Source organism: Periplaneta americana, chromosome 11, assembly GCF_040183065.1.
Source record: "Periplaneta americana isolate PAMFEO1 chromosome 11, P.americana_PAMFEO1_priV1, whole genome shotgun sequence".
Lineage (NCBI taxonomy): Eukaryota > Metazoa > Arthropoda > Insecta > Blattodea > Blattidae > Periplaneta > Periplaneta americana.
The window spans coordinates 46,816,704-46,888,792 of record NC_091127.1 but is presented as its reverse complement, the minus strand read 5'-3'; positions in this window follow the sequence as shown (position 1 = coordinate 46,888,792).

Below are 72,089 nucleotides of genomic sequence, written 5' to 3'. Positions count from 1 at the left end.
ATAATTAAAAGTTGGAATCACAGCAGCAAAAAACCGACTGCACATAGCTATATTTCATCCCATACATTCTCACTATAATAAGAGTTTTTATGAGCTAAAAATTTCATTTAGAATAGCCACATTCTGTGTAATATTTTCCACACATGATTCGAAGTATCGGTGCAGAATGGAGATTTAATTAACCCAGTAGAGGTCGTTTTTCCAAATGGACTTATTAAATAACCACAGTTTTTATGGATGGTTAGGCTTATCCTTCCTATAACAGTCACACAGACTTTCAAATGAACATAGAAATTTTACTATATCAGTTCCGCTCAGTTTTTGTTTACACAATGGAGTAATTTAATATTCAATATAGCCGTTGGAGCAGATGACTTTATTAGTTGCGGATATAGTGCGGACTCTCTGCGGGATAGATATATTGCAGTTCAGATATTCTAATTGATAGAAATAGGTCAGTGTTTCACTTTGTCTTATTTTGAAATAAATCCTAATCTCACATCGATGTTGTGCTCTGCGACAATATTGATCTGGTACATGAATATTTGAAAGTAGTGTTAAATAGATCCTTTTTCCTGGAAATACAAATTTACGGGAGAAAGTGACCACATGTCGAGACGTAACATCATTACATTGAAAATTATTATTATCTATCTTTATTCCATAGTAATTTTGTGAAGAATGGCAACACAAAATTACTAGTGCAATAAAGATTCGCTGATGACCAGGTAGTGATAGCAGAATCGAAGGATGAAGTGAACGGAGTTTCGCAATAAGAGACCAAGCGCCAAAAACCTGTTTCGAGATATTGGCCATTGAAATAAATATGTTTTTTATAAAACATTTTATGTAAGAAGTATTATAACATTTATACTGTTACAAAAAATAACACAAATAATACCAAAAAAGGCTAAACGATTTTTAATAAGGGACCAGCAGTTGAATTAATATTTCAAAGCTAAATAAATAAATAAATTTTATGCAATAAATGAATTTTTGCTTATAAATAGCAGCAAAATTCAGATACCGCATTCTTGATTTTTCCCGAGTTAAATTAGCCTGCCATCAACAGATTTGTGCAAATATCTCATTCTTTTCAAATTGTCGCTTGGTCTATTATTGCGTAACTCCGTCCAATTGCAAATGGCTACTTATCTGCTTCAGAGAGTAATAGAAAAATGCAAGGTTAGAATTTATAATAATAAAACGAAAACAATGGCGTTCAAAGGATTAGATCATAGAACATGTGAAATAGTTATAAATTATAAAATTTTAGAGCAGGTATCTGCATTCAACTATCTTGGCTGCAATATATCATATTTGAAAGAATCAGATATATATATATATATATATATATATATATATATAGGCCTATATATATGTATATATACTGTATTAAGTCGAGTAGATTTCAACAAATTGCGAAACAATTAGAATTGAGTTTCTATCACATTCATAGTAACATTGCACCGAACAAATTCTTGTTTCGAAGATTTGAAACTACTTTCTCAAAATTGGAAAATGTGAAATAAACAAACCGTATGGTGAAAAAAGTGTTCATTTTTCTAAGCTTACTTGTTGCATCATAACACAGGAAGCATTTTAGCATGAAATAACTCCAACAGTAAATTCCGTTCTTAACACATTCCATAGTCGCTTGTTCATCCTGATTGCTCAATTTGTTTAGAAATGGTATGAATTTCATCTATTTTATAATAACCTTATATTAAATGAGTGTAGACGTATTTTCCGACTTGCTATGGTATGAGTATATACAGGGCTCTTATTTCAAAACTTCCGAGTCTAAGTAAGTAATTATTTAAATTGAATTCAATTTAAACAAAAAACACGTCAATTTAGATATTGAGGGGAAGTCAGAAACCATGCTTAATTGCTTTTTATATTTCACCCCCACCTCCAGCCTTCCCCACTTTGAAATTTGAAATGGCACCCCTATATTTTTATACTTAAATATGAAAGATCATTCAATTGTTTATACAACTCATTCATTTGTTTTCGCATCTTTTGTTTCTATCGTCGCCTGGCAACCTGGATTGTTGTTATTGTTGATTAGAGCTGAAGAGAATAAAGCTACAAAAACTTATTGAGCATTTCATGTAATAGTTTTATTTGTGTATTAAATTATTTTAAAATGGTGTATAACCCTCAAGAGAGAACATAAATCATCCTTATTGAGTAAATTTAGGAAATTACTCAAAATAAGCTGTGTTTTCATTATACACTCAATTGATGATAATAAAAATACAGGTTGCCAGGCGACGATAGAAAACAAAAGATGCGAAAACAAATTAATGAGGTCTATAAACAATTGAATGCTCTTTCATATTTAAGTATAAAATATAAAAGTGCCATTTGAAATTTTAAAGTGGGGGAAGCTGAGGGTGGGGGGTGAAATCTAAATTGAAATTAAGCCTGTTTTCAGACTTCCCCCTTAATATCTAAATTGACGTGTTTTTCTGTTTAAATTGAATCTCATTTAAATAATTAGTTATTTAGACTGGGAAGTTTTGAAATGAAAGCTCTGTATGTCTCGCTTTATTGTAATCTGACAGAACGGTAAATCGAGAGCTCAGGTTTGCAATACGAGGATTTTATGTTTTCCGACTATGTGCACATGCGTGACACTGGCGATGACGTCCACCTGTGATAGAAGATTGAGAAGGTCGCCCTCACTCTCTCCAGCGCGGGCCTCCATGTTGGATCAGTAATAATCCATATCCTTTTGACAGCATTAAAATGACGGGAACCAATGTAAGGTAATAGGTATTCTCTGTCTCTCTGGGAGTTAGTAATTGGGCAACGGAAAATTTTGACTTAATCATTTTGGTCGATTTATCACAATTTAGAACCAGTAGATTTACTGAAATTACTTATGTTATAATTGCACATCGGAGACGACATTTACCAAATAAGAATAATTTTTATTTATATCCTTCTGAACTTGTTGGGATTAGTAATTGAATCAATTTGAGATTATCTGTATTTATATACATGAAGGGATGATTGAGAGGGATCTTGTTATTTAACCATTGTTAAAATAATCTGAATGTAAATTATATTGTTGAATTAATTTTGATATTATTAAATATAAAAGTTTTCTTCATTTGTTACGTTGGGTGCTTAGTTCATTGCTCACCCAACCTGGTGAAATTGTGATTACATTGTCCGTCTTGTAAAATAATCCATGGCACGTTTCAAACTGGAGAATAGATTGTGGAATAAGTGAAAGCTTTTCCTGAAATCGCTCTTCAGAATTTGGCTTAGTAAGCTACATTTCTATAACTCAGAAAAATCTTGCAGTATATAGTTTTTGTGATTTGCAACAATGATGATAATGATAATATATTTCTTTTTCCAAAAAGAGAAACTTTGTGAAATCTCAACAGCGAATATTTCACGGAAAGAGATCACTTAAGTTGAAGCTGATTCGTGTCTGACTATTGAAGTACGACGCGATGATGATGGTGATGATTATGGTGATCATGAACACGAGGAGGAGGAGAATAAGAGAAGATGGACAGCGATTGCTATGACAATACTGTTCTAAATGACTGAGGCAGTTCTATTTCAAGTCAATAAAATCGCTGAAAGTTTTTGGAATTTGATTCGTGTCCATTCACCACAAGTATCCGTGCTTTCAGTGCAGATTAATTCAGTTTTCCTGAGAACACTGCAGAAAGGAAAATCATTTCCTATAAATTGCTCATGTATATGAAGTAAGTTGAAAATAGGTTTTGACTTTGTTGGTTGGAATGAGAATGTGTTACCATCCTGTTCCTTCTCAGAGTTTTCAGAGGAGAATAAATTCACATGAAAGGACTTTTACCCAGGCCTGTTTACTTTCATATATATTGAAAGGTATCCTTTTGTTCCTGCTTTCAGCTTGATTTCTTATAAAACTTCTTTACGTTTGTGTTTGGTCTTGTGAAAGAATTACCTTTCAAATGCCAATAAGTATTGTTCTCTAAACTCAGGGGCTTCCAGCGTCCAATAAATTGTAATAAAAGTCAGAAGCAGTCTCTCAGCCAATTCGATTTGCCGCAAATGGAAACGAATCTCTCCGCACTGCGTTTCATTACCTGTAAGTCTCTGGTTCGGATCCCTTGTGGGGAATTAAGACGCAGGTATATCAATCCTGTATCTAGCCTTTGACTTTTACCACGAGACTCTTAGTTCTAATCTGGAGAAATTGCGATTCGTCCAGTAAGATCCGATTGCAGTTCTTTTTCTTATTTTTTCTCCCTCTTGTAGGCTTCACAGTCTACTTATACGAAGAAAGCGTCATTATATCTGTTATTTGGCCTCCCTTGACTATCTTTTGTTGTTATGTATTTCACATCCACTTCTTATTACTAAAGCTGACATATAAGAACTAAAAATGAAAAATAGGCACGCAAAAAGGCAATAAAAGTGCTTTAACCCTTAAGCAGTCGCGCTTAACTTTGTAACATTAATAGTCGCGGGGGTGTTGCTGATACACCAAATATAATGGGTTCTTATGGGCTATTTTTTTAGTGAACAACGAAATTATTTACGCAACTATATGAAATACCTTAATACCTATCACAATGTTAAAATAAATGTACAGTAATGATAATAATATTTCAATATTGGTTCTCATGTATTATTCGAACGTTTACAGCGTTGTTTCCGATTTCTGATAACGAATTTGAGTGACATGTGAAGAGTCCACTGCAAGAATGATGGATATAATTTGGAATACATTTTGCAGGAGAAGCAATTGAAAGTTTGAAATGCTTAGCGCTCAAAGCTTAACTGTGATTTTCCGATCATTATTGGACAATGACTATCAGTGTTGATACATATAACTCTGTATGTACATTCTATATGAAGGGTACACGGGAAAAACGATCAAGGTCCATAAAAAATCGAAATTGAGTTAATAATACTGTCTTATAGTGGAAAAGAAGTACTATTATGTGGTCTAGCTAGTAATAAGAAATCATCGTTCTTGACATTCCACTACGTCAATTTCTATTAAATACACACATAACAGAGTATTAAGTGCTTAAACTTTAAAATTCGTTTTTCTCGAAACTTTCTAAAATGGACCTTGATCGTTATTCCCGTGTACCCTTCATATGTCTTAAGGTATGCATTGACAGTCTTTGTTAATTTTCGACAAGAAAATGACATCCATCATTCTTGCAGTGGACTCTTCATTGGTTTCCGATCTCTGATAACGAATTTGAATGACATTATGTGCGTCAGGAGTCATACGACAGCTGAACTGTGGCGCGAGGTGACAGACCAGTAGTGAGTGATCCCATAGTCAGAATGCACGGCGACTCACAGCAGAAATTCTCAAGCAAATCCAGCCTTTTTGGGAGGGATACATAACAACCTTTTCCGATGTCAAGTACAGTTAACTGAAAATAAAAGAAGCCTGCAATAAATTAGGTTTCGTTATTTCCAAGAAATGCATCTTCTATGTACTTAATAAGATTGGTAAAACTCGAATGGAATTAATTTGTATAATCTCGTGGGGGTGCGGCGATTTGTGGCGGAGGTGGAATTTCTTGCTTTTTCCACTCTGGAATTAATCCCATCCGAGCTTTGCCAGTCTTATTAGGTACATACAAGATGCCTTTCTTCGAAATAACGAAACCACGTTTTTTGCAGGCTCCTATGATTTTCACGTAACTGTAGTTGGCATCGGAAAAAGGCTCGATTTTCTTGGGCATTGCTACTGTGATACACCGTGCACTCTGATTATGAAATCACTCACTGCTGGTCTGTCACCTCTCGCCGCAATTCAGCTGTCGGTGTGATTCCTGACGCACATGACGTCATTCAAATTAGTTATTAGAGATCGAAAACAACCCTGTATTCATTCCTGATCTTAAATTACTTTTTATCTTTATTTCCAGACCACATTCTTGATTTCTCTGTGTGCACAGTCACTATTTAACGTCCATTGTTATTATTTGTTGCACAAGTAAGATCACATGGTGAAGAATGGATAGAACGGAGAAAAATATCCTCCGGCACCGGGACTCGAACCCAGATTTTCAGCTCTACGTGTTGACGCTTTATCCACTAAGCCACACCAGATTCGAGTTCCGATGCCGGATTGAATCCTTCTCAGTTTTAAGTTCTACCTCTCTGTTTCCCTTTGGTGGCCAACCCTCATGTACTGTGTCACAGAATATGTGACAGTGGCACAAATATCCAAGGAAATTTGAGCAAACAAGTGTATGATGTAATTTTTTTATATAATGAATAGTTTTTCTTCAAAGAGTCAGCCATAACATTTCGCATTTGTGGAAAATGCCCTCCTTTAATTTGCCTTAACTGAAACTATACTTGGTAGGGTTTATCTTGTCTCAGTAGCAATAAAACCAAGTCCCTTCAAATGAGGGTGGAGATTATAGGAGGGTTGTAAATTTTCAGGATTCCTTGTACAGGCTGCCGGAACTCAGTTTCTTGAAAGACAAGCTCAGTGACGGAACTACACATTACGAAGAGAGATATTTTGTAATTTTATTTTGTGCTACAGAATGTATCAACTAGTCCTTTCCACCACTGGATGGATGGACGGCATCGCTCCACTCCCCCATTCGCATAACAACACAGACGAAGTAAGACATATCTCCTTTCTCTCTCTTTTCAAAGTGAGACAAGATTCATCACACAGACTTTAGTACCTAAACCTTTCTTTGAAATACTGAAAACCACACCCTTGTTTGTTCATTGCGTAGACCTCACTTTGAACTCTAATGAAATTTACTGAATAGAAGGTACTGCACCAATATCTGTTTATTTATTACAAGTACAAAAGAACATGCCAACAACTATAAGGAACCGGAAATGTCACTAACTCATAAAATGCATTGTATTTTGTTTTGGTTTACAACCTCCTACCCGCACCAAATGTTTCCTGGGGGAGCGCTTAACGAAAAGTGAAATCATAGTATATATTAAAAACCTTACGTGATACAAAGAAAAGAGATACATTTTCGGATTCAGCGTATACCAAACCATAAGGGACAATTTGTTTTAAGTCGGAGCAAAATTCTTGTTGTTCATGTTATTGATGAGATCTATCATTTTAACACAAGGCATTTCGCATAATCTGTCTACAATCCAAAACCTTTGATGAGATTCTGTCAGTGATATATCTACGATTGTGCTTTGTGAAAGAACAGTAACGAGGGATTTAATGCGACCATTAACCTTCTCTATTGATTTAAAATCTGAAGGGAAGCCTCTCTCTACTCGTGAAACAGATTTTATGCTAAAATTCGTTCCAACGTTATGTATGAGCGAGTCTATCAAATGGCGGATATGAATCCTTAAAATATTTAGAATGATAACAACCGCGTACTCCAGGACCTGTGGACCGCGAGAGCAGAAGTGGCAATTGTTGGATGGGTTGAGTTTATTTTCATTTGCGTTGTAGGAGCCTAGAGGGGGAGTATGTGTGTGCAAAGAGAGCAATAACCCCAACATTGTTTTGCAAGGACTTGTTTTTGGAGACAAGAATAACGTTCGTGCAATATAATTAAATTCTGTTTATACCCGATAGCCGTGCTTCGACTAAAAAGAGTTCTATATCGGAGATCGTCCTTCTCACCCTTGTTTAAAACCAGAATTTCTCCAGAGGCTGTTTATTCTGGAACAATGACACGGCCGCTCAATATTATTTCCCGGCGCTTCTGTTACAGGAGGATATGGATTTTTGTTTGTATTTTCCCAACAGTCTTTTTTGTGTTATTTTCCAATGTCCCTAGCACAACGTTCAACCTTCACATCATATCATTGACTTTACAGAAATGACATCCACAGATAAATTGCGTTTTGTTGACTTGATGGGTTCTTCTAATATGTCTGAGGTTTGTTGCCCAAAATTGAGTACTTTGAGTTACTCCTCTGTTATAAGAAAAGCAGAAAAAAGTTGTATTCTCGTACAAATTTGGAAATTATTACACGAACACACGCGTTTAACATAACTGGTATGCAAAAAATCAATTTTGGCATAACATATTCCTGCCTGTTCGTTTGAGTACAGCAATTTTTCTAAAATTTCTTACGGAATTTGCTAAGTGAATAAGTAGTTTAAATTGTCATTACATTGATACAGTGTTTCAACATGGAATATAAATAAGATACAATAATATACTATAAATAATTGATAAATTATATTTATAAACAAATTAGATTAGGAATAGAATCAGGTTTTTAGATATTTAAGAGCAGTCTTGAAGTGAGAAAAATGTTTATAACTAATTTATAAAGGCTCAGCATAATATTCAAAATTGTAAGTGTAACAGTGATTATTAGCAGTACAAATGAATGTTTGAAATAAGTAGCAAATTACAAGCTAACTATAATGAACAATACACATGAATGTTTAAAATAAATAGCAAATCTGGATCTGAATAGATTAACAACAGTCCAAATGAAATTTTAAAATAGATAGCAAATCACAGGCTAAATAGAATTATCAACAGCACAAGTGAAATTTTAAAATAAATAGTGAATCACAAGCTAAATGGGAACTAATAATAGTACAAATTAAATTTCAAACTAAATAGCAAGTAATCTAAATAAAATTAATTAAAAATGAAAAATGAATTTTTAAAATAAATAGCAAATCACAAGCTAAATAAAATTAAAAGCAGTGCAAATTAATTTTTGAAGTAAATAGCAAATGAGAATATAAATGGAAAAACAGCACAAATGAAGTTTGAAAATAAATAGCAAATCAAAAGCTAAATAAAATTAACAACGGTACAAATTAAATTATAAAATGAATAGAAAATCACAAGCTAAATAAAATTACAACAGTGGAAATGAAATTTTAAACTAAGTAGCAAATTGCAAGCTAAATATAACTATCAACAATAGAAATTACATTTTAAAATAAATAGCAAATCAGAAGTTAAATAGGATTAGCAACAGGAGAAATGACTTTTGAAATAAATAGCAAATCACAAGCTAAATAAAATTAGCAACAGCACAAATGAAGTTATAAAATAAATAGAAAATTGCAAAAGTAACAAACTAGAAGCTAACTAAACTTAACAACAATTAAGACAAAACATAATGTGGCAATTGACAGAACTTAACAATTATTTTCGGAAGCATTTTTTTTTTTTTTTTAGATTCGGATCTATGAATAAGTTTTTATATTAATGAGTACATGGACATTTTTTAAAATAACACAAATGATTATTTACTTAATATAGTCTTTAACTAGTTTCTATTGAATATTTTTCTCTTCATGAAATGAAGTCAAAATAAAAGAGTTAAACCAATCGATTGTTTAAGACAATTTATTAGCTGATGAATGATGCTTCGAACAGGAAATTTCTTCATGTGAACAATTTAGTGCTTAGTCATATGAATTGCTTTTAAAATAAAATTGATATAACTCTAGAGATAATTGAAAGAGAGTAAATAACATATTCTTTCCTTTAAAACATCATTGATTACCTTCGGAATTATACCTACAATTGAAAAAATCTTCATAAAATAATTCTAGGAAATAAAGATATCTAAACGAATTGCTGTAGTTTTGAAATTCACATAACTATTCGTTATGAATACAGATTAAAATGTAGATTTGTTTTGTCATACTTCACTATTGTATAGAATCTGTTTTTTATGTTACCATAAATAGTTTCAAAGCTATTGGAATATCTGTAATACAATATTTTTAGGAAAGGATAAATGGCAGAGGTAAAATTTAAATTCAAAGTAGGCTTAATGTTGGGTATTTACATTTCAGTCAGTATATGAAACATGTTTACAAGTTTATATTTTTCAATTTGTAAATAATACTCCTCTTTTATTTTCGACACCTGACGACAATTATACATTGCTTTACTTTTATAATGCACTCTATTGTTCGTAATATACTGATTTAACACTGAAAATTTTGAAAATAATGGCTGTAATACTTTACGAAAAATGTACCTAAAGTTTGAAAGACGTAGCTTAAAGCATCAGAAGAACTACCTCCTAATATTACAGTGTCCCTACGCAAGCGTCCATTTAAAAGTCTGACACACCTCAAGTTTGCTTCCAAATTAAACTCTTCCATGAATTGTTTCCAACTTCGATTCCTTGCAGAATTTTTTGCGACTATGATTCCTCTAAGAATTACTTTCGACTCCGACTTCTCCCAGAACTGTTTCCGACTTTCACCCCTCTCGGAATTGATTCCAAAATTGCTTCCGACTCCCACTCCTCCCAGAATTGCCATCGACTCCTACTCTTGTCAGAATTTCTTCCGACTTCCACATATGAGGCAATGGAAAGGTGTTATTTTCGTGGGTAAATCGAAATTAGTTAAGCATCTAAGAGTGTAGACTTTAGAAAAGAAGACCTTATGGGCTTAACTCTGCCAGGCGAATTAAAGCTGATTCTATTAGAACTATTACTACTATTGCTACTACTACTTCCAGAATTGCTTCCAATTTGAACATCTCCCAGAATTGCTTCCAAGTCGCACATCTCCCAGAATTGCTTCCAACTCGCACATCTCCCAGAATTGCTTCCAACTCGCACATCTCCCAGAATTGCTTCCAATTCGCACATCTCCCAGAATTGCTTCCAATTCGCACATCTCCCAGAATTGCTTCCAATTCGCACATCTCCCAGAATTGCTTCCAATTCACACATCTCCCAGAATTGCTTCCAACTCGCACATCTCCCAGAATTGTTCCCGACTGTCACTCCTCTCAAAATTGATTTCGACTCTCACATTTTCTGGAATTATTCCCGACTCCCACTTCTCTCAGAATTGCTCGTGACTCCTACATGTCCCAGAATTTCTTCTAACACTCACTCCTCTCGAAATTGCTTCCGACTGTCACCCATCCCAGAATTCTTCCGAATATCACTCTTACCAGAATTGCTCCTTACTCGCACTCCTCCCATAATTACTTTAGACTCTAATTCTTCCTAAAATTGCTTCGAAATTTTCCCAGAATTTTTTCCGGTTCCCTCCACAAATTTTCCGACACAGGCTCATTTCAGAATTCCTACACTAACTCCGACTCTTTCCAGAATTATTTCCTACTCTTCCGATAATTACTTTGGATTTTGACTCCCTTCAGAATTGCTGCCGAATTAACGACTCAGACTCTTGAATCCAGAGGTTTTCATTTTGAAAGAAGATAATATTTTTATGTTGTTATAAAATCAGTTAAAATTGTGTGCAGATAGGCTATTTTCTGTCGAACTTACAATTATATTTTTCTTCACGGAGATTTTGAAATTAAAATCTTTCATGATTTTACGGACTTTTGAACAGCTGTTTCAGGTTTTTGTGTAATAGAAAAATATTGCACTAGTAAGGTATCGAGGAACTACAAAATGACATAAAGTTTCTAAAACAAGTTTTTAATTATTCGACTGAATGTGAAAATTGTGTTTCAATGGCAACAAAAAGGAGAGAATCAAATACAGTATAACAGAGTACTGCGCTCCATGTGTATAAGTTGGGAAGTGCGGTAACAAGAGTGCACACTGTAATGGTGTAGATAAAAGCGAGAGAGGGCTGGAACAGTGTGCACCTGTGGATTGGTAACAAGTGTCATTGAAATGCTCGAAGCCGCGAGTATAAATAGGAGTAATCACTGTATTAATTGCTGGCGGCTTCATCGAGATTTACAGTGTAATTAAATCAATTATACTTACTCTAAGCACAGACTGTGTGAATTTCCATTAAATATCCCGCATTACTGCCCTCAGGTAAGGGAGGGGGTGTCTAGCCACAACACGATAACGAACGCCTGCACAGATGTACTAGTTTTGACTCCCGAGTTGGAGTTGATAAAGTTCGCAGTTTAAAGTCTTTATACGGCATATCTAACACTCGAAGCCCATTTATTGTGTATTGCAGATTATCCGGCTCCAAAGGATTTTTTTTAAATAACTGTTTTGAAGAGAATAAACTTTTAAAGTTCATATTTTCCATATATTTCATTATTTTCAGCAAGGTTTTAGTACAGTGGTGACCAGATTATTATTATTTTGAATCACATATATGGTAGTTGTGAAAATTGAGTGTTTAAAATAAAATTATAAAAATAATGTGAACGGCGTGATATCACCATTTTAATACATTCTATTCCCTCTTTGGGGCTAGTAAACTGTTATTGTTAGAATCACATTGCTTTTACATTCTCATTATGTTAAGTCAGTGATGTCAAAACATGCGCATTTTTCTGACCTTGACGTAGTGCGCGGCATCAAGCGCTAGGTATGGAAAGAGGAGAATTATGTACAGTAGTGGCAAAAAGACCAGACTGACCCTTGTAGCTGATTTCAGAGACTTGTTCACTCAGAGCATGATAGACTGGTAACTAAGACTTTCGTGGTTCGAATCCTGCCTGGGAAGGAAACTGTTTTTTGTTCCTTATTCAATTTATTCCCAATACTTTTCGATTGCAGCGATATTTTATTACTTAATTAACTTATTATTCCCAGAACATGAATTTTACCAGCAATCGAAATGTATTGGGAATAAATTTGAATAAGGAAGAAAAAAAAGTTTCCTTCTCAGGCAGGATTCGAACCACGATATCCTTAGTTACCAATCTATCATGCTCTGGAGTGAACAAGGCTCTGAAATCAGCTACAAGGTTCGGTCCGGTTTTTTTTTGCCATTACTGTATATGAATAACAGCCTGTTGGATTGAAAAAATAGTGGTGCACAAACTTCAAACGGAACGTGAGATTTTATGTCGTTATTTTTATATGGTTTCTTTCTGTTTGGTATTCTATTTATTATCTGTAAAACAAAAATACTAACACCAATTTCTTAATATTGCACTTGTGTTTTAATAGTACATTATGCAACGAGCCTATAATGATAGTAATTAAGAATCGAGTATGGATATTTATGAAACGAGCGCAAGCGAGTTTCATAATTTTCATACGAGCTTCTTAATTACCTTTATAGGCGAGTTTCATACGACTTTTTATGCTCGACCATATTTCTAACTTGAAATTACCGGTATTCAGATGTATACATTTTATTTGTAACTGACAAGATCGGAAGTGACCTTGTTCTAGGTCGTGAATTGTGAGATGTGCGCAGACGCGAAAGTATTGATTTTTTCCGAGCCACAATAATGTCACTGACCTTGACGTAGTCCCGTTAAACTTGATAATATTATAATATTATAACCTTGATTATAGAATTCGACATTGAAAAACGAGATGACAAATTGAATTTATTTGAATATTATTTACAATTAACGCTAATTATTACAGTAACAGAATATAACCTTCTGCGACAGTATTGGATTTCCAGCCTCCGTGACTTTTCGCTAATTCTCTTTCGATTGCATATCCGAGAATAATCGATACTTGCGGTTTTATAGCGGTAGAAAGCTGACCTGTCATTGGCTGAACAGTTGTAACCTGAATCGTCATTGGCTGAAGACCTGACCTTTAATGAGTAGGTGTACTTTAATGACATGCATTAAAGGTCTGCTACCAGGTGTATAATTACTACATTTCGGCATGGTCGAGCATAAATGTTAATAATATAATAAAGAGTTTAGAAGGAATATTCACTTAAATTCCATAGTAGTACAATTATACTAATAAGTGAATGAGACACATCATTCATAAGGAAAGTGATATTCCTAATAAAGAGATTGAATATGACATGGTAAGTTGGAATTGATATTGATGGTATCTTTAGCCTTGTAAAAGTAACCAATAAACTAATCAGAACAATATTATAGTACGAAACAAAGTTACCTAGGTACTGTATCTGTTTTAACTGTAACTAATATTACATAATAAAACTCTTATCGCATTATGCGTTTAAGGTGATATTGGTGCACAACTTCCTGTCATCAGAATATTAATTATTTTCTCGAAATCTCCTGAAGCTATAGAACTGACGTTTTTACAACACATGGACACATATATTTTGTTTATTACTTAACAGTAGTTGCTTTCTTAATTTATTTCCTTACAAACATTTTCCATGGGAATATTTTCAAAATTTTCAATACACTATCTTCAATATTATGTGTTTACGATATATTAAATTTACGAAAAACATTGTTTCAGTACCTGTACGGCTACTAAATAAACATATCTGAACATTTCAGTTTTTTGTAAAAAAAAATTGACAAAATAATCATTTTGAATAAAAGGCAAACTTGTGAAAAATGAGCATTAAAATTAAAACTTTCTTTCTTATAATTCACTTAGGCTACACTTCTCAGACAAATATAAAAATTAACACGGATACAGTTTTAATAAGTTATCTTCCCTTTATCCATTCAGTCAGTGCTGGCCATCCTTGTATGTAGCTCGACCAAGTGCATATATTACCTACCTCTTTTTTTGTCTCTTTCCATTCCGTTGTAAAGCGCTCTGACTCTCCTAAGCTCTAAAGCGCGCGCCTGCGCCTATGGGCATCAGTTGACATGACTGTGTTAAGTAAACGGTACGAAGATAGGTTGGAACCTCTTAAGTTACATATTATAAGTGCTACTTATAATGTAACTAAGCCCGAAAATAATGGGGTAGGGTGACCAAATTTCTTTCCCCACAATTACATACATCGCTGACTAGTAACATACTAGGGCATTCGAAAAGTAATTGCAACAGAGTTACTGTTTCACACTAAATTTATTTGGGTTACTTTTGGCATTACATACTTCAAATATAGTCCTCATGTCAGCAATATGTTGCCAAATCCTTGAGTGATGACGGACTTCTGGATGTCTCTCTTATTGATTGATCCAAAGCTCTTCAGTTGTCAGCTCTTGATTCAAAGTGAATGTCTCGCTTCCACCCATCGTGCAATAGTTCATTGTGGTAGGATTTCTCTCCCAAAAGCTTCTTTTAAGGGGTTAAGTACAGCTTACAGCAGTAAATGTTTGGGAATTATTCAACTTTTTTTCCTCCATTACTGTATCTTGTACAGGGACATCATTTTATTTTCACTAACATTTTTAATATTAACATGCCTATACCTCTGCATCAAAGGCGTTTGCTACCCCCTTTACGACTGGAGTTCGATGATACTGGCGTAATATACAAACAAATCACTTTACTAGGTATAGGAGGGAACAAAATAGTTCATCCATTTACGTAAACTATGAAATATTGCGCTTTTGAGTTTGATAATTTTCATTAGGTTTTTGTTTAATCAAAATGCAGTACAGTATTAACAATGAGTGTTTTTACTCACGAACTGAGCTGTCCATGTGGACGTATTCATTATGCAGTGTATATTATACTGTCTACAGCACATCGTACAATATAGAGAATGAAGTTAAATTGAAAAATAATCATAATATGGATATTTAAACACATTTTTTAAAATGGTGCCCGTTCATTTCGATACAGGCTTCAGTTCTAATGTGCATATTATCGAACTATAGACTATTGTACCTAATCCCAATTACCAGGTTCGTACTTCGTATCAGTAACTCGTGTTGAAATAATTCTGTACCTACTCTATAAAAGAGTACCTTACGTAGGTACTGTAAATTCAATCTTCACTTCTGCCCGACCCGAAAAGATAAAATTACTCAGACATGCTATTTACTGTCCGTCCAAGTGGTTATGTCGCAGCGTCGTAGAAAGGGAGGAAATTACGTGACAGTTAATTCTTAACGAGGCCCTTTTATTTAAGTTATTTTAAACAGTTGTATAATATTACGTAGACGTCCAGTTCCTAACAGAAATGAATGTTCTCAGAAAAGAGCTAAGACAGCCCAGCCACTAGCTGGCGAATAAAAGCTGATGCGGAAACCGGGATACGACGTAGGCAAATGGACGACAGTACCTGTGCGAAAATGATTCAATATTGAAAGCTCTTTCGTTACTGGAAAACGCGAACATAATTTTGGAACGTACTGTTTACTATGACCGTAAGGCTACTATGACTGTATATGAGGGCTTGGATCTGTGAGGAGGACGGTTGAACTTTATTAGTAGAAGGGGTGGGAGTGAAGTACATTAAAAAACTCAGGTACAATAAAAATTGAAGTAAAAATAAAATGATGTCCCTTTACAATAATGAAAATTGGTATGTGTAAAACACTGTCCTTCTACTATATGAAAAAAATATTTTTACGATGAAGAAAAAATTATTTTTTTTTCATAATGGTGGTAGTTCACTGTGCAGTGATGAAGAGTTTCCCTCATAAATCATAAACTTGTTAATTTTTCACGTTCTCTCTCTTCTACTTTATTGCTGAAACCCATGTTTAAAATATCATGCTCTTTCAAGTACATTCCTTAATAAATAATATATATTTTTTATGTTGTGTTAGAAGAAAATACTGATATTTAATAATTTTTAAATGAATTTATTTTGTATCAGACAATCTATCAAAGGTAGAGAAGTGATCTTGCATCATATTATTGATATGCATAAATACACACAAAAATTTCATTACAGAATGTTGGATAGTTTTTGAATTACTTGGGAAACTCTTCATCACTGCACCGTGAACTGAATTTTGAAAAAAAAAAATGTAAATAATTTTTTTAAATCGTAAAAGTATTTTTTTTCATGTAGCAGATAGACAGTGTTTTACACACACTAATTTTAATTTGTAATGGACGAATGAAGGAAAAAAAGTTAAATATTTCCAAAATTTTACTGCTGTGAGCTGTACCTAACCCCTTAATGCTGTAAAACACCGAGTTGCATTTTTTTCCTCTTGCAATTTATATTTTTGTGAAGCTTCTTTGTTCATACCTATTGCATATTTTTTTGGGGCGGTATTACTTCATACAAATCAGAAACAGCCCCTGTATTCATAAAATAGTGTTACTTTAATATTCCTCATTTATGCAACAGTCGCTTTTCTATTACGTATTACATGATTCCGATGCTCACCGCTAGGATTGCTGATTTACAGTATTGTTGCCATTACTTATTGAATGCCCTACTATTTCAGTAATCAAACAAAATTGGAGACTGTGATCCTAAATCTCACTCTGTCCATTAAATTTACACGAAAACCGTCCACGCTATTGAAATACGCCAGAGGGATAAATGATTCTTTATTATATTTTCTATCGATATGGATAAGAATCACGTTCTTACTCGCAATAGATATCGAATAAGAGGGTGTTAAACATTTTGGGAGGGGACATTTTTTTCAGAGAAAACCACTATCTTTCTACTAATATGGCATTATTTTTTTTGTTACATACATCATGAGCTATTCGCTCTGAAAGTCTGTAAGGCTATTTCACTTCCTTCCGTCGCTCTCTGTAGCGTAGTTGGTATAGCGCTGGCCTTCTATGCTCGAGATTGCGGGTTCGATCCCGGTCGATGTCGATGGCATTTAAGTGTGTTGAAATGCGACAGGCTCATTTCAGTAGGTTTACTGTTGTGTAAAAGAACTCCTGTGGGACATAATTCCGGCACACCGACGACGCTGATATATAACCTCTGCAGTTGCAAGCGTCTTTAAATAAACCATAATTTTTAAATTAATATTTGAGGAGAAAAATTCGCTCCGGCGCCGGGGATCGAACCTGGGTCCTTGGTTCTACGTAGCAAGCGTTCTGACCACTGAGCTACGGCGAATCCAATCCACAGCACCGGATCGAACCTTCCTCCTTTAATGTTTCCCTTTTGTGGCCTGACTCCAAGTTAGGCATATATGTTGACGTATATGTCCAATGTCAACTGCCATTATATAGGGACATCATTTTATTTTTACTAACATTTTTAATATTAACTTGTCTATACCTCTGGATCAACGCCGTTTGCTATCCCCTTCCACGACTGGAGTTCGATGATACTGACGTAATATACAAACATATCACTTTACTAGGTATAGGAGGGAAGAAAAGTAGTTCATCCATTTATGTAAACTAGGAAATATTGCGCTTTTGAGTTTCATAATTTTCATTAGGTTTTTGTTTAATCAAAATACAGTACAGTATTTAACAATGAGTGTTTTTACTCACGAACTGAGCTGTCCATGTGGACGTATTCATTATGCAGTGTATATTATACTGTCTACAGCACATTAGCGTACAATATAGAGAATGAAGTGAAATTGAAAAATAATCATAATATGGATATTAAACACATTTCGATACAGGCTTCAGTTCTAATGTGCATATTATCGCACTATAGACTATTGTACTTAATTCCAATTACCAGTTCTTCGTACTAGTAACTCAAGTTGAAATAATTCTGTACCTACTCTATAAAAGAGTACCTTACGTACTGTAAATTCAATCTTCACTTCTGCCCGAAAAGATAAAATTACTCAGACATACTATCTACTGTCTGTCCAAGTGGTTATGTCGTAGGATCGTAGAAAGGAGGGAAATCACGTGACAATTAATTACTTAACGAGGCTCTTTTATTTAAGTTATTTTAAAAAGTTGTGTAATATTACGTAGACGTCCAATTCCTAACAGAAATTAATGTTCTCAGAAAAGAGCTAAGACAGCCCAGCCACTAGCTGGCGAATAAAAGCTGGTTGGGGAAACCGGGATACGACGTAGGCAAATGGACGACAGTACCTGTGCGAAAATGATTCAATATTGAAAGCTCTTTCGTCACTGGAAAATGCGAACATATTTTTGGAACGTACTATGGCTACTATGACTGTATATGCGGTCTTGGATCTGTGTGGAAGACGGTTGAAGGGGTGGTAGTGAAGTACATTCAAAACCTCAGGCACAATAAAAATTGAAGTAAAAATAAAATGATGTCCCTGTACTACGAGCGCACTCAGCTGAGTGACTTGTTTGGCCGGGATTCCGCAGTTAAGTGCACAGTAATCTGTACAGACATATGCACTGCGAATTTTTGTCCTCAAATATTAACTGTCAATATTACAGATATTATTCTGTATGACAAATTAATAAATCTATAACATAATTTTTTATTTCACTTGCACTCTGTATAGCTTCACGGCACCAATTTTTTGCCTTATTAATCTTCTAGAATTGTATTAAGCATGTGAAGATATTAAGTTTTGTTCAATGTATTTGCTATTAAATAATTTTAATTTTTGTAGGATGTTACCTCTTGATTTTCAAATTAAATGGGTCATGAAAACTGTTTTGCAGATACTGAAATTATGCATTTTTGAAAGTAACTGTTCAGGTAAAAGGCGAGAGCGGGGCTTCGTTTCGAATAACTTCTCACACGTTCACATTTCCGACTACGGCCATTCTACCGTAACTTTATAAAACTTCAATATTGTGTTTCGTCCTTTGTGTGAAGTAGGCTTTAAAATTGTCCGATATAAATGTAAATTGAAATGGACCGGCAATTTCTCACAAAGTTCCCTAGTATACTACATTCTGTACTATTTTGAAATACGCGATGAAAGTTAAAGGAGAATATTCAGACACATTCGCATAAGCATGCATATATACGTACATAGGCCTACACACACACACACACACACACACACACACACACACACACACACACACACACACTCACACTCACACTCACACTCACACTCACACTCGCACAATCGCACACTCACTCACTCCTCACTCACACACTCACTCACTCACTCTCTCTCACACTCACACACTCACTCACACACTTATTTATTTATTTATTTAATTATTTATTTATTTATTTATTTATTTATTGTCCTAATAATTGTAACATGAAATATAATACAGGGACATCATTTTATTTTTACTTCAATTTTTATTGTATCTGAGTTTTTGAATGTACGTCACTCCCACACCTTCTACTAATGAAGTTCAACCGTCCTCCACACAGATACAAGACCACATATACAGTCATAGTAGCCTTACGGTCATAGTAAACAGTATGTTCCAAAAATATGTTCGCGTTTTCCAGTGACGAAAGAGCTTTCAATATTGAATCATTTTCGCACAGGTACTGTCATCCATTTGCCTACGTCGTATCCCGGTTCCCCCCCCATCAGCTTTTATTCGCCAGCTAGTGGATGGGCTGTCTTAGCTCTTTTCTGAGAACATTAATTTCTGTTAGGAATTGGACGTTTACATAATATTATATGACTGTTTAAAATAACTTAAATAAAAGGGCCTCGTTAAGTAATTAACTGTCACTTGAGTTCCTCCCTTTCTACGACCCTACGACATAAAAACTTGGACGGACAGTAGATAGTATGTCTGAGTAATTTTATCTTTTCGGATCGAGCAGAAGTGAAGATTGAATTTACAGTACGTAAGGTACTCTTTTATAGAGAAGGTACAGAATTATTTCAACATGAGTTACTAGTACGAAGGACAAAACTGGTAATTGGGATTAGGTACAATAGTCTATAGTGCGATAATATGCACATTAGAACTGAAGCCTGTATCGAAATGAACGGCCACCATTTTCAAAAATGTGTTTAAATATCCATATTATGATTATTTTTCAATTTAACTTCATTCCTTATATTGTCCGCTAATGTGCTGTAGACTGTATTATATACACTTCATAATGAATACATCCGAATGGACAGATCAGTTCGTGATTAAAAACACTTATTGTAAATACTGTACTGTATTTTGATTAAACAAAACCTAATGAAAATGGTCAAACTCAAAAGCGCGATATTTCCTAGTTTACGTAAATGGATGAACTACTTTTCTTCCCTCCTATACCTAGTAAAGTGATATGTTTGTATATTACGCCAGTGTCATCAAACTCCAGTAGTGGAAGGGGGTAGCAAACGGCGTTGATCCAGAGGTATAGGCAAGATAATATTAAAAATGTTAGTAAAAATAAAATCATGTCCCTGTATAAACAGAAAAACTTTAGCTGGTCCCTGAAAGAGTAGAACTCGTGCTCAGAGGCGGATTTCTGACTTGAAATTAAGAAGTATAATATAATACAATTTGTCTTATGTCTACTACTTAATAAGAATATATAAATTTAAGTTTAAAATTTTTCAATTTTTATAATAGCCTATCCATACATAACTTTTTTAAATTTAATACTACAACTATTAGAATTGACAAGATTAGGATATTTAAATATAAATTTGTTATATATCCTTGGGCCTGAAATACTACTATGATTAAATACTGTACCAGTGTTGCATTTTGGTTCAAACAATCTTAAGGAATACACATGCATGCATATGAAGAGTCCACTGCAAGAATGATGGATGTCACTTACTTGTCGAAAATTAACCAAGACTATCAATGCATAGCTTAAGACATGTGGAATGTACATAGAGAGTTATATGGCATTAACACTGATAGTCATTGTCCAGTAATGATCGGAAAATCACAGTTAAGCTTTGAGCGCTAAGCATTTCAAACTTTCAATTGCTTCTCCTGAAAAATGTATTCCAAATGACATCCATCATTCTTGCAGTGGACTCTTCATATACGAACGCACGTACACATATCTAGGCATACATACACACATACATACATACATACATACATACATACATACATACATACATACATATATGTATATGCGTGCAAGCGTGTATAGTATACTTTGTATACATAAGATACATAAGATATTAAATCCCAGAATAATTTTTATAGAGCTGTATTTGTGTACAATTTCATCTCAGTCGAAATAAAACTGTTACCAAAGGAAGTTTTTTTATATCGTCAAGTATGTCAAAGGTGCTTAACAAGTAACCACTGAGATTGCATTGTACAAATTTTGATAAATCCACAACTTATCGATTAGTTCATACTTACTTACTGGCTTTGAAGGAACCCGGAGGTTCATTGCCGCCCTCACATAAGCCCGCCATTGATCCCTATTCTGAGCAAGATTAATCCAGTCTCTACCATCATATCCCACCTCCCTGAAATCCATTTTAATAATATCTTCCCACCTACGTCTCGGCCTCCGCAAAGGTATTTTTTCCTCCGGCCTCCCAATTAACACTCTATATGCATTTCTGGATTCGCCCATACGTGCTACATGTCCTGCCCATCTCAAACGTCTGAATTTAATGTTCCTAATTATGTCAGGTGAAGAATATAATGCGTGCAGCTCTGCGTTGTGTAACTTTCTCCATTCTTCTGTAACTTCATCCCTCTTAGCCCCAAATATTTTCCTAAGAACCTTATTCTCAAACACCCTTTATCTCTGTTCCTCTCTCAAAGTGAGAGTCCAAGTTTCACAACCATACAGAACAACCGGTAATATATATTAGTTTTATAAATTCTAACTTTCAGATTTTTTGACAGAAGACTAGATGACAAAAGCTTTTCAACCGAATAATAATAACACGCATTTCTCATATTTATTCTGCGTTTAATATCCTCCCGAGTGTCATTTATATTTGTTACTGTTGCTCCAAGATATTTGAATTTTTCCGCCTCTTCGAAATATAAATTTCCAGTTTTTATATTTCCATTTCGTACAATATTCTGGTCACGAGACATAATCATATACTTAGTCTTTTCGGGATTTCCAACTCTATCGCTTTACTTGCTTCAACTAGAATTTCCGCGGTTTCCCTAATCCTTTGTGGATTTTCTCCTAGCATATTCACGTCATCCGCATAGGCAAGACGCTGATGTAACCTATTCAACTCCAAACCCTCTCTGTTATCCTGGACTTTCCTAATGGCATATTCTAGAGCGAAGTTAAAAAGTAAAGGTGATAGTGCATCTCCCTGCTTTAGCCCGGAGTGAATTGGAAAAGCATCAGATAGAAACTGGCCTATACGGACTCTGCTATAAGTTTCAATAAGACACATTTTAATTAATCGAACTAGTTTCTTGGGAATACCAAATTCAATAAGAATATTATATAAAACTTCTCTCTTAACCGAGTCATAAGCCTTTTTGAAATCTATGAATAACTGATGTACTGTACCCTTATATTCCCATTTTTTCTCCAATATCTGTCGAATACAAAAAATCTGATGAATAGTCGATCTATTACGCCTAAAACCACACTGATGATCCCCAATAATTTCATCTACATATGGAGTTAATCTTCTCAAAAGGATATTCGACAAAATTTTGTACGACGTCAGCAAAAGTGATATTCCTCGAAAGTTACTACAGTTAGTCTTGTCCTCCTTCTTAAAAATAGGTACGATTATGGACTCCTTCCATTGTCCTGGTACAATTTCCTTTTCCCAAATTGCAAGTACAATTTTATAAATTTCGCTAGATAATGCCCTTCCACCCTCTTGTATTAATTCTGCTGGAATTTGATCGATACCTGGAGACTTGTACTTTTCAGATTAGTTCATAAACATTTTTAATAAAAGTCTCATAATAACTTAAAAATTGTAGAAATTTAACAATTAAATTGACGAAGTAATGTATCCTGTAGGATGTTGTTTAGTCAACTGTCCGAAAACAAGTCTGAGCCCCACAAGTGATACGAAGAAAGCACCCCTTATGAGACAACTAGGCCAGGAGATAATGGGATAGGGTGGCGAGTTCCTTTCCTCCCTCCATTGTATACATCACCAACTAGCTACATATTACATTAATCAGACTTCAGATCCATACAAACAATTGTTCTTCCGCTGACACATATCGTCAAGTGAGATGTACTGCCTGATATAATAGATGTAGGGCTACTACATACCAGCCAGAATCTCAATCAGAGGATCCTGTAGGATATAGCGGTCTAATTTTATTCATGCCATAATTTTAATAAATCTCTAAGACGTAATTCGATTGCTTTTGGAGCGCGTGGGACTATCTCAAAATGTTGTGTAAATATTTTCCATGTATTTCATAGTGATGCGTCAAATTTTTGGGATAATCTAGACAAAGTTTAATTTATTTTTTGTTAATTTAAATCACCATTGTACAGTTTTATAAATGAATAAATAAATTATTCGGTTTAAGGGATGGCTATTAAAAACTTAACTACCAATATGTCGAAATATTGAATTTTTATACGTATACAAAAGCATTAAGAGAAGTTTTATTGAATTTGGTATTCCTAAGAAACTAGTTCGATTAATTAAAATGTGTCTCAGTGAAACATACAGCAGAGTTCGCATAGGTCAGTTTTTGTCAGATGGGTTTCCAATTCACTGTGGGCTAAAGCAAGGAGATGCACTATCACCTTTACTTTTTAACTTTGCTCTAGAGTATGCCATTAGGAAAGTCCAGGATAACAGGGAGGGTTTGGAATTGAAAGGGTTACATCAGCTTCTTCTCTATGCGGACAACGTGAATATGTTAGGAGAAAATCCACAAACGATTAGGGAAAACACCGGAATTTTACTGGAAACAAGTAAAGGTAGGTTTGGAAGTAAATCCCGAAAAGGTAAAGTATATGATTATGCCTCGTGACGAGAATATTGTACGAAATGGAAATATAAAAATTGAAAATTTATCTTTAGAAGAGGTGGAGAAGTTCAAATATCTTGGAGCAACAGTAACAAATATAAATGATACTCGGGAGGAAATTACACACAGAATAAATATGGGAATTGCCTGTTATTATTCTGTTGAGAAGCTTTTACCATCTAGTCTGCTGTCAAAAATTCTGAAAGAATTTATAAAACAGTTATATTATCGGTTGTTCTTTATGGTTGTGAAATTTGGACTCTCACTTTGAGAGAGAAACAGAGATAAAGGGTGTTTGAGAATAAGGTTCTTGGGAAAATATTTGGGGCTAAGAGGGATGAAGTTACAGGAGAATGGAGAAAGTTACACAACACAGAACTGCACGTATTGTATTCTTCACCTGACATAATTAGGAACATTAAATCCAGACGTTTGAGATGGGTAGGGCATGTAGCATATATGTAGCGAATCCAGAAATGCATATAGAATGTTAGTTGGGAGGCCGGAGGAAAAAAGATCTTTAGGGAGGCCGAGACGTAGATAGGAAGATAATATTAAAATGGATTTGAGGGAGATGGGATATGATGATAGAAAATTGATTAATCTTGCTCAGGATAGGGACCAATGGCGGGCTTATGTGAGGCCAGCAATGAATTTCCGGGTTCCTTAAAAGACAGTAAGTAAGTAAGTAAGTAAGTAAGTATACAAAGGAATTAACTATGTGACTGCTATCAAACGCTTCCCCTTGTTAAAGGTCAGCTATTCATTTCTGTATTCTCTCTCTGTCTGAGTTAGTTGTTTTCTTTACAGTCCGTGACGATTTATGAAGTAGTGAGAAAATAGAGTTGTTCCAATTGAAGGGTTGATAATACCTTCGACTGAAGTTATTAGTAATCTCCAGCTTAAAAATTATTTTTATTTTCTACGATTGTGCGTAAAGTTGCATTTCACCCACTGTTATCAGTATGGAAAGTGAACCTTTACGACACTAATGCGTAAAAAAGTAATTAATCACTTTAGGCACTGCTATTCATTTTACGCACTAGCAAAGGAAATGTAATATTCAATATACAAACTTCATTCAGTAAGAAATTAATGCATTACTTTGATCTTTCAGTACTTAAACATTACACGTAACACAAATAAGTAACACATTTAACATTCATATCTACATTTTAGCCCTTATTATCCTGAAGTTTAATGTAGTATACTCATTGTATCAAGTTTTGTCATTCAAATCGATTTTCAAATTACCCTTCCTGGTTTAGGAATAGTAACTGCCCATCCCATTTCAGTTCTTTATAGTTTAGTTGCAGTCACATTCTAGATATGGTGATTTTCTAACCACTACATTAAAGAGGATTGACAATTCATTTTAAGCCTAAATTATCTTCCTAGTCCGACAAATGTGCTGTGGAAAATGTGATGGGGTTTACAGAAATATGTCATAAGATATGTACAGAAACATGTGAAATAAAGACTATGTTGTTTCATAAGTTCTTAGACACCAACGTAACATTTAAGAGTAAATTAAATCAAAACACTTTCTTTGAATATATTCATTTTATATGAGTACTAATCTTCTGTCAATAATTAAATTTCTCAGTGATACCACCCTTTGGTTTTGGAGGCAAAATACTATTCTAATGCCGCAGGATCCTGATCAAAATTATTAAAATGTGGCCTACGCTGAAACTGAACCAGTGACTGGTATAAGTTGCAATCGGAAGATGCAATATCTGGGTTATGTACAGTGTTGTATATTCTAATGCGAGGTATTTGATTTAATAATACTACAGCCTACTTATTTTATAAAGAGTGTATAAAAGTGTAAGTATGTTCGATAAATGTAAGCCTACATCCTTTATAATACTGGAAATAGTATAATAGCTTATTCTACTGTACTATACATAGTGTAGAGGGACTGTCAAACATTGACCACTTTCAAAAGCCGATTATAAAAAAAACAGCTTTTGGTCTATAGAATATGATCTTTCTTCAAATATTACTTATTTTATTCATTTATTTTGGTAGAGTTAAGGTCATGAGGCCTTCTCTTTCACACTACCAGAAGTGAAATACACAATGAAACAATGACAAAAATATTACGTAATATTAATAGTCATACTTAAATATAAAAACCATGTTCATGCACATTAAGAAGCTTACATATAAATAAATAATGACTAAACATGATGCATAATTAAGCTATTTACAATTCATATCCTAATTCTACTTTATGATAGGCTTAAATGACAATTTATAGAAACATACAGAATAACCTATGAAATCGGCTAACGCTCACAAATCAATTCCATGTAAAAGTATGTAATTCTTAATTTTTAATTTAAATTGATTAACCGTTTGGCAATCCCTGACATGTCGAGGTAAGGAGTTCCATAGGCGACAAACTGACACGGTGAAAGAGAATGAATAGAAAGAGGTACGGTGACGAGGAATGGATAGTACCGCCTGAAGTTTATTCCGTAACGTTGTAAAATATTCGAAGTGAGTTCTAAGATATTTTGGGGTAGAAGTGAGTAATATCCTAGATCATATATACCCAGATTGCTCGGCGTTATAGGTTTTACGGTAACAACTTTTGTCAAGTTTACTATGCTGCCATCTAGTTGTTACATAAGGAGTCACGTCATAACTCCCATTTGAATTGCATTAGCGACTGTACTGCCATCTCGTGTTCGTTTACGGCGGACGGGTGGCGATCCTGGCGGTTGTTCTCTTCAAAGTGCAACCGATTTTAACATAGGAATGAGCAATCTATATGTGATCTGGGGAAAATATTATAAACAGAACAGATAAAGAATGTGCTGTTCTTCACTCCTTAGGCGGACCCATGAAAGAGCTTCAAAAGATGGCGTTATATGATCAAATTTACGAGTATTGCGATGAAGCGAACACACATTATGAACACGTTGTAGTGTTTCAACTAAATTGACAGTTATATTTGTCAAGAGAGATCACAGTAATCAAAATGGGGCATCACTAGCGATTGAACATTGTTTCTTTTTATGGAAAGGGGCAGACAATTTTGTAAATGATTTAGAAAGTGGAGCAATGAAAATATTTTTTTACAGATTTACTTGACTATTCCAGTTTAGATCTATGTCCATTAATAATCCAAGGTTTTTTTACAGTGTCATTATACTTAACAAACGACCCATTTATTGACAATCTTGTTATCGTTTTGTCGTTAATTGTACAGAGCAAGCGCCGATGTCCCATTACAATTGCCTGAAATTTTCCTTGGTTAACTTTAGTCCAAGATTTGAGCCCATAGATAGATGGAGTTTAGGTTTTCAAATATTACTTCTGTAGAATATGATTTTTATTTTTAATATATCAATTTTCCTTGATAATGTTAATCATTCCTTTGGTCCAAATTATCTTATTTAATACTCGTTGAACTCATACACACCTAAAGACATCTACATTTTGCTCTTAATGTTATTATTATTTTTATTAAATTGTTTTCTGTAATGTTTGGTGTGTAGGGAAGGGAGCTAGTTCATCAAACAATCTGGACAAAAAGAACCTATTCTCCCGTGTGTACTGATATTACTACGACGATAATACTAGAGAACTTGTATTCAGTGTTGGAGAATGCCAAAAATGGTTTCATGAGGCATGTGTGGAAAATGACACTGATGAAAATTTCACACATGAGCAACGCGAGTAAGAGCATTATAAAATATTTATATTTCAGAAGCAAAATGTGTGCTGTAAATGTTGGGTTTTAAAGCGTTTCTTATATTTGTAATATTTTGTCGAAATCTTCTCCATTAAGGAAGAAGTTGACACTTCGGCATCAATTTAGTATTTTTTTAAATACAGTGATATAAAATGATCCCATTGGCACTGGATATGTGAAATGTACAGAAAACATGTTTATACATATTAGGGGAAACAATTAGTATGTAATTTAAAATAAAATGATCCCAAAATTAACATTTGTTTTTAGCGTGCCGATATGTTCCTAAACGACCCTAAATTATTTATCCACTGATATATACCCCGAAAAATATTTGTTCCTAGTATAGTCTTATAATATTGACTATTCACTAGTTCAGGTGGTATATACATGACAAACAAGCAGATGAGAAGCCAACAAATATGTATTTTTCAGTGTGAAGGATGCGAGAGAAATGTGGTTCCGAGAAAACTTGTAAATAGAACTTTTACGTCATCAGAATATTTCTTTTTATACATTGCGTAACGAGAAGAAAGAGAGAGAAAGAAATGGCGAGGAAGAAGAGGGGAGATAAATAGAGACAGAAAGTGAGAGAAAGAAGCCACTTGTACCGGGAGAGCAAAATTAAATATAAAATAATATACGTAACTTTGTGGAGCATCATCTGAACTCTCAATTCAGAGAAATTGCAATTAAATTTTGATGTCTAACAGGAAAGAACTTAATAAAGCTCAGCATTTTTAGCATACCAGAATCTTAGTGTGGAGGAAGCATTGTTAAGTATTTAATCAGCTGAATAATAGAAATATCAAACATTTCTCATCGACCTTCAATTAAAACTTGTACGAATCACGGGATGTTGCGTAAAGCTTCTCACAGATCTGAATACAATGCTAGCTGAAGTTTAATTAATTCTAAAATGGTATCAAGCATGTAACTTTTATCAGAGAACCGACGTAAGTTGCGGAAGTTGTCTGTGTTGGTCAGAAGGAAAATCCTTTGTTACAAAGTACATTCTGTTTTGTTGAATAAAATAAAAAAGGAATAGGAGTTGTAGGCAGTTTGAAAAGCTGAAGTTTTCGAAACAAATAATATAATATAATATTGCTATATATACCACTCTGTCAATTATTGATCTGTTTGCATGAATAGGCAATTTTTGTTGTTCAGAAGTCTCTATTTCCGGAAGTATAAAAAATGTGTTAATCGATTGAAATTATGCTGAGTGATAAAGGTAATTCTGAAGGCCACATATTTAGAGCAAAATTGCAGTATATTTGAATATAGTTATAATAAAAGAATTATATCATTCTCTCGGTTCCAAGAAATAATTTCCTTGGAACTGTTTCAGTTGTAAGAGTTATGTCTGAAATGATAAAATTAAACTTGACCATCATGCTTCAGCCATCTCTTAATTTCATTTCATACCATCATTTTAATTATTTAAATGCTGTTTTACGTATATTTTGAAATGAAGTGAGAAATAACAGTGTAAACAGTGCTTCAGGTTAATTGACTGTTGCAAGGAAAATCATAGGCCTAATTGAGAAGTAAAATGTCTTTCTATTCTAAGGTATCATTGTACATTTACCAGATTATGTCCCGAATTGGCACCATAATATTTTAATAATTGATTTTCTTGTTTTATGTATTTCACAGATCAGTATACATTAATGAATAAATTGTAATTAATGTCTACCAGAGTTAACTCAATTTAAAACATCTGAAGATCAGGCACGTGCCTTATGTTCAACTGTTTTTGCTTTAATCAGCATTGTCTTGAATTTTAACTAAACAAAAACACACACCCTCGATCCCTATACGCCCGCTCAGCGCTGATTCATGTTGTACATTGATTTGAAGCTGTGCTGATATATATTTCATGTGGGACCTAATTTGCTTTCACTTGATCTTTAAAGGTAGTTGACGATAAATAGGAAGTTCCATTATTCCCAGTCCAAACCCCTTGAAGTATTATGGCCAGCTAAAATTTATCTCTTTATCGGTCGTATCAAAGAATCATTATACAGACTGTTATCGAAAATGGTAATAAAGTCATTTAAGTAGGCCTATGCGCTTCTGCATACATGACTTTTAGGTCTAAAATGCAGGTAGTAGGCCTGGCGCTGTGAATAGGGTCTCAGCATAGCTCAGATGAAAAGAGCGCTCAGCATGCAAAGCTGAGAGGTACTGGGTTCGATTCCCGGTGCCGGAACGAATTTTTCCCCATTTATAGGTATCTACATGTTGATTACATGTAGGCCTAGTAATCTTGATTATTCAATGAGGACGGCAAGACCTCATATATAAATATGTCTTTGCGTTTTGAACTCAACTCAATAACAAATAATGTACAAAGAATAATTGACGGAAACATACGAGTATAAAAGGGTAGGAAGATATAAATGTACGGTAGTAATAAAGTATAACTTTTAGCCAAAAAATACCCAATTTAAAATTATTATAGACTATCATTTTAAAACTTATTTATTATACTAACTAGCCGTATCCGTGCGCTCCGCTGCACCCGTTAGAAATAAATATAAAGTAATTACATAATTAAAATAGGACATTTGATCCAGCGAACATTCGTATTTGCTAGAAGAATAAATCGTTTAATATGTTACTTAATTTAAATTGTATTCAAATAATTAAAATGCGATCATTTTGGTCCAGAGAGCACTCATTTGGTGCAATGACAATTTCTTTCCTAACATGTTTCTTAATTTTTATTACATGCAACCATAGTTTAATGAACATTGACATCATTTAGATTTAATGTGTATACTTTATTATACTTGCTATATGTTTCTATTGAATTATGGTAATAACTTAATTTTAACCCTTGTTTTCTACGTATTCAGTAAATGGCGCTTGGCCCACTATGGTTCTGAAACCTTCAAATAACTTAAACTATATCATATTATATTATATTATATTATATTATATTATATTATATTATATTATATTATATTATATATTATATAAAAGTGTGTTGATAACGGATGTACTCCGATAAGTAAGTTTTAATTTGTTATGGGGGCTCTTGAATCTCAGAAGGAACCACTTTTACAACAGCGCAACATAATCTGCTTGGCTCATTACCCATTTTTTTTTGCATCGCATTTAATGCATATATATTTTATGTATTTTATGTATTTTAACAGGATTCAATTGAGCATAGTTAAAATTTGGATTATAAAATAATGGAATACTAAGCTAACATACCATTACTGCGTACTAAATCAATACACTCTCTGAGATTAGAATGAATGTGTACATAAACATTATTTTAAGAAATACAGGAAACGAATATACAGAATAGCCTATCAAATTTTCTGTGCATAAGAAGCTATTTTATTCTTACTTGTCCTCAATTCACTCAGAAGTTACTCTAATAACATTATAGCATTATGTCCATCTAGAGAAACTACACTTTCCAATGGTGAAATAATAATTAATTATACAAATCGGTTAATTTAGCTTCCGATATTACTTCATACAAACACAGAAACATTCTCTGTAAGCTATGTTTCATAGCTTTCGATTGTTGCTGTCTAAGGCCCCTTATACACGAAGTCATTTGTTTTTCATTTAATTACACGGCCTTAGATGGCAGTTATTTTAATTTTAAAACTCATTTATCTCATTAAATATCAGTCCTATCAAAATTTTTCAGAAAATAAAACTTATCGGAAATGATGTTTAAAGAAACGTTTGTTATGTAACATTTTTCACAAAAATCAATAATAAGCGAGATATTTCGATTTATTTAATTCAGGCCTCCTTATAACCCCCCTTTTAAATAAAGTATTTTGAATGCCATATACCCTAAAATCTAAGTTACAACGAACTTAATTTATATTCCAATTTTCATCGAAATCCGTTCAGCCATTATCGCATGAAAAGGTAACATACATACATACATACATACATACATACATACATACATACATACATACATACATACATACATACATACATACATACATACAGACAGACAGACATACGAACAAAAATTTCAAAAAAGCGATTTTCGATTTCAGGGTGGTTAATTATATATGTTAGGACCAATTATTTTTGGAAAATCGAAAATTACCAGAAAAATTTCGGCTACAGATTTATTATTAGTATAGATATGAGGTCTAAAATAAGAAATATATTAAAATAGAACATTATGACTAAACATAAATTCAATAAAAATCCAATTTGATTACATAATTGCAAATTATTGATTAACCTAATGCACTAATTTATTTACAATCACTCTCAAATATTAGCATGCTATCAATCATTTTGTTACTGGGTTTAGGTTATTAATGCAATTACAATAGCTTTATTCCCAGCTATAAATTATTGTTCAAGTGTTCAAATAGCATTCTCAAGAGTAGTATACATTTGTGGAGTTATAAAGTATGATTGAACGTTGCGAACATTACACGATAATTGAGCATCTATATTTTTCTTCTCCCTTTATATACAAATTAGACAAGAAATGTATTATGGCTCGCACGTAATACGTATATACGCATATAATCTGTAAAAGTAATTTGATTTTGCAATAGTAACAACATTTATGTCATATGACTTTCCAAGTGGGCAGACATCATTCTAAAGGGCAACAATATTTGCGAATTTATTGCAAGTAATTGAAGGGTTCAGAGCAATAGTGGGCCAAGCGCCATTTATTAAAAACGGAGAAAACAAGGTTTAAAGTTAACTGAATACCATAGTTTAATGAAGATTGACATGTCATTTAATTTTAATGTGCATACTTTATATTACTTGCTATATATTTAATTAAAGTATGGTAATCACTTAATTTTAGCCCTTGTTTTCTTCGTTTCTAATATAAGGCGCTTGGCCCATTATGGCTCTGAACCCTTCAATTTACTATTAATATTGCGCAATGATTGTGAAGTGTACAGTATGTACTACAGAAAATGTAATATTAAGTAGATTTTTATATTGCATTTAATATATTCATGATTTACTGCCAATTAATTTATAATAATTATTTAAAGGCATTATGGCTATATCATTCGAATTTTATTAAACCCATTTTTTTGCCGAAAACTGGTTTTTGTGAAAGTGTGATGAAATCCGAATATGTATAAGGTCTTTTAACGAAATTAATTGCAAAAGCTATTTTAGAGTTTATCAATGCATGCGCATTTATATATGTTTGGTTAAAAATGACCTAGTGGGCAAACCAGATGCAGTAATGCCATAACCCTGTACAACTTAAGTTAAACGTCTTGTTACGTTTTGTTTTTCAAGTTTCTTCCTATTCTTCCACACACTCTTTGAAAGGTTTGTAATTTTGTGTTTTTCTTCATATAATATATCAAGATATGTTAGTATTTTTTAATTTGTGATTTGTGCACAATGGACGGTATATTCTTTATTGCTTACATAATATGTTTCCTAGTTTTCTTGGTTAATTCTTCTTACCCGCTTTTCAACTACAGAACGTCGTCGTTTGATAGCTAAATGTCCTAAAATTATTAATATTATATTTCTATATATACTTTAATAAAATTGATCGTCTTACATGGTGTAGCTGTCACTGTGTTAGACATTGGAACCAAAGTTCCCGAGTTTAAAGTTGACTATTACACCTTTACTACGTCATACTACTTTTGACCAATAAAACAGCACGAAAGGACGTCTTTCAACCATAATGGCTGCTTATCGCACAATTTTATCGCTTCCTAGTATTTGTCTAATTTATCGCTCCCCTAGCATTTGTTTTTATCACTACCCTGGAATTTGTTTCTTTGGTTGCCAACATTTCAAACTGAAAATTCTTTACAGTACTATAAAACATTCGTTGCGATCGTAATTTGTTTCCCGCATAGATAGTCGACTGGAAATGGCGGCTCCGTTCAAACATTTTGGTGAAGGTAACATTAGTAAAATAGAATTTAGTAAGTCAATTAATATCTATTCTATTGTATTAGAGTACTTCATTTCTTCTAATATTTATATACTTTCTTCTATTTTATCACCTTCCTACCATTTGTTTCTTTGTTTGACAACATTAAAAACTGTAAATTCTTTACGGTACTATAAAACATGCTTTGCGATCGTCATTTGTTTACAGTCAACTGTATATATGGTATATTGTGTATATTTATATTGTGTATACCACTGACACCGGGTGCTTGCCCACTTGCAGTGTAAATAAATAAATACATACATACATACATACATGATATATGATGTGATGTGATATGATATATGATATGGTATGATATGATATGATATATGATAGGCCTATGATGTGATGTGATATGATATATGATATGATATGATATGGTATGGTGTGATATGATATGATATGTGATATTATGTATGATATGATATGATATGATATATGGTAATATGTATGATATGATGTGGTGTGAAAAAAAAACTGAAAATTACGGCTCTGTTCAAACGTTTTGGTGAAGCTAACATTAGTGAAATAGAATTTCAGTAAGTCAATTAATATTTCATTGTATCAGAGTACTTTATTTCTTCTAATCTTTATATATTTTCTTCTAATCGTGTAATAGTCAATCAAATCCCACTGGAGTTTTGATTTTCTCTAGATAAATAAAAACCTCTAGTGAGATTACTGTTGATAAAATCCTAAGTATGGTTTTCTCCGGTAGGGTTTTATCTTAGATTTATGACATGTAAAAATAGTCAGTTCTTGATAGATAGCGCCATAGTAAATTTGTCGCCCATATCTCTCCAAAGTTGAATTTCGCCTCTGAACAACCTTCACTACCGTACTCAAAGGGTCGTTAAATATAGGGTAGAGTAGCATAAATCGCACCGCTTCCTAAATGGCACCACTGCTAGTTTAAAACAAGTCACTGTATAGTGTGGGATCTAGTGGTATTGTTACAATCTACCATATGAACTTCCACCATGTCACTTGATTTCTGCCACTTCTTTGTGTCAGCAACGTGGTGATAGTGTATTTAATATAATCGCTCAGGTGGATGTATATTTTGTAACTTAATAACGGATTTGTATACAAAGGAATCCATAATCTTAAGATATTATTGGTTTAAAGAAATATTAAAGAACATTTAACCTAGTAGGATTTTCGAACATATGGTGATTATAGGCAAGAATGAAGAAAATAATAACTTATGATGTAGTTTCTCAATTCGCACCACTTTGTAGGTGCCTAATTCGCACCGGTGCGATATGAGCAACTGTAGCAATTCTAGCTGTACAAAAGAAGGCCCAAACATTTTAACTGAACGAAGAATGTATCAAGTGGGTGTAATATCAAGTGGTGACAAGGGCATTAATACAACAAGTGTGTTGCACCAGATATTTTGTGCCACCTATGATAATTTTTAAACGTCAAACAGTGCATTCTACATTATCAGCTGGTGTTCTTCCAGGATCGTTATTTGTTTGCTCTGATTCAGGTTACATCAACAGTGAACTATTTGTCGAATAGCTCAAACATTTTATTTGCCACTCAAACCTGCCATAGAAGAAAGTGCTGCTTCTGTATGTCCACCTATACGACCCATTCCAAAAATTTAGAAGCTAGATTATCTCGGGAAAATGATGTGCTCCTATTTCAGCTTCCTCGTCATAATACTCATAGGCCCAGCCTTTAGATGTTTCTATCTTCAAACCATTTCAGACAGTTATATCATGAAGCAGTTCTTCGGTAGTTTCGAGATAATTGTGGAGAAAAGGTGTCGCAGTTTACAGTCTGAACTGCCTGGTGAAGCACATGGCAAATGTGTAACAATAAAAAAACGCATTCAGGAAGTTTAAATGTTAGGTAATTTATGCTCTATTTTTTTCAATTTCATTTGAAGATGCGTTACTCTCTTTCATTAATTTCAATAAACTTGTAATTTGCATTTATTACATTATTCATATTAAATACTGTTCAATATGTTCAATATTAAAAGCTTTCCTTCATCTTGTTCCCTGCAGTTAAAGAGGTGCGATTTAAGAAACCGCAGATGCTATTTAGGAAACTAGTTGCCTAAATGGCACCACTGACAAGTGTTTCGAAAATATCATTCTAATTCAAAAATATTAAATCAAATTCAAGGATTCTTTTTTACATGAAAGGTAAATGTTCTGGGAATGTATTTCTGTATAGGAATGCAGAAAATAAAAATTGCATTGTTCAATAAAAATTATAAATGATAAAGTGGTGCGATATACGCAACCTTATCCTAATACAATTACATTAATAAAATTATATAATATTGCAAGGTAAAATAATAATAAGTATTGCGCATTTTAATGTGTATTGATATTGCATACATATAACCTGACGTAATGAATCGTGTCATAATAATTATTGAAATGATGTGTAACACATAAAACATACACTAGGCCTGTATGAAATAATAAATGCGTAACATTCAGTTTAACTATATTGCACTGCATTATCGTTTTGATACTTTCCAAAGTTGTAAGAAGTGTTTCTTTTGGATATGAGCTTATCGTTTTTCGTCAGATGGTTATTGCCATCGGAACATTGATTTCTGAGGAATCGCTGTGTACCCAGAGCCATGATCACACGCCTGTATAATCCAATATGCAAAGTGTATTGGAATCAGAAAATGGGAGGATGGGGGCTTATATTGAATTCGGTAGTGGAATGTTTTTGTAAGTTTTTCTGCAGTGCTATATCCCATAAAGTAAACAAATGACATTCGAGTAGAATTTGTATATGCGTTATCAGCTTACAGTCATAAATCGCCGAATAGCTTATATGTGTATGAAACAGGATCCTATTCTTACGTCCTACACATATTCTGCATCGCCTTTTTATGCTTTTCTCTATCTTGTGAATTTATGTTACTGCATGATGTCTTCAGAGTTATGTTTATATGATCTTGCTCATGATTGGTTTTCTGAATCTGTTAATGTTAACGTCTTAACTATTTATGATTATTTTTTATTATGATTTGAACTTTTATTCTTTTGTGATCACATCTAGTTCTTTCTTATTCTCAGTGTTCATAGCCCAGAATGGTCCTCTTTTACATTCATGACTTATATCAGAAGTTGTGCATGATTTCTGATGGTGTTCAGTGAGATATCTTGCTGGAGGTTGCTGAGACAGGACTATGACTCGGATATTTGAGAGAATAATATTGTCGATAGGTACTTTGTCAATGAATAGATCTGCTCATTCTTTAGATAAGGTGAAATCTATCCTTCACTGATCAGTGGATGATTGTTTGGTCCCTGTAAAGTCACTCAACACTGTAAATTTTGGACAAATACTCAGCTACAATTTCACAAACTAATCGAAGATATTCAGAAATAAACTTGTCTTTCAACAGAAGTGAAGTAAGGCAAATACAGGTGTTAAAAAGTATCCAATATTTTGAGAGGTGATAATATGAATCATAATAAGGAAAAAATATCTAATAAACATTGGTCTTACAACACATACTTTCTGAGATCTGAACACTAGTTCATAGGAGGTGCTCAATGTGACGTCCATTCATAGCAATGCATTTCTCTGCCCTACAGTACAGCAGACTACCAGATAATCATACCGTAGTTGACATCCCTTGCATGGAATAATGATACGTCGGAAGGAATACTGAAAACAAAAAGTTTGGTTGCGGCTATGAGCGGGGTTCAGCAGAGTTGGTGTTATGAATTTTCGTAATCACCATGTTTGGGCTGATGAAAATTACCATGCAGTTGAAGAAATAAGGCATCAGCACCGATTCTCAATCAACGTATGGGCTGGCGTTCTTAGCGATAGATTAAGGGTCATACGTGCTACCACAGAGATTAACTGGGGCTCGTTATCAGGACTTTATTAACGTACTGCCTACCTTGCTGGAGTATGTGCCATGTCAAGAAAGACTACAGATATGGTTCATGTATGATGGCACACCAGTACATTTTTTTCCCCCGCAATGAGCGTGAACGCCTGCTCGTTCTCCAAAACTAAATCCCCTAGACTTTTGGTTATCGAGAACAACCAGGTCAATTTCAAGGAGAGGGTGATTCCTTACGTCGAAGAGCAGAGGAACTGCCATAAATGGACGTCACATTGAGCACCACCTATGAACAAGTGTTCAGATCTCAGAAAGTATGTGTTGTAGGACTCATGTTTATTAGACATTTTTTCTTGTTTTGATGCATACTAGCACCTCCTAAAATATTGGATACTTTTTAACATCCTGTATATTCTCACAGGACGTACGACCCTAGGTAGAAATTGCTCAGATGTACTAAGTCTCGTAAGAGAATATCGGTGTTAGAAATCCAGCCGAAAAAATATCGACTCTCATACAGGGTGTTCGAAAGTGGTTGGCAAAACTTCAAGTATGGATTCCTCATACGTAGAGAAGAAAAAAAATGTTATATCAACATGGGTCCGGAAATGTTTTGTTGTCGCGTTATAGGGTTTGCAAGTATATTAAAGTATGTTTGTTGGAATTAATTTAATATTAACGATACAGTCTGTGTACATTTTCTTACAGGAACTGTTCAAAATGTCCTCCTTCTGCCTGAATACAGGCCGCAGCTCGGCATCTCATTGATGTCCTGATGTCCTGACATTCTCCCAAATGCCTGGCATAGCTCCTATTATGTGACAACGTTCCAGAATTCACTGACGAAAAGCTTCTAGTACATCATTCACAGGGGTCGAATATACAAGTACCTTCAAGTGCTCCCACAGGTAGAAATTTTGAGATCTGGTGAACGTGAGGGCCAAACAATTGGTCTACTTCGCCCTATCCATAAGCCAGGATAAGTGCATCAAGATGTCTATGTATACGAAGATTGAAACGCGGGAGAACACCATCATGCATGAAGTAAATGGTTTGACGAACAGGAAGTGGTACAGCTTCTAACAATCCAGGCAATGCATTTGGGAAAATGTCCGAATGTCAATGAGACGAAGAACTGCGGCCTGTATTCAGGCAGAAGATGGACATTTTGAACAGTTCCTGTAAGAAAATGTATACAGACTGCATCATTAATATTAAACTAATTCCAAAACACAAACCTAATTTAGTGAACTTGTAACCTCTATAATGCGGCAACCATGTTGATATAGCCTTTTTTTTCTTCTTTACGTATGAGGAATCCATACCTGAACACAACCATTACGAAAACGAGTAGCCCAACGAGAAACTGTATTAAGATCCAATGTAAGCTCACCACATATTCCACTTAAAGGATATCGATCTTAACGTACTCGTAAGGTCTTTAATTTAATACACTCGTACGATCTTTGATCGTCAATCGTCACCCGAGACACTAGTAGGCTCCATTTCTAGCTCTCGTTACCTAACACAGAGTATACTATGAACGAAACGAACCCACATGCTTCTTCCCCAAGCCTTTAACTTCAACTGATGTAATTTTCATAGGTATTGCTCGTTCTTTTCACAGTTCTACCAACCTGTGCATTATTTATGAAATGGCCCACTTATACTGTAAGAGTGAGAGGTAATTTGACTCACTAAATTTTACTAATTTTTCTGAAATCTTGAATATTCGAACACTGTTTCTTTTTAGAAGAAATTAAATTTTTACATTGAAAGTATTCAGTTTTGATAGGATATTATTCTTTTGAGGAGATTGTAAAACCTAAGCAGTTACAATTAACAAAGAATTTCAATAGAAAAAAGGTCTATAGATGACATTTCATTGTGCGGAAGTTCACGCTAAATATCAGTGTCATTAATTTCTTCATAAAACATAATAGACAAATTACATTTGCATGACACAGTTTATTTTTTTTGAGTTGGTTATTTAACGACGCTGTATCAACTACTAGGTTATTAAGCGTCGATGGAATTTATTTATTTATTTACTTAGTTATTTACTTATTTATATATTTACATATTTATTTATTTACTTATTCACTTATTTCACTACTTACTTATTTATTTACTTATTTATTGATTTACTTATTTACTTACTTATTCGCTTACTTATTTACTTATTTATTTACCTATTTACTCATTTATTTATTTATTTACTTATTTATTTATTTAGTTATTTATTTATTTACTTATTTACTTATTTATTTATTTATTTACATATTTATTTATTTACTTACTTATTTACTTATTTATTTATTTATTTATTTATTTATTTATTTATTTATTTATTCATTCATTCTGGTAGAGTTAAGGTCATGAGGCCTTCTCTTACACACTACCAGAAGTGAAATACACAAAAAACAATGACAAAAATAGTAAAGTCATACTTAAATGTAAAAACCATTTTCATGCACATTAACAAGCTTATATAGGGTATAATTAAATATTGACTAAACATGATACATAATTAAGTTATTAAGCGATTCGTGATGACGAGATAGTATTTGGAGAGACGAGACTAAGAGATTATAGATTACCTGACATTTGCCTTGCAGTTGTAAAAACCTCAGAAAAACCCAACCAGGTAATCATCACAAGCGGGAATTGAACCAACATCCGAGCGCAACTCTAGATCACCAGGTAAGCGCCTCAGCCTCCATAGTTATTCAATCACAGTCGAATAATTCCCCGAATTCTTCAGATGTTTGCTAATAGACAGATGTCCAATAATACTCCGTATATGCCTATTATTTTATATTAGATGTTGTTAAACTTCGGGAGAAAAATTTCAATATAGCGTATACCTATCGCGTATGAGAAGCACGCACTTAATGAAAATACCCAATACTGCTTCTGCAGCTTTCAATATTCGTTCATTAAGGTAATGTCTATCCAGTTTTAAACGTTGAAGGGAGATATCCAAATGCTTCTACATCCTAAGCTAAATATGTAGGCTAGATATTCTAGTATTTGAGAGATAAATAAAAGAGAATACATAGTAGTATTAACAAAGGACTCTTTGAAGCTGAACGTAACAATACTGGGAACTGAAAGTTCATCCGTCCCCTCTGCGGCCTGTATGCCTGCCTATGCGTTGATTAATCAGTGTGAGATAACCCATTAATTAGGAACTTAATACATTTTAAATGTATTTCATCACGGAATTTTTGTGTTCGATGTAACCTCATTTCCGTAACTTCCACCTATTTTAAACACACCATCTCGTTAATGAAGTGCAGATCAATGCTGAGTTGCACTTTTTTTTACGTTTTTCTTCGTTTAAATGTTTTCGTTGAAATGTTATTTTCTTATTTTAATTGCTTATATACGCGTTTATTAGTTCCACTTTTTGTCATTCGTCTACTTGTTATTTCATCATCCTTCTGTGTGTTTGTCTGTTATTCGTTTTCATTTCTTTTTGCATTCTCTGTTTGTTCGTTAATCTGCCACTCACTTTTCTCCTCTTAGTTCTTTCCTCTATCGTTCCTTCCTTTAATTGTTTATTCTTTACTCTGTATATTCGCTAAACTCTCTGTTCCTCTATCTACTTGTTTGTTCATATGTCTGTCTGTTCGTTCATTGGTCTACTTTTTATTTTTCATATTTTCTGCTTTTTTCTTTCTATGTTCATGTGCCTGTTTGTTCAACTGTTTTTTCGTTCAACTGTTTTTTCGTTCAACTGTTTTTTCGTTCAACTGTTTATTCGTTCAACTGTTCGTTCAAGAGTTTGTTTGTTCAACTGTTTGTTCGTCCAGCCGTCCATTCGGTCAACTGTTTGTTCGTTTAACTGTTTGTTCGTTCAAGAGTTTGTTCGTTCAACTGTTTGTTCGTTTAACTGTTTGTTCGTTTAACTGTTTATTCGTTCAACTGTTCGTTCAAGAGTTTGTTTGTTCAACTGTTTGTTCGTCCAGCTGTCCATTCGGTCAACTGTTTGTTCGTTCAACTGATTGTTCGTTCAACTGTTCGTTTAACTGATTGTTCGTTCCACTGTTTGTTCGTTCAACTGTTTGTTCGTTTAACTGTTTGTTCGTTCAAGAGTTTGTTCGTTCGCCTGTCTGTTCATTCATCTGTCTGTTCGCTCTTCTGACTCTTCGTTCCTCTGCCTGTGTGTTCGTTCCTCTGTTGTCTGTTTGTTCCTCTGCCTACCCATTTGGTCCTCTGTCTGCCTATTCGTTCCTCTATCGTACTGTTCTTTCCTCTCTCTACTAGTCCGTTCTTCTGTTTCTTTGTTCTTCTGTCAGTTCGTTGCTCTCCCTGTCTCTTCATTCCTCTGTCTGTCTGTCCTCTATTCGCCTTATCGTTGTTCTGTTTCTTTTTTTCTGTTCTTTTGCTCGTCTGCTCGTATGTTCATTTTCGTTTGTTTCTTCCGTTTGTTTTTATGTGCTTCCGTTTTTTGTACTTCCGTTTTTTTGTACTTCCGTTTTCTTTTTGTTCTTTCGTTTCGTTATTTGTTATTCCGTTTGGTTATTTGTACTTCCATTTGGTTATTTGTACTTCAATTTGATGTCCTGATTTGCTTTATATTGTTCTATTTTACTTGTTTATTGTGTTGGTTTTCTTATTTCTTGTTCCGGTTAACTTTTTTTTGTTGGTTGTTTGTTATTTTGGTGTGCTTCTTTATTGTTCCTGTATTTTTGTTTCCTGTTTCTCAGGCTTGCTTCTTTATTGTTCTAGTTTACTTAATGGTTTTGTGCTTGCGTTTTGTTTGTTTCTTGTTATTCTGAGTGCTTGTTTGTTAGTAAGTCTGATTGTTTGTTTATCGCTCTGCGTGTTTGTTCGTCTGTCTGCTTGCTTGTATGTTAACCTGCCTGCTTCTTTGTTTTATTATTTGTTTAATTGCTTGTTGTTTTTTTGTCTGTTGTTTGTTCAACCATTTTATTCTTCATTTGTTCATCTGTTTTATTGTTTGTTCTGTTCGTTTGGTCGTTTATTTATCTGTCCATGTTGTTTATTTTTCTGTTTATATATTTAAATCCGTTCGTTATTTCTTCCGTCTCCCAGCTCAACTATTTGTTTTCATTTTCGCTCTGTTGCTTTCTTGTTCCTTACAGGCCTACTTCTTTCTTTATTTGTTTCTCTATTAGATTTTTACGTTTCTTGCTAGTATTTCTTCATTTACCCGTTTGCTCGTTCTTCTTTTATTTATATATCTGTGTTTTATATTATATCGTGTATTTATTCTTTCATTCATAAATTTATCCCCGTAAATTTGTTAATTCTAGTGTGTACTTTTGCCTTTTTTTTAATAAATCATTTAGTTCCAGTCTTCATTCATATATGTTCTTGCTCTGCTAATCATTATTTCTTTTATTCGTTTATTCATCCGTTATTTTATTCGTTGTTTTTTTATTATTTCTTTTGTCCCGTTAGTTCATGCATGTATGCAATTTTCAATTCCTGCATCCCTTCACTTTGAACAGAGTTAAGCTAAAATCACGTCCCGTCCGCCCCATCTTTATTTTTATTTTACTTTAGTTTCATTGTATTACAATGCAGTGTCACATGGAAAAGTAGAGGCCTTGTGCTACATTATGAATAGTTGTACACCTAGCTTGAGTGCCCCGCTCTGCGCTATGGGGTTAGAATGAAAATGTGTGGTTTTTAACAGACTTGCCTCCCTCCATTATCCTTCCCTTAAAACGACTTTAATGGTTTAATTTAAATCCATTCATCAGAAGGAGCTGGAGGCCCACAAGAGCGTCTGTGGGGAAGAATCCGTAATGTGCGAGTTTCTATTGAAGAAAGTGTTCACGTGCTCGCTCGATATGGGTTTGGCACACTCCGCAGCCAGGTGTTGTAGGGCGCCAGGACCGCCCGAGATCGATGACGCGTCTGTCCGCCTAAGGCGCACCTTCGTTCAGCGTTAAATAGTTGAGAGGGTTTCGTGCAAAGGCGGGCCACAACTCCTACAAGAGGGATCTCAGACTACGGGCTTCCTGTGTCGCTCGCGCTCAAGTTTGGTGTGAGCAAAATGACATCAGAGGAACGGCCTCTGTGTATCAGAGGGAAATTTAACATATCTGGAGAAAGAATGCAAGAAAACTGTCCTTAACTGAACTCAAAATATTTTTTATCTTCTTCTCCCCTTTTCCTACTTCTTTCTATGCCATCTCTCTCGTTTTCCGTAACATGTCTTTCCTTTTCATCTTTTTCTCCTCTTCCTTCATGTCAAATAATCTTTCCTAACAATCTTCTTTCCATTTTTCTTGTTCCTTCTCTTACCCGTATCATATTCATTTTCTCCCCTTTTCTGTACTTTTCTATCTTTTGTTTCTTCTTCATTTTCTTGTTTTATTTCTTGACTCCATTCCTATCTCTTACTTCTTCTCTTACCACTCTCATATTAATTCTCCTTTTTCTATACCTTTCTATTCTTCATTTGTTCTTTTGTTTCTTCACTCGGTTCCTATTTTTTCGGAATATGTATTATATGACTTTCTTGTGTTAAATTCTATTGTACCTGGTTTACATGTTTCGACCTGTTATGGGCCATCCTCAGAACTGCCTATCTTTTGTTTCTCTCCTTCCCCCTCTCATATTTAATAATAATAATAATAATAATAATAATAATAATAATAATAATAATAATACTTACTGGCTTTTAAGGAACCCGGAGGTTCATTGCCGCCCTCACATAAGCCCCTATCCTGAGCAAGACCAATCCAGTCTCTATCATCATATACTACCTCCCTCAAATCCATTTCATTATTATCTTCCCATCTACGTCTCGGCATAAAGATCTTTTTCCCTCCGGCCTCCCAACAAATACTCTATATGCATTTCTGGATTGTCTCATACGCGCTACATGCCCTGCACATCTCAAACGTCTGGATTTAATGTTCCTAATTATGTCAGGTGAAGAATACAATGCGTGCAGTTCTATGTTGTGTAACTTTCTCCATTCTCCTGTAACTTCATCCCTCTTAGCCCCAAATATTTTCGTAAGCACCTTATTCTCAAACACCCTTAACCTATATTCCTCTCTCAAAGTGAGAGTCCAAGTTTCACAACCATACACAACAACCGGTAATATAACTGTTTTATAAATTCTAACTTTCAGATTTTTTGACAGCAGACTGGATGATAAAAGCTTCTCAACCGAATAACAGGCATTTCTCATATTTATTCAGCGTTTAATTTCCTCCCGAGTATCATTTATATTTGTTACTGTTGCTCCCAGGTATTTGAATTTTTCCAACTCTTGAAAGGATAAATTTCCAATTTTTATATTTCCATTTCGTACAATATTGTCATCACGAGACATAATCATATACTTTGTCTTTTCGGGATTTACTTCCAAACCTATCTCTTTACTTTCTTCAAGTAAAATTCCCGTATTTTCCCCAATCGTAATAATAATAATAGTAATAATGATGGAAGGCTACTAAGAAGAGTTTTAGATTGGATTCCAGATGGAAGGAGAGGCAGAGGTAGACCGTAAAACACCTGATTGCAAGACATAAATAAAGCGTTGGCAGAGAAAGGACTGCAAGAAAGGGATTGGGAAGATAGAACTGGAAAAAAGGAATAAGAACGTAGGACATTGATCACAGGAAGGTGTGATATTACATTGTAAACCTGTTTGCAATAATAGTAATAATAATAATAATAATAATAATAATAAAAGAAGAAGAAGAAGAAGAAGAAGAAGAAGAGGAGTTAAGGCCGGAGAGCCTTCTCTTACAATCAACCAGGATTGAAACTTGCTTATTACATAGTTCAACATGCAACTAAATCGGATTTTTAGGGGAGAGTTGGGTAGTATCGGACATCGGGTAATATCGGACAGTGAGTTCTTTCATCTACCACACGACGATAGTACCTGATTGACATGGTTACGTTTCTGTGATGTCGCATATAGAAACGTAACCATGTCATTCAGGTACTACCATATGGTGGTAGATGAAAGAAACGCACTGTCCGATATTACCCGATGTCCGATACTACCCAATTCTCCCCTAAGTAATTACATACAGATACGATTTACATAATGAAATCGAAAGAGGCAGTTCAATAAAATTTTATGCAATAAAAATAAATACGGTTGAATACATATTAATAACGTTGTTAGAATCAAATACCGTACGAATCGTATAAAATCAGAAGCCGATAATTCAATAAAATGTACACGATAAAAATAATAATAATAAACACATTGGAATACATATTGATATTAAATTACAAGCAAGTAAGATTCACATAATTAATTAATCCATAAACCAATAATTGAATAAAATGTTCACAATAAAAAAATAAAAAAAAACATAGTGGAATACATATTGGTGTTAAGTGATATATAAAAATGATTTACATAATAAAGTCATAAACAGATATTTGAATAAAGAATACGCAAAAATGAACACTGCGTTAAACATATGAGGCTTTCAGAGCTAAAGTGGATCAAGTCCATGAGACGTAGTTTTGAGATAATAGGACTTAAAGTTAAATTTACTCTAGTGGATTATCTAATTTCATTAACAATGATTTTATTGCTCCATTCTCAAATTCTATATTTGTAAAATATAAACAATTGTGATGTTAACTGATGCAACGCTTTGGTGACTTGATCCACTATGGCTCAGAACATCGTGAACAATTAATCTGAGCCAAAAGTGACTGGTGTCACCTACCGGAAAATGCTTGGAATTAAGACTTGATCCATTACTGCTCGGAAAAGATCCAACTTCAGATAATCAGAAAATGAATTTAACTCAATTTATGCAAATTTGTGACTTTATTCAGTTTAGCTCTGAACACCTCATATGAGCATTAATAGAAAATACTATTTACATAATAACATTATTATGAAAATTGAATTAAGTGTTCACCATGAAACTAAGAAACAAAAAATTAAAATATATATTATTTTAATGTACCGAAGTACATATGATATTTCCATGCAGATATTCTGTGTCATCATACGATGAAAGAGTGATGGAACGGAGAAAAATTCTCTCCGGCGCCGGGATTTGAACCCGAGTTTTCAGCTCTACGTGCTGATGCTTTATCCACTCAGCCACATCGGATACTTCGTGATTTAAGACGGCGCTTATTCCGTCGGATCCCGGCCAACTAGTCACTCATACCGAGTGCACCTCAGCACATGTGTGGACTTCAGTCCTACGTTCATAGATATCTATGACGTAGTGCAGAGAGCGGCCACTAGAGGGAACCCAAGAGTTGGAACTTAAAAATGAGACGATTCTGTCCGACGCCGGGGTGGGTATCCGGTGTGGCTTAGTGGATAAAGAATGAGCACGTAGAGCTGAAAACCCGGGTTCAAATTCCGGTGCCGGAGAGAATTTTTCTCCGTTCCATTAGGCCTACTCTTTCATCGTACTCTTTCATCAAAAAATTAAAAATAAACACAGTGGAATACATTGAATTAAATATTTGCAACTCGTTAAGTCTAGAAACTCATCTATATTTAAAAGAAATCAAACTTCGGCAGCCCTTGACTTAAGAAGGCAGACAATTCCAGTGACGAAAAGTAGCAACAGTGAAAGATGAGGAATACAGAGATGATGTGTGAAATGGAATTTCTAGCGTGTTATCGTGTTGTGACCGAGTATTTAAGTTTGATGGCGAGAAAAATTGGGAATAAGAACAAATAAGTAATATGGGACAGATATGTGCAAAATTCGGTATAAGAGCGAAAGAGAATGTAACTTTCTCCTCTCGTATAACCTGAGCCACGATAATTTATCGAAGGAAGGTGAAATGTGATCGTAGTAGCGTACATTACAAATGAAACGAACACACGCATTATGAACATGTTGCAGTTTCTGGGATAAATCCACCCTGAGATCACTGAATAAAGCGTCACAATAATCGAAATGAGGCATAATAAGAGTCTGTACAAGCGTTTGCTTTAATTTAGTTGGATAATAGTACAGTCTTTTTAATGGCTGAAGGATGGAAAATACCTTCTTGCATGTGTGAGCAGTATGGAATGAAGATAAATGCCAACAAAACGAAGATTATGGTCATAGGAATAAAAGTAAAGAAGATCAACTCGTGAATTCTAAATGTGGCAGTAGAGCAAATAGACAACTTCAAATATTTTTATTTTTTTAGTAAGTTGTTTAACGACGCTGTATCAACATCTCAGGTTATTTAGCGTCTGAATGAGATGGTGATAATGCCGGTGAAATAAGTCCGGAGTCCAGCACCGAAAGTTACCCAGCATCTTCTCAAAAATTGGGTTGAGGAAAAACCCCGGAAAAAACCTCCACAAGGTAACTTGCCCCGACTAGGATTGGAACCTGGGCCACCTGGTTTCGCGGCCAGACGCGCTAACCGTTACTCAACAGGTGTGGACTTCCAAATACTTGGGCTGTACTATAAGCAGTAACATGAGCTGCTGCCAGGGAGTCAAAAGGAGAATAGCAACGGCAAAGAAAGCTTTTAATAAAAAAGGAGCATCTTCTGCGGACCCTGGAGAAAGAACTAAGGAAAAGACGAGTGAAATGCTTTGTGTGCAGCGTAGCACTGTATGGGGCAGAAACATGGACATTACGACGAAGTGAAGAGAAGCGACTATAATCGAAGCATTTAAAATGTGGATATGGAGAAGGATGGAGCATGTGAAATGGACAGACAGAGTAAGAAACGAAGCTGTATTGGAAAGAGTGGATGAAGAAAGAAGATGCTGAAACTGATTAGAAAGAGGAAAAGGAATTGGCTGGGTCACTGGTTGAGAAGAAACTATCTACTGAAGGATGCACTGGAAGGAATGGTGAACGGCAGAAGAGTTCGGGGCAGAAGAAGATATCAAATGATAGACAACATTAAGATGTATGGATCATATGCGGAGACTAAGCGGAAGGCAGCAAATAGAAAAGACTGGAGAATGCTGGCTTTGCAGTGAAAGACCTGCCCTTGGGCAGAACACTATGAATGAATGAATTCTAATAAATCTCGACCTGGTTGAGGTTTTTTTCTGGGGTTTTCCCTCAACCCAATATGAACAAATGTTGGGTAACTTTCGGTGCTGGATCCCGGACTCATTTCACCGGCCTTATCACCTTCATCTCATTCAGACGCTAAATAACCTCAAATGTTGATGAAGCGCCGTAAAATAACCTACTTAATAGGACATTATGCAACGAGCCTATAATGATAGTAATTAAGACGCGAGTGTGTTTGTTTATGAAACGAGCGCAAGCGAGTTTCATAATTTTCATACGAGAGTCTTAATTACCATTATAGGCAAGTTTCATACGACTTTTTATGCTGACCATATTTCTAACTTGAAATTATTCAGAAGTATTCATTTTATTTGTATCTGACTGAAGATCGGAAGTGACCTTGGTCATAGCTCGTGAATTGTGAGATGTGCGCAGACGCGAAAGTGTTGATTTTTTCCGAGGAACAATAATGTCATTGACCTTGATGTAATGTATAGAATAATATGAACTAATTTTGATATAACCTGGAAATTGATTTAGAATTGAAAAACGAGATGACAAATTGAATTTATTTGAATATTATTTATAATTAACGCTAATTATTATAGTAACAGAACATAACCTTCTGCGACAGTATTTGATTTCCAGCCGCCGTGACGTTTCCCTCGTTGTCTTTCGATTGCATATCCGAGAATAATCGAAAACCTGAACTTTAATGAATAGGTGTACTTTAATGACATGCATTAAAGGACTGCTACCAGGTGTATAATTACTACATTTCGGCATGGTCGAGCATACAAGTTATAATAAATCTTTACACTAAATTGTGTTTTCTTTCTGTAAACGGTTCCAGGGAAACTTATTTCTGGACGCGTCCCGTATTTTAAGAAAATCGGAATGGACGTACCACACAGGGAACTTAATGAACATACTTTCCTGGTTGAACTGAAATTGATACAAATTCCATCCAACAAAGTTAGAGTTGAAAGAAATATTACCGAGTCTAGTATAAAAACTATAACATTAAATGATAGAAAATATCTCTAGATTCGCTACAAATCTAAAACTAATAAGCACCTCCCTTTCATCTCTTTGATGAGATCGGCTGTTGGGTGCAGACAGACAGCTAGGCGCTGGGGGACAGGTGATGCTGTAATGCCAGGTGACTGGATAATGAAGCCCGTCGAGAAGTGAAGCTCCGGTGCCAAGAAGCCACATGTTCCTGCCTCGCCAGCGACAATTTATGACACCGTAGTTATTATGTAAATGAGTGTGATGCGGGCTTATCAGTATTCCGGGCGCACGCCAGCGCTCATGTAGTCGAGTGTATTCCCTGGAAGTGGACATCTTGACACGGGCTGTCCGAATTCACACAGCGATATTACGTCATAGCATTAATGTGCCCTCTGACTTATGAAAGATGCCCATATATAACTCTAGTCAGAAACGTCACTACCATCATTATCATCGTCATTTTCATAAATCACAAATTATTTCTCTGTAGTTCTAGATCGACTTTTCTATGGTAGCCTATTTCTTTTCGTCTGAAACTTCCCTGCCTCTTTAACTCTAAATTGAATACCATGAAACTTAGCTGAGTCGGCTAAAGCGTTTGCCTGACGATCCAGAGTTACGCTCGAGCGCGGGTTCGATTCCCGCTTGCACTGATTACCTGGTTGGATTTTTTTCTGAGGTTTTCCCCAATCGTAAGGTGAATGTCAGGTAATCTATAGCGAATCCTCGGTTTCTTCTCGCCAAATGCCATAAGTGGAAGCAGAATTTTCGAGTTTTCATACAAATCTAGTGTGTCATCGATTTTAATGCGCACCCCCGATTTTGGAGTCTAAATTTAGCTGAAAAAGTGCGCATTATATTCGAATAAATACGCTACCTATATAATTACATTAGATAAGGACTGTCTCAGGGACTAAACAAAACTAACTTACTTACTGGCTTTTAAGGAAACCGGAGGTTCATTTCCACTAATCTCAAAAAAATTATTTGCAGCTATGTACTTGTAGGAATTTCATTGTTGAAACAAAATCAATGGTTCAATGAACTTGTAAAAATTTCTGTGGTTAAGTACTGTTTGTCCCTTGTGGCAGGTCACGAATGGTGAGAAGATTTATAAAAATTTAATTTTCATAAGCCCGCCGTTGGTCCCTATCCTGAGCAAGATTAATCCAGTCTCTACCATCATATCCCACCTCCCTCAAATCCATTTTAATATTATCTTCCCATCTACTTCTCGGCCTCCCCAAACATCCTTTCCCCTCCGGCCTCCCAAGATACTCTATATGCATTTCTGGATTCGCGCATACGTGCTACATGCTCTGCCCATCTCAAACGTCTGGATTTAATGTTCCTAATTATGCCAGGTGAAGAATACAATGCGTCCAGTTCTGTGTTGTGTAACTTTCTCCATTCTCCTGTAACTTCATCCCTCTTAGCCCCAAATATTTTCCTAAGCACCTTATTCTCAAACACCATTAACGTATTTTCCTCTCTCAAAGTGAGAGTCCAAGTTTACAACCATAAAGAACAACCGGTAATATAACTGTTTTATAAATTCTGTCAGATTTTTTGACAGAAGACTGGTTGATAAAAGTTTCTCAACCGAATAATAACAGGCAGCTAAACAAAAGTATCATCAAGAATTTTGTGAAACTGTAGCATAGTACGTTATTGCCCAAATGAATTCTTCTTTATACGACTCAGAATATGTGGACATCGCATTATGAATTTCAATACTTGCTGGCACCATCATAAGCCATCAAATTTTTATAGATATACAAATCCATGCTAGAATATGAATTCAACCTCTGATCAATCTGAGAATGCAGTAATTAGAAATAAAATGACGAGATAGGAAGGTTTGCCATTGAAATTCCAGTGTGCAATTAATTGTTTTTTGAAGTTTAACGCAATTAAATGTATTCAAATAAAAATCGATAATACCACAACCTGCCGAATTTTTACTGCATTCTTTCCCTACACCTTCATAGTACCGGTCAAAGTAATGAAATTCCGTACAATAGACAAACCTGCTGGTATAGGCGGACTCAATGTATTGTGTAACACAATTAAAAAATCAATCACAGGTCGAATCGGCGAGTTGCAGCGAATATCATAAAGGAAATCCATTGTTTGGCACATATAGAAGATGGCTGTATAATTGGAATGGATGCCTGAAATATTCTTATAATAGACGTGAATAACAGAGGAACCCAGTGTATTATTTAATTTTTACAGTACGGTAGTTTCTGGAAATGTCCATTCATGTCTGCTTTAGCAGTCGCGGCAACTGCTGTATGACTACAATATTGTTAAAGCACAAAACGCAAAGTAAAGGAGGGCAGCAGTGAAAAATAATACCTCTCTTCTCATGAAACTGAAAAATTGAGCCCATCAAGCCTACTCCGTTCTTGAAGCTTCACCTGGGTCTTACTGGTGCGTCTTTGTACTTATTGTGTTGCCCTTCACTCCTCCCATATCATCAAGTAAATTCTGTCTGCAGTGGTTTAATTATTCCAGTATAATATATGAGTGATTGATTGTAATATAAAGCCAAAACACTGAAGGAAAAACAATAAAACTATACTGTAACCAAGAATTTAATCTAGAGAATTGGAGTTTTTAACGTCGAACAACTTTTATATACTTAATTAAGCCTCCGCTAGAAACAAAACGTAAGTCAAGCTGACTCTTATTATTATTATGTGCCAATAACTTAGTGCCTGTAAAATATAGACATCACAAACTATAAATACATCTAAATTTAAGAGTAAATAAAGAGCTTACTATGTCATTTATTTTATTCCATAATAAATGTCAGGGTAGATCGGAAAGTAACGCACAACAATTATTTTACGGAATACTATTTTGGTTAGGATGTTCAAAGGTGACAGATAGTTTGAATCTTGCGCTACAGACAACAATGATTGGATCGGATGTCACCCTGCCGGAACGAGCTACAACTACTGATTAAAAATGGCACGTTTTCTACCATCGTTCCATTGTGAAGGGCAGCTATGTGTAGTCCGTTTTTTTAACGAAAAAATCAAGTGAAATCCACAGGGAAATATTGGCTGTGTATGGCGTTTGATTGTCTGGACCATAGCAACATCTCCAGGTGGTGCAAGTTCTTCGAAGAAGTCCGCCGACGAAGCACGTTCCGGCCGACCAGTGACCGTTGCAACACCACTCAATGTCAGAGGCATCATTAAGGCGGCAATCACCCACCCTACAGTCCAGGCCTCGCACCGTCTGACTTTCACCTCTTCGGTCCAATGAAGAAATTCCTAGGAGGACAACGCTTCGGTTCGGATGAAGAAGTGAAATCAACAATGCGCAGTAGGTTATATGCCCAAGAAACGGAGTTTTATGAACGAGGCGTACTGAATATTGTATCACGATGGGAGAAATGTGTAGGGAGACTTGGTTCCAATATCGAAGAATAGGTAAAACCTTTAGCTTTCTTGTGTATTATTTCATTTTGCTTACTTATGAAATACGTTGCCACAAAAAAATTGTTGTGTGTTACCTTTCGATCCACCCTCGAATTTTTACATATTGTTACAAACTGACTGAAAACATGCAACAATTTTCGCACACTCCTCATTTTCAGTATTTCGCCATATCCGAAGTACAAGCGTTTGATATAGGCTGTATGTTACCGTTAAACTAGTTTAAAATAGTAAAACTAGATTAAACAAATGTAGAGAGATAACGAATTTTTGCAAGTTCTAGAATCAGTGACAGGTTACGTTTGGTTTATTTAGGCTTCTGGTAGGGCTTGCATATACACTTTTTGCTCATGCTTTTGTTTGTTTAAACTAGTTTCTATTAGTTGAAACTGTTTCCATTGTTAACGTTGTCGTGGCTACTTTTGCAATGTCATGACAACCGTTGCTACCGTAATCATTGACATAACCATGGCACCAATTGGCATTCTTATTGTAATTTTGTAAAGTTCCTAGTAATTGTACAAGTCTTTGCCTTCTGCTTACGTAGATTATTCTAAAACATTATTCACAAAAGAGTACAATATAACAAACACAATATGTGAATATCGGTACCATAAAGTTTAGCCAACAGCTGATCCCGCAATGCTTTGTTCATTCTGCTAAAAGAACCAAGCCATATGACTTGATCCTACTTTCCATCCTACTGAAAGGCACCAATTTACAAGGTTCCATTCAGCAGAAGAGAGATTTCATGAATTTGTGCCAGTGTTTCTTGGTCAGTCTATAAATGGCATTCAAATGCAGGAAGAGGGATGTTTTTTGTGCAGAACATAGAGTACTAGGTCAGGAATAATGCTATAGAATTAACTCCATTTTTTATAATTTTAAGGGTTAGTTCCTTTCTGCAGAATATGATCCAGCTTTTCTTCAGACTTGCAGGTCTGAGCTGAACTGTTTTTTGTACTTAGGCAACCTATGTTCCACGGCTGGGGACATGTTATCTGCAAAAATGAACGAGACTCGCTTTGGTGTACTGTCTCATCTGTGGATTTGGATGAGGCGGACCCAAGTTACGTAAACAGTGGTAGACTTGCCTGGATGTTGACGCACCGCTATCTGTTTTGATAATTTGAAAACATAGCTATACTCATTTTTTGGTCTTTCATGATAGAATGTTTCGAAATAAACTCATAAAACTTTGAAGAAGGACGGTAATGTTCCTGAAAAACTGGATATACACGTTTGTTATGACTAGAGCCCGGATGTTAGGCAAAATGCCTTTTTTAAACTGAGTGTATGTATGAAAGGCCTATTAGAGATAAACACGTTTCCATACTTTTGGGGACGATAGTCCCAATTTTTATTTTGCCTTTTTGACTATCTTAGTTCCCATTGTCTATTTTACGGTTAAATGCCTTTTTTTAGCCTTTTTACGTCGTTATTGCAGTACATTTTCTATATTTTTAATGCATTTAAAATAAACCGCACATAAATTATACCAAAAAACAAAAAAGAGCGGTTGTACAAATTAAAAATATATATTCACCTCACACAAATATTTGCTGAGAATCTTATTCTCCAGCAATACATATGTTTCATGAAGTCGTAAACTTTTCTCCCCTACCGACTCCATCTTTTATGTCACTTAACAGAGATGTTTGAACAGCATAACCCTCAGTGCTCAGGTCACTTCGGGATTTACCAGCGAACGAAAGGGGATAAGGGAAGTATTAAAAGCAAGTCTCCAGGTCCCGTTACTGTTGTCGCTTGCACGCACAAGTCACGCGTACTTTGGAGTCTCTAATCCCTTCTCACACCCCTATTTTTGAGACAATACACAGTCGGATTTTTCCCGATCTGTGAAAGAAAGTAGAGACAGTCCTTCTGAAATAAGTTTTCCAATCACTTCAGTAAAAGTAGAAAGATCTTTTTCCACCATGAAAAACTTTCTCTCTGACAGGCGACTCACTATGACGACAACTTAAAAAGCATCTTGTTGTGACATGTAACCAAGGAAAGTGAGTATCGTATGGAATAGTTTATTAAATATTTGTCTATTTTTTGTCTGTTTCCATGAATAATAAATGCCTATTTCACTGCCTATTTCTACTATTTTAGTGCCTATATGCCTGCTTATTTTAACCAAAATAAATGCCTAACATGACGGAACATGGCAACAGATACATTACATAGCATTATCTTGGGTTAGACATCTTTGACCGTAGTTGGGGCCTTGAACCATAGATATGGGAAATTACGTTCGCAATTCCTGCCCTAGCTCTTGCCGTACGCCGGTACATCGTTACACCAAACCAATAAAAGCTCTATATTTTCGATTATCTAAAGTGATGTGTTTGTTATATGGACTATTCCCTAAATTGATATCATAATTACCGCACTTGCAATTAATAATAAATAGGTGTATGCCACCCCCCTTCAACTTGCAGAGGCTCATATTACAGCCGAATATCTCCCAATAAATCTTGAATTTTTAATTACAGAAATATAGAACTCGTTCTCCTATTCAACATTGCGGGAAGCGAGCTATGAGGGAATGTTATTAACGAAGGCAATTATTAACCCCCCCAAAAAAATTAGTACGGTTCAGTCAGACAAGCTGATTACACATTGAAATGGGACTCTCTCGTATAGAACGAAAATGGCCCGAATTGCAGGCCCACTTTTCAATAGTTCGTTTGCAAGAACGCTGCTATACAGATTAAGCGTTTCAAGAAATGTTCAAATTTAAGTAAAGAACATTATATTTAAGTAATGTTTTTAAAACTCCATTAGTCGGTAGCTGCAGGATTTTGGAAAGAAATTTCAAAGTTAAAATAAGGATCCCACAAAACTTGTAGGTGATTTAATATTACTCATTAATAGTTGGGTTTAATAGAAGTATTTACAATTTAGGTTTACTTTTGCTTATTATAGCATACTTTTTTATAGTTCTAGGTTTATTGCATCTATTTGATTATAGTTAGAATTAGATTTAAGTCTTTTTATTTTACTTATTTATTTATTTTGTTCCTGGAATTATTGCAAATTTTATTAATATTTATCGTAATGTTATTATTTTATATTATATGTCACTTGCCAAATGAATAACTAGCCGTTGACGGTAAAATTCTATAGCTGACCGTAGACTTGAAAACACCAGATTTAGCCACAAAACCTCTGACGGTAAAATTCTATAGCTGACCGTAGTCCTGAAAACACCAGATTTAGCTACAAAACCGCTGACGGTAAAATTCTATAGCTGACCGTAGTCCTGAAAACACCAGATTTAGCTACAAAACCGCTGACGGTAAAATTCTATAGCTGACCGTAGTCCTGAAAACACCAGATTTAGCTACAAAACCGCTGACGGTAAAATTCTATAGCTGACCGTAGTCCTGAAAACCCCAGATTTAGCTACAAAACCGCTGACAGTAAAATTCTATAGCTGACCGTAGACCTGGAAACACCAGATTTAGCTGCAAAACCGCTGATTTGGTGACACTGGTCAGATATACTATATTTTGAATGCAGACAGCTCTGTTGATTGTATAGAACTGCTAAAAATATTGATTGTGGTGTGCATGTACTATGCATGTTAAAAATATTACGTTTAAACTTTATTTCATTTGTTATACTTACTTACTTACTTACTTACTTACAAATGGCTTTTAAGGAACCCGAAGGTTCATTGCCGCCCTCACATAAGCCCGCCATTGGTCCCTATCCTGTGCAAGATTAATCCAGTCTCTATCATCATACCCCACCTCCCTCAAATCCATTTTAATATTATCCTCCCATCTACGTCTCGGCCTCCCTAAAGGTCTTTTTCCCTCCGGTCTCCCAACTAACACTCTATATGCATTTCTGGATTCGCCCATACATGCTACATGCCCTGCCCATCTCAAACTTCTGGATTTAATGTTCCTAATTATGTCATGTGAAGAATACAATGCGTGCAGTTCTGTGTTGTGTAACTTTCTCCATTCTCCTGTAACTTCATCCCGCTTAGCCCCAAATATTTTCCTAAGCACCTTCTTCTCAAACACTCTTAACCTATGTTCCTCTCTCAAAGTGAGAGTCCAAGTTTCACAACCAAACAGAAGAACCGGTAATATAACTCTTTTATAAATTCTAACTTTCAGATTTTTGGACAGCAGACTGGATGATAAGAGCTTCCCAACCGAATAATAACACGCATTTCCCATATTTATTCTGCGTTTAATTTCCTCCAGAGTGTCATTTATATTTGTTACTGTTGCTCCAAGATATTTGAATTTTTCCACCTCTTCGAAGGATAAATCTCCATTTTTTATATTTCCATTTGGTACAATATTCTGGTCCGAGACATAATCATATACTTTGTCTTTTCGGGATTTACTTCCAAACCGATCGCTTTACTTGCTTCAAGTAAAATTTCCGTGTTTTCCCTAATCGTTTGTGTATTTTCTCCTAACATATTCACGTCATCCGCATAGACTAGAAGCTGATGTAGCCCGTTCAATTCCAAACCCTGCCTGTTATCCTGAACTTTCCTAATGGCATATTCTAGAGCGAAGTTAAAAAGTAAAGGTGATAGTGCATCTCCCTGCTTTAGCCCGCAGTGAATTGAAAAAGCATCAGATAGAAACTGACCTATACGGACTCTGCTGTATGTTTCACTGTGACACATTTTAATTAATCGAACTAGTTTCTTGGGAATACCAAATTCAATAAGAATATCATATAATACTTCCCTCTTAACCGAGTCATATGCCTTTTTTAAATCTATGAATAACTGATGCACTGTACCCTTATACTCCCATTTTGTCTCCATTATCTGTCGAATACAAAAAATCTGATCAATAGTCGATCTATTACGCCGAAAACCGCACTGATGATCCCCAATAATTTCATCTACGTACGGAGTATTTCATTTGTTATATATTTTTAAATAGAATAAATAAACTCTATGTTAAAAATTGCATACCGTTATCTTAATTTCAAAACCTCGCAACTCGCTCGGATGTCGATTTTCACTTTTTGCGCGTTTTTGATAGTATATCCACAGATTAGTGCTGCTCATCGGAGTGACTACTACCGCGGAGTAATCGGAGATTACGAATAAAGCTCTCCACCGGTGATCTCCGGTACTATCGTAAGTGGAACAGGGAACATACGGAGGGATGCGGGGGTTCGGAGCGAAGCGAAGTTGGAGGACGTAGAGCTCAAGGACGACCGGCGCGTACGGACTGAGGGTAGTTGTGAGTGGAATAGAATGGCACCAAATCGTATATCCATCGCACGGAAATTCTTTAATTTAGTTGAAGATAATAATAAAGTTGCACGCTGTGAACTTTGTGGGCGAATTTACTCTTAGAGTGGTGGTACTTCGAATTTGTTAGACCATTTGAAGCGATCGCACAATCGCGAAATTGAAGAAAGTAAGTAAGTAAATTTAACTGTTCAAAACACTTTTGAACTCTTTTAAAAAGCGTGTTTACTTTGATTTATAATATATAAAATCTCTAATAAATAATTTCGTGGTTTTGTGTGCAGACAGAGTAACATTTGCGAATGAAAAACTGAAAAGCAGAAGAATTTTAGCAAAAGGATCCTCTAAGATTGATCCAGAATATTGTTACGAGATGAAACTCTAAACTTCAGTGATGAGCCGCTTACTTGAAATGAAATATGAGTTGGTGATTGTGTTGCCAGATAAGCCAAACGCTCCTAGGACGCTAACAGGGCCGTATTTGGAAATCTCTCTGGCGTGGACCAAGTTAGATAGATTTTCCGAGTAGGTCTAAATTTTAAAATGTAGGTATGTAACTGTTTAGGCTAACATTAAGAGCCGCGGTTGTGGTACTCGTACTTGCTGTCAAAAATAAATTATTACCATTGAGATACACATTGACGGTTAATTAATGATATCGTTTTCGTAGTTTTAAAATTACGCAAAACATTTGATACGATTTTTAAAACTGCTTTAGTGCTATTGTTCCAAAGGTCCACAGTCTAGAAAAAAAAGTCTTGAAATTTCTATAAAATGTAACTTTCGAGGCAATAAAAATCATACTTATATGGAATATTTAAAAGGCAACTTGAGTTATTAGATTAAAATATTGAGTTTCATTCTGAAACTAAAGAAACGTGTGGTAAGTGTGGTAATAATATAATTACAATTATCCTTAAGTTGATATCCTCTTATATTTTTTTTTATTACAGAGGAAGAGTGACGCGTTTTAGAAGAGACAGTTCAAATACTGACATCCTTTAACGCAATGATCACAATCCTGTCTGGTAAAGAATCTTAATAAATTATTTTGGACAGTAAACTTTAACCCATTGATACCACACGTTTCTTTTGTTCCATTCTGAAACTCCCTTAATATATTTTACTTTAAACTAAACCGATTAGAATAATAATTGACAAAAACTGTTTGTGAATAAACGAGTGTTTCCAGGAAAATTATAAATGTTTGCATTAGCTACTGAAAAGCTTTACTTCTGCGTTAGTTTTCAGTTAATTTTAATGTTATTAATTTCACCAATGACATAAAACTAATACGCCTTTCCAGATACACTATGAATTTCAAAACTAGAAAAAAAAAATCTGTCAGCTGACATAGTACTTCAAGCAAAACAAGAAAAAAAGAAGAGCCGAAGAAAGAGAGAGGGAGAGAGAGGTAAATAAAAAAGAGGAAATAAACAACAAAAAATTACACACTTATTTTAAAAGTTACGCGGACGTCAGCGGACTCCAACCACTACCTGATCCGATTAAAGGAATGCTCAGCGGAAAATGTATGTCTGTGGCGCAGCACATATACAATCTGCGCGGCATCAATTGGAGGTAACCGGAGGTCTCCGATTGAAAGCGCATAAACAACCGCTCCGGAGAAAAACCTAATCATATGCAGCACTACCACAGATCCATCTACTGGCAAAGCAGTGAAGCTTAATTTAAAATACTAGCGCCAATAAGGGGCTACTACGAAACCACTTAATTTCTTTCTCTGTGAATAGGCCTACACTTTCAAAACGCGCAAAAAGTAATAATCGACATTCGAGTGAGTTACGAGGTCTTGGAGTTAAGGTAAGGATATATATAATAATTAAAACTTTAAAATTAATGTGAAATTAAGTTCATTAAATTCATTAGTTTGGTTTACACAGGGTGGGCAAAATAAAACTGGTCTGGAAAATCTGTAATATTTACATGTATTATGGATCTGTAACAATGAATATTCATTGACGAATATTAATTAATATCTAATAACCCATTGTTGCATCGAAATCACGATTTTCTGCATTGTCAGGATCATTTCCGAGTCAGTCTTATACATATAAATTCATATATTTCATATATATTTTATCCGCGGGCCAGTTTTATTTTGCCCATTCTGTATAAAGTAAATGAGCAAGTTATTCAGCAATAATTAAGACATCTATAATAATAATAATAAATCTGTGGCCAAAATTTTTCTGGTAATTTTCCATTTTCCAAAAATAACTGCTGTTGACATGTATAATTATTCATCCTGAGACTGAAAATCGCTTTTTTGAAATGTTTGTTTGTATGTCTGTGTGTCTGTCTGGATGTTTGTTACCTTTTCACGCGATAATGGCTGAACGGATTTCGATGAAAATTGGAATATAAATTAAGTTCGTTGTAACTTAGATTTTAGGCTATATGACATTCAAAATACTTTATTTAAAAGGGGGGTTATAAGAGGGCCTGAACTAAATAAATCTAAATATCTCGCTTATTATTGATTTTTGTGAAAAATGTTATATAACAAAAGGTTCTTTGGAAATGAGTTCCGATAAGTTTTATTCTGTGCAAAATTTTGATAGGACTGATATTTAAGGATATACAAGACTTTTAAAATAACAATACAATACATTTTCACCGCCGCCTCAGATTATTATAGCGTCGTCGTTCCTGCAATAACTCCTATGTGCAAAATATAAAATTTTTGAGTAGGAAGAAAAAACACATTTATTCATTCATAGCAATAGTACATAGGAGATCGTGAATTCTTACATTTTCGAAAGAAAGAAATATAATTACTTATATGCTGTATCACTATTTAAGTTATTTGAAGGATTCAGAGCCATAGTGGGCCAAGCGCCATTTACTGAAGACGTAGAAAACAAGGGTTAAAATTAAGTTATTACCATTATTCAATGAAAACATATAGCAAGTAATATAAAGTATACACATTAAAACTAAATTATATGTCAATCTTCATTAAACTATGGTTGCATGTAATAACAATTAAGAAACATGTTAAAGGAATTATCATTGCACCAAATGGGTGGTCTCTTGACCGAAATGATCGCATTTTAATTATTTAAATACAATTTAAATTAAGTAACATATTAAACGATTTATTCTTCTATCAAACACGAATGTTCCCTGGACCAGATGTCCTATTTTACTTATGTAATTACTTTATATTTATTTGTAACAGGTGCAGCGGAGCGCACGGGTACGGCTAGTTTTAAAATAACTATTTCATTAAAACTATGGGGGCCCGGCCCCTTCGGCCCCGGGCTAGAACCGCCTCTGCGAACTAGCTTCTTGGGAATACCAAATTCAATAAGAATATTATATGAAACTTCTCTCTTAACTGAGTCATAAGCCTTTTTGAAATCTATGAATAACTGATGTATTGTTCCCTTATACACCCAATTTTCTCCAATATCTGTAGAATAAAAAGAATCTGATTAATATTCGATCCATTACGCATAAAACCACATTGATGATCCCCAATAATTTCATCTACTGGTCAAAATTTTGTACGACATCAATAAAAGTGATATTCCTCGAAAGTTACTAGTTAGACTTCTCCCCCTTCTTAAAGATAGGTACAACTATGGACTCCTTCCATTGTTCTAGTACAATTTTTTCTCAAATAGCAAGTACAAGATTATAAATAAATGTAGGTTTAGTTTTTTTTAATGTTTACTCAAACACTTCAGACGGAACTCTTTGAAATGAAGTTCTTTGTCGGACTGAAGTATAAAAGCAGAAGTAAATTGAAACAAAGACTCATGGGAGCGGAAGTCCGTGGAATCGTCTTATTCGCGGCCGGCACGCAGCTGGTTCGTCTCAACTTGTTTATTTTCAGTGTTGATCGACCCCATCTGCGTGATGCTCGGCACACGCCACGCTCTGTAACCTCCGATTGGTATTTTTGGCCACACTCACTAGCTCTGCAGTGTCTGGCCACTATCAATACTTACTTGTTGAATATGGACCAGTCACGAAGCTCTCTTGTGCAATTCTCTCCCTCATTTCAGCTCCATTACGTAAGGAAATGTAAATTATAGCTTTGCGGTGGCTGTATTTACTATTGATTTTACATACTTGCGAAACTGTAGAGATATGTTTGGTATATTTGGAAGTATTTAGAAGAATTAATAAGTTTGAATGTCATTGAAGTTCAGTGTAACTAATGGAGTACTATTTTCATAATCATGATCACTCGGATCACCCTAACCTTTTCCTTCCATTTTCCTGGCATTACTTTCTTCTTCTCATTGTTGTTCTTCTTCTCTGTGTCAGTTTTCATCTACAAATTATCATTGTTGTTATTCTTCAGATCATACTCCTCTCACTTCTCATCACTTTTCCCTGTCTCATCATCATTATTCTCCTCATATAATCATCCTCGTAATTGTTCTCATAGTTCTTCTCGTGAAATCGTCATTATTATTCCTCTCATCATCATTGTTCTCTCATTATCCGTTTAATTAATCTTCTACTCCTATCCCCTCCTCATCACAATTCTTCTCCTTACATTGTCCTCCTCTTTATTTTTCAAATAATCGTCATAATTATTATTCCTCTCCTTATCATCCTTCTACTTAGTCTCATTATCACATCATCCACCTCCTCATCATTCTCCTTACATAATCTCATCGTTGTTTTCCTCACATCATCCTCAACATTTTCCTCCTTACATCATCCTCTTCATAACCATTCTGCTTCTCACACACTTATTTTCCTCATCATTCTTCTGTTCACCATTCCAACGTTATTCTCCTCATAACATCATCCTTTTCCTCAGCATTGTTCTCCTCAAAGCAACCTTATACTCTTTCTTCTCCTCCTCGTCACACAATCATTCCATTTCTCCTTCTTACCCTGACTTCGTCATCAGCATCATCATCTTTATTCGTTTTCTTCTTCTTTTCCTCAAATCATCATCCTCCTCATGCCTTTCAGAAAATCATTCTTAGCCTGACTTCGTCATCATCATAATTGAGTCGCCTAGAATCAAACTGCACTTATACAAAAATCTTTCCCATTCTTCGTTGCCTTTTCATTTCACCTTCTTATTGTGTTCCTAAATATTATGTTGTATTATTGGCTAAGACTACATCGTACACGAGCCTGGCTCTTACGGTAGTTGATAGAAAAATTTTTGTTGTATAATTTTAATTTGTACTCACTTTGCCTACTAACTAAATAAAATAAAATAAATTCATTCACATTCTCATTCTCCTCCTTCGCCTTCCCATTGTCCTTCATCTTCTCACTGTCCCTTTTCGCCATCTCATTGTTCCTTTTCGCCTTCTCATTGTCCCTTTTCGTCTTCTCATTGTCCCTTTTCGCCTTCTCATTGTCCCTTTTCGTCTTCTCATTATCCCTTTTTGTTTTCTCATTGTCCCTTTTCGCCTTCTCATTGTCCCTTCTGCCTTCTCATTGTCCCATTCCGCCTTCTCATTGTCCCTTTTCACCTTCTCAATGTCCCTTTTTGTCTTCTAATTGTCACTTTTCGTCTTCTCATTGTCCCTTTTCACCTTCTCGATGTCCCTTTTTGTCTTCTGATTGTCCCTTTTCGCCTTCTCATTGTCCCTTTTCGCCTTCTCATTGTCCCTTTTCGCCTTCTCATTGTCCCTTTTCGCCTTCTCATTGTCCCTTTTCGCCTTCTCATTGTCCCTTTTCGTCTTGTCATTGTCCCTTTTCGTCTTCTCATTGTCCCTTTTCGCCTTCTCATTCTCCCCTTCGCCTTCTCATTCTCCTTATTCTCTCCTTCGCCTTCTCATTCTTCCCTTCGCCTTCTCATTCTCCTCCTTCGCCTTCTCATTCTTCCCTTCGCCTTCTCATTCTCCTCCTTCGCCTTCTCATTCTCCTCCTTCGCCTTCTCATTCTCCTCCTTCGCCTTCTCATTCTTCCCTTCGCCTTCTCATTCTCCTCCTTCGCCTTCTCATTCTCCTCCTTCGCCTTCTCATTTTCATTTTTTATCTTCTTATCATGTTCTCATTCTTCGTTGCCTTATAATTCTCATTCTTCCTCTTCACATTGTTCTTCTTGGCCTTGTCATTGTCCTTCTCCTTCTCTCCTTCGACTTCTCATTCTCATTCTTCGTCTTCTTATTTTCATACTTCTCCTTCTCATTTTCCTTCTTTACCTCCGACTTCTCACTCTCTTTCTTCCCCATCTTAATCCCCCTCTTCGCATTCTCATTCACCTTCTTCGCCTTCTTTTCACTCTTGTTCTTCGCTTTCACCACATTCTCATTTTTTCAACTTCGCCTCGTTCTCATTCTTTGTTGGCTGTTTATGTTTTCATGATAATGTGAGAAAAATCAGAAGTCTTGTTGAACACCGTGAAAATATCGAATTATACTTGCAAATAATGTTTTCCGAAATTAAATATTATGTTCTTCCTTGGACTTTGGAGTGCGTAGTCAAAGAGTGGGTAATGGTCAAGTTTTGGTAGGCATTGGCCCACCGAAACTTTCCTGTTCTGAAGAAGGGAGAGTCTAATAAAAAATAAATACAGCGATTCTGAGAATTGTGAACGGAAAATGATTTCCAAACCATGTAGTAGATACTGGTGGCCATAATGATGATGATGAAGATTATTCTCAGTTATGTGCGTTGGAATAGGTACAACATAAAATTTAAATTAGTACAGTTATGTACAGTATTTTGCAATTATTATTAACTCCTCTGGGCATAATAACACGCCACGTGTAACTTGTTTACAGAATTCCGCAATCTGTGTAATTATATAGATTGCCATAAGAAATCCACAAAGTGTAGACTATGGTGTGGAAGAGAGGCAGTGTTTAAACGCTTTTGTTTTGGTATTAATTATACACAGCACGGGCTTGGAGCGATGTTATATTCAGGAGCCATTGTTCTCTTTGTTATAGCATAAACGCACTGTTATTGCAGTATAATTTCAACTCACCTGAATACGATAACAAAGAAGCTGATATAAAACAACATGTACATTACTTGCTTAAGTACCGGGAATATCAGCCTGTGTGGTGTTTAAATAAACACGGACCTGGATTCTGGGTAACTTCCTCCGTGACTTTGTTCGGTTAGATCTTAGGCATAGCGTGGTTACAATTTTGAAAATATCATATTATTGTTAGTTACATAAATATTAATTAATTTCTGCTTAATGTTTTACGTTTCATTGAGATAATAGAATAGATAAAAATATCTTCAAACCGGAGCACAGTGATCCAAAATCCTTATTTAGGAGGATAAAAGTAGAAAAATGACATGTTGTTGTTGTTTTCTAATGCCAGGCATTTGACAATAAAGTCATTTGACCTCTTGCACTCCAATATTTTTCAAAGATATAATCATGGTCAGCCACTGAAGCACAGATTTTGGGGTGTTCCGAATCCATTTCTTGGTTTGAGTTGCACAATGGGCAGTTAGGGGATTGATATATTCCAATTCTATGCAGGTGTTTGGCCAAACAATCATGGCCTGTTGCCAATCTAAATGCAGCTACAGACGATTTTCGTGGTAAATCGGGAATTAACTGTGGATTATGATGCAGTTTTTTCCATTTTTTCCCTTGAGATTGTGTTATCAAATTTTGTTTGTTGAAGTCTAAGTATGTAGATTTAATAAATCTTTTCACAGAGTAATATGTAGATTCGGTAACAGGTCTGTAAGTAGCAGTGCTGCCCTTCTTTGCTAGTGCATCCGCATTCTCGTTTCCCAGGATTCCACAATGAGATGGTATCCATTGGAATACAATTCTTTTATTGAGTGTTATTAATAGAGAGAGCATTTCTGCTGTTTGAGATGAAGGTGTGAGTTTAGAGACTATTGATAGAATAGCTGCTTTGGAGTCTGACAATATAACTGCATTCTTAAATTTATTGATGTGAAATAGAAGATTCCTGAGACTTTCACTTATTGCAACGATTTCTCCATCAAAACTTGCAGAAAATGAAATAAAACCTTTAAATTATTTTTCATATATAACTGATTAGCACTCAATTGATTTATCTGAAACAGCGGAGGTGGCTGCAGAGCGAGATAAGAAGCTACATTTCGCCACCCAGCATTCTTACTCAGCGAATCTGCTGTTTTCTTTGTGCTGTAACTCTGTTGAAATGGTCAATTCCCTTTATATTTGGTATCAAGATGTCAAGTAGTTCTTTAGGTATGTAACATTGTTTGTTTTTGTTACATTTAATGTTATTACATTTAATGTTATTATAGCATGTCAAATTAGCATGACAAAATATAAATGTAACCATTGAGTGCAGACTTACTAAGATAGAGAGAGAAAACATCCTTTATTCCGTCCCAAAATGATTTTTTTTCACTTCTTCGAGTATTTATCTGAATTTTAAATGAAGTCTTAAGGTACGAGGTTTGCGGAAGTAATAAATTATGCGCACTATTCTTTCGAGGTGCAGTAGTGCAATTTTTCTCGATTGCAGTTATTTAAATATCTGAGAGCCGAATCTGCTTCCGAAGTACAATTCAGGGAATGTAAGGTGATAATAATGACAATTTAGAAAAAAACGTACCCCTGGAAAATACAATACTTTTCCATTACAACAAGCATGAGCTCGAAACAAAGACAATCCAGAGAATTAGAGCTTCTATACAAAAAAACTGTACTACCTGTAACTACTGTATAAAGTGTATGAAAGTATGTTAGATAGGAGAAAAGTTACTCATTTTGTCTAAATGCATCCCCCTATAAAGGGCAGTTCCCCTTATACCAACGTAAACAGAGTTTGTATACAAAACAAATGTACTACTTGTTACTGCATACAATTTAATGTCCCGGTCGGGGCAAGGTACCTGGTTGAGGTTTTTTCCGGGGTTTTCCCTCAACCCAATATGAGCAAATGCTGGGTAACTTTCGGTGCTGGACCCCGGACTCATTTCACCGTCATTATCACCTTCATCTCATTCAGACGCGTCGTAAAATAACCTAATAAAAATACAATTTAATGAAAACCTGTTAGGAGGTAAGTTACTAATTTTGTCTAATTACTTTCCCCTATAAGGGGTAGTTCCTCTTATACCAACGTAATCAGAGTTTGTATATAAAATAAATGTACTCTTTATAAATACTATATAAAATTTCATGGAAATCTATACTTAGGAGAAATCGCTTCACACACATTGCTGATAGACAAACACATATAAAAGGAACATTTCTTCAATGCAAAGTTTTGATATTATTTTTTTATGTTAAGATTTTATTTGGTATTTATGTGAAAAATAGTTTTGGGTGGTATTTTATTTGTAGGTTATGTTTTGGTTTTTTTCATTTGTTAACTCGAGCAGTATTTTAAAGAAATGTTGCAAGTATAACATTTTGCGTTATCACAATATTTTCTCTGAATTTTACATAACGACAATGTAAAGAAATTAAGCGATGCATCGATACAAAGTAAGTATGTTGTCTATTTTCGCAGCGCTGTCCGATTTCCTTACTCTTGAGAAAAACACTGTAGGTATCGTATTTTATAGCACTCACTTACATAATGACGTTATGATACTGAAACACTAAGCAGTATTTCAGATAAGGTAATGGCGGCTGAGAGAACATGTCTCTTTAGCTTTCCTTACTACACCCCGGGGGAAAGAAACCCTCTTTCCTCGGCCGGACGACGAGAAGGATCTACCGGGTGCCAAAAATGTATGTCCATCTTCTTCGTTGAAATTCAATTTAAGACTTAAAGCGTGACAGAATTGGTAATGTAATAGACTAAACGTTCAACAGATCAGATGCTATTTCTCACAGTGGACAGAAGCTTTATCTTCTTATTATTAGGAAAATAAAACATGATATTTATAAAAAGATTCACAAAATTCTTTACGTACACAACACTTTAATACCTTATTGAATTTGAGGGTAGAATGATATTAAATTTCAATTTTCCAAACTATTCTAGGTAAATCTCTGAAATTTTTTACAATTGTCCTACTGCATATAAATAGTTTCTTTACAAAGTTTCATCTCATTTGGTGCAGAAATATTTGAATTATTAACAATTTTGTAATTTTAAATTGAGTAAATTTAGTTTTTCAAAAATTGCTACTCCTCCCACAAATTCAAATATTTTGGCCTGAAATTTTGTCTACATATTTATCAGACCTTCAGAAATTTACTGTAAAATTTTTATTTTTATTTTACTAAAAACATAATTAAAATATTTTATGCACTAAAGTGTAAAAACAGAAAAAAATTCAACTCGAGCATAAAGAAAAATTAATATTGAAAAATATATACTAATGTTAGGTTTAATCCTGATAGTAAGTTTCGTTAAGAACATATTCAAAAACCTCTACAAAAAATCATGCATGTAGTACAACATTTGTAGGAAGAGTAGCATTTTTAGCAATGCAAAATTTACAGAAAACGAAAGTGGAGAAAATTGACTTCAAAGTTTGGGATGATAATAATAAACCAGATCTCCATTTTTTTATTTTCTAGGCATTTTGAAATACAGAGTGTAACAAAAGTTTCTGGTACAGTGACAATTTTAGTTTTTTTTCAAATGTTTGATGGTAAATATCACATTTTCAGCAAAATTATTAATAAAGGATTGCATCACACCACAATCAAGTAGTACCAAACCCTACACCATAAAATTTGGTCATGGTTCCTGACAAAATGGAAACTAAACAAGAGAATAATTTTAACATACTCTTACAGAAACTTTTGTTACAATCTGTACATAGGCCTGGCTTATTATACGCAGAATTTACCCTTATATACACTACCACGCAGTGCACACCTAACCTACACTAGTAAATAAAGATGACAACTGAAAATAACTGTGTAAACATATGAGAACACTATGCTGATAACTATTATTTACAAATCACTATAGACTGTAGATACTATTATAACACTAGCAATAAAACTTTTAGAAACTTGCAAATATTAATTGTACCACAAAACAAAAACCAAGCATGGAAAACACGTTGTTATGGCTACTAGCAACAAGTGATATTTTCCTTTAGACAAGACTTGTGGTCTTCTTTGTAACTGAATATCTTTCAAAGGAAAGCAGCCTTTGTAGTGTCATATTTCTGTTGCATTCTATGAAGAAATATTTCGATAATCGAGAAGCTACACTGGCTCAATCGGAAATCTAATATAATAAACAATGTATGAAATACAGCGTAATTTCCAAAATGGTCGCAGAATTCAGAGTGGAGGGCGTGGACGGGGCATTTAAATTACCAATCAGAGCGCTCAACCTTTTAGAAATGTGGCCCTAAACAGCTGATAGACCGGTCGTATGGCAATGAAAATTGGCAGACGGCATCCTTAGACCATAAACAATTTTTTTAAGATAAAACAAAAAATCCACTTTTTTTTACCATAAATGGCAAAATTTCACATCTGTGTACCCTTAAAATTTACTAAAGGGAGAAGTGAGAAGATGAAACAGAGAAAGTTGGGATAATTATGTAAATCATATTGAACATGTACACGGAGCTCAAAATACAGTATACAAAATATTAAAACATTTGAACTCGAAGGAGAAAGATACAATAAATCTAAATAACATATCAGAGAACGATGGTTAAAATATTATAAAGAACTGTGGGTAACTGATTCGATAGAAAATGGAGAAAATACAGGGGAATATATTAACACAGACTTATAGCATTATTTTATATTGGAGAGGAAACATGATATTTGGCCAACTTTTCTAGCTGTGAGACCTTTTTGTATCACAATAATTGTATCATTTCTTCATCATTGTTTCCTCATGAAGATTTGTCTAATCTTATCATCCAGTACGTGGTAAGGGTTTCGTATTTTATCAAGTATTTCTGCTCAACATTGTAGTAATGAAGGAAGTACAAATTGAATACCATTTTGAAGGAGAGGGTCGATTAATTTTTCGTCGTATTTTTATTATTGTAGGTTAAGGCTTAACGTAGTGCATTCTACACGACGCAGATATCTACCCATGCTCGAGGAAAACATGAACTGGATGTAAGTAAAGAAATAAAACCTTCACTTTTATATTGTTAACAGTAGTAATTGTATTAGCATATGTTCTTAGAATATTTTATGGCGTGTGTAATTCAATTACAGTTACGATATTCGAATAGATAATAATTTTGTAAAGGAAACAGTGAAAATGCTGTTGCTCTCAGAACCATACAAACTTTAATATATCTTCAAATTGTGTTTCACAATGGATTAGACCAGGGGTGACCAAGTGCGGCCCATGGGACGATTACGGCCCTCTGATGTGATCAATGCTGTCCGAGAGATAAATAACATTTCAATTGATATTATACATAAACTATAAATGTTTGGGATTTTTTTTACAGAAGTTGACAAGAGTTAGTGTTAATGGTAAATTAAGGACAAATCTAACCTTTTATTGTTTTCAATTTCAAAAGCATCTTGAGTCCGACGAGTATAGTTAATATAATGTAAATATATATGGATTTATTTATTACCGTCGAATTACTTATCAATTATCTGAAACTATTCAAGTCGTTAAATTATGACATAAGATGGAATGCAATTAATACATAGTAAGACATATTGTTTGTAAAAAAAATGAGACGATATGGATATGATTGACCTGGCTCGGTAAATACTTTATCCTTACAGTAGGTTATTGTTTGCATTTCAATGCTACTTGCGGTTCTGTGGTTGACTTCAGTTATGTTTCCGCCCTGAAACATTCCGTCACGGCACCGAACCAGCTTCTCTGTCAGTACAAGGCATCTATAATTCATTCCATAATGTTTGATAGGAGAAGTAAATGTTGATGGCAGAGAAGGAGAAAAGTACGAGTATAATTTATATTCAACCAATGGCAGAGGTCTCATTCCACGCTTATCTTGAAGTTGGGCGAGGGTAGAATGCTTCACATCGCCCAACTTCAAGACAAGCATGGAATGAGATCTCTGTCATTTGTTCAATAGCAATTATACAGGGACATCATTTTATTTTTACTAATATTTTTAATATTAACCTGGCTATACCTTTGGATCAATGATTGAGACACGGAAACACCGCTTGCTACCCCCTTCCACGACTGGAGTTCGATGATACTGGCGTAAAATAAAAAAAAATCACTTTACTAGGTACAGGAGGGAAGAAAAGTAGTTCATCCATTTACGTAAACTAGGAAATATCACACTTTGAGTTTGATCAATTTTATTAGGTTTTTGCTTATCATAATACAGTACAATATTAACAAAAAGTGTTTTTACTCACGAACTGAGCTGTCCATGCGGATATATTCATTATGCAGTGTATATTATATTGTCTAGAGCACGTTAGTGTACACTATAGAGACTGAAGTTAAATTGAAAAATAATCATAATATGGATATTTAAACACATTTTTGAAAATGGTGGCCGTTCATTTCGATACAGGCTTCAGTTCTAATGTGCATATTATCGCACTATAGACTATTGTACGTAATTCCAATTATCAGGTTCGTACTTCGTATCAGTAACTCATGTTGAAATAATTCTGTACCTACTCTATAAAAGAGTACCTTACGTACTGTAAATTCAATCTTCATTTCTGCCCGATCCGAAAAGATAAAATTACTCAGACATGCTATCTACTGTTCGTCCAAGTGGTGATGTCGCAGTGTCGTAGAAAGGGAGGAAATCACGTGACAATTAA